At 43.6% G+C, this 72089-nt stretch overlaps 2 protein-coding genes across 2 annotated transcripts; both read right to left on the reverse strand.

The window, feature by feature from the left end:
- Positions 1–11899: 11899 nt before the first annotated feature.
- On the reverse strand, positions 11900–38877 carry LOC123442161 (B3 domain-containing protein Os03g0619600-like). The gene is made up of 10 exons (XM_045118237.1): positions 38625–38877; positions 38239–38567; positions 37755–37816; positions 15037–15115; positions 14098–14187; positions 13555–13990; positions 13281–13471; positions 12681–13044; positions 12353–12588; positions 11900–12205 (listed from the first exon to the last, which is right to left on the reverse strand). The coding sequence occupies exons 1-10, from the start codon at positions 38875–38877 to the stop codon at positions 11900–11902; spliced, it is 2346 nt and encodes a 781-aa protein (XP_044974172.1).
- A 1081-nt stretch (positions 38878–39958) lies between these two features.
- On the reverse strand, positions 39959–46582 carry LOC123445465 (B3 domain-containing protein Os03g0620400-like). Its single transcript, XM_045122448.1, has 12 exons — positions 46379–46582; positions 44912–45043; positions 44534–44813; positions 44403–44437; positions 44056–44109; positions 43352–43430; positions 42858–43042; positions 42196–42592; positions 41905–42104; positions 41205–41568; positions 40908–41122; positions 39959–40759 (listed from the first exon to the last, which is right to left on the reverse strand). Exons 2-12 carry the CDS (start codon positions 44963–44965, stop codon positions 40466–40468), a joined length of 2157 nt encoding a protein of 718 aa, XP_044978383.1. The 5' UTR covers positions 44966–45043; positions 46379–46582; the 3' UTR covers positions 39959–40465.
- Positions 46583–72089: the final 25507 nt, after the last annotated feature.

The following is a 72089-nucleotide window of genomic DNA, read 5'->3' on the forward strand; positions in this document are numbered from 1 at the left end:
ATACTTGCGACTTGGGACACTTGGCTCAAGAAAAAGGCAAATCAGTTTGCGGCTTCTGAACATGTTTCCGGAAGAACAAGAAGAAATGAAATCACGGATTGTGATTAAGCCGAGGCCATCACTACTTTCAAGCATGGCTTGTCGAATGAGCACCTCACCACACCACATACGCGGGGAAGATCATGCCCAATACCAAGCCGACTTTGATGGACATGGTGACAAACTTTTATTCTTGTGAGGATGCGTGACACACTAAGAACAAGACAGACTCCAACCTGGCACGCCCGTGCAATGATGTTCTAGGAGCAAACCTGAAATGGCAACCTTCAACCACGAATACATTGTCTTCCATTTGTCATTGATGTTGATCATTGTCGGCACCCGCTCCTGAACAACCTCTTGTGCTCCACGCAAATGCTAGAGCGAACGCCATTGCAAAAATGGAGTGGGAGGACACAAGTCCACTAAAGGGCCGGGATGTCGACCCCATCATACCATCCTCACTTGAAGATTCTAGCAGAGGGATCCACCCACCATAACACATATCGTCATGTTAAGGATCGTCTACTGCTTATTGATTCATCATCATCGTCGTTGTCACCAGAACCAAGACATCAAACGACCAAAAACCTAAGCTACTAGGATCGTAAACCTAGAACTACGCAAGTTGGCATGTGTGAGATCCGGTGACACTTCTCACCACGATGATTGAGAGGTCGTGAGTGGAGGCATGGCGAATCTAGAATCAACTGAAGGGTAGGTTCATCATCAAATTATTAAGACTAATTACTAATTACTCCCTCCGTTCCTAAATATAAGTCTTTTAAGCGATTTCACTAAAGGACTACATACGGAGCAAAATGAGTGAATCTATACTTTAAAGTATGTCTATATACATCCGTATGTAGTCCTCTAATGAAATCACTAAAAAGACTTATATTATGGAACGGAGGGAGTACAATGCAATTGTTGTATCTAAAACACCTCAACATAATTGTTAAGTGGATATTTAGCTAAAATATGTTTTCTGAAGGATAGGCTTGCGCCTATTAAAGCCTCCCTAATAGACTCAGGGATTTGAATTTCGGCCATCTCGGCCTGGGGCGAGAAATATCTATCGGCTGAAAAGAATGATTTTTGGTTAATTTGTCAAATTTTAATCAAATTTCAGTCAAATGCTGGTCAAATTTTGGTCAAATTTCAACCAATTTTTTTGAAAATGACCGAAATTCGGCCATCTCGGCCTGTGGCGAGAAAAAACACAAAACGAAAATCAAAACACTGAATAGACTCGTCACTCAGCGGAGGGGAGGCGCTAGATGACCGCCAGAGGGCTGGTCGCAAGCTTGAGATGAGAACAACACGTCAGTTTGTATTTGTGCATTTAGTAAAGCTAGACAAACATTTATACATGGGTGATGTTTACTTTTATTTTTGTTAGGCGTTGTATGAGAAATCGCAAGCGGCGCTTGACGCGCCGTTTTTGAAACAGCGCCCATTGTATGGGCTGGCCCAACACGTGCTGGTTGGCTAGGCGGTCAAGCGTCCGTCCGTTGCGTTGGCTGGCTCCTTTGTTCACCCGCTCGGTCCATGACCATTGACTTTGAAAAAAACATGGCTCTAAAATTACAAAAAAGTTTAAAAATTTCAGCATTTTTTAAAATGTACATGGATTAAAAAAGTTCACAAATTCAGAACAAATTATGAAATAAAAAAGTTCATAAATTTGCAAATTGTTTGCGCACATGACTTTTTCCGTTGTTTTGGAAAATGTGCAAAACAAATTGAAAATTTAACTAATTTAAAATTTTGTGAATATTAAAATAATAGATAAAAATTCAAACGAAAAAACCGGTTAGAAGCTCCAGAAACTTCTAAAGACCAGCCAGAAAGCTACACAAAAAACTAAATTGTTTCTCCTTTATGGGCCTGCCCAGTTGATTGACATGAGGCCCAAATAAACCTTGACAGCCTCACTGTCCCTGCCATGTGCTGGCCGGAGCACCTCCGCCTTCGCACCCGAGCCGCACGTGAGCCGCCATCATCGCGTGTTGCGTTGCGTGTATCCTCATGGATGTGCCAACCTATCCGCTCCCCTATAAATACCTCAAGCCCGACCTCTGTTTCAATAGAAAAATAAATACCCAAGACTATTCACAATGAAAACTAACATAGAGTAGTATCATGCATATGTTGCTATTCTTAGTTACTACCTTCACAATGAGTACTAACATAGGGTAGTGATATTAAGCCTTTCATTTATTAGTTTATAGACTTATATTGTTTTGGTATGTGTTATGTTACTCATAGTATGAGTAACTATCTATGTTATTCAATTTCTCTCTTTTCTCATTAATTAGCTGTCGCATCACATTTTTTGTTTAGGTGGTATCTATGTTAATACCTATGTTATTCCCATTGTGCGTAGTCTAACAGGTTTCACGCTCCGCTAGTCAATTCGCATGCTTCATCTGGCCGGCAATCCTTCCTCGCTCGGTGCGCAGAATCACTGGTGTGCCATGTAATTATGCATCTAATTTGTTTGGTTATTGTTCCACACATCTAGTAGGTGCTCACGGATAACTAGTTAGTTAAAACCTTTTCCCCCTCTATCTTCTGTTGTAGATCTAACTGAAGTCAGTTATGTTCGCAGAGTGACTTGAACAAAGCATATCTATTTGTGTTCATCGCACATCCATTATCTATTGATCATAGCCCCCCCTCTAATTGCTTTGCAGCGACAATTCTCTTAACTAGTTTTTAATTTCAATCAACCAACCTTGTATATTGGTAACATCGGTTCCTGATTTCACAGATCACAGTGTGGGCTGGGTGATAAACTGTCAGTTTTTCCTATCAAAATGCATGATAGATTTCATACTAGATTTCATACAACACTACAACACCCTTTAAAATGTGTCGCCTAGGCATGAAAGCATTCTGAGGCGGCTAAACCACAATATGTGTAATCTGTGTGAGGTGATTATTACCCACTTTGATAAAAATAAATAAAGCTATCATTGAGTAAATAATTCGGTCTGAATTATTCAATGGAAACCGCCTCCTCCTTCGACAACAAAGTAATTGTTCCAAAGTTAAATTTAAATAGTTAAAACTGGCCATTAAAAAGAAGTGTTATGCACCTCAGTCTCATTGGCACCGAGTTGTGGGATATCCTCAGCAGCCCCTCATCTAGAGACACAAAATTCTTGTGAACGTACCGTAATTGCACCCAAAGAGTTGTTCATGAAACTTCGAGATATACAATTTAAGGTTCCCGTGTCCCATAATTGCACCATCATCTTCTTAAGTTAGATAATTTTCCTTGTTCTGTGTTTTCCATTCAGAACTGTGGCGAGATGCTCCATATTAACTTTTGAACGTAGCATGCCAGGCTTTTTCAATCTGACACAAGGATTCTCTCTCTCTCTCTCTCTAATATCTTGTACTCGTATTTCTTTCGTTTTTCTCGATCGGGCAAGGCAATGCATGTCCGTCACTACCCAGCCTACAAGTTCTTACTTGAGGGCTGTTCGTTTTCGGGATGATCGAGGTCGGAAACACAATTGCAGTAATCGTCTATTTGGAAGCACAAACTTATGCGTAGCTCGTGCCACCGATTTATGCTATGAAGCTAGTTCTCGTCGTGGTCGTTGGAAGCCCAGGCCATGCACTCCTCCAACATCTGTCTCATCGTCGTTGTCGTCGTCCTATCACCATTCACCTCCTCGCCACCACCACCTTCAGCTCGACGCCCCGCCGCCGCATGGCCCTCGTTGGCGTGGACAACGCGGGGTGCAACAATGTAACGTTGAGCCTCCGACGATGCCGTGTTAGTCGATGCGGCGCCAGTGAGTTGCTGCACGACGCTGCGGAACTGCGAGGGGGGCACGACGTAGACGACGGTGGCGGTAGGGTCCCTTGTCCTCCAGTGCGGCCTCGGCGGTGCCGTCGGTGTACCACGGGTGGCAGCACCATTGTTGCCGCCGTTGGTGGTGTTGCTCATTGCGGCTGCCCCCTGCGTTAGCTCTCAGGTGGTGGAGGTACGACGGGCGGATGTGATCCAGCGGGTGTCATGCATGGCGTATATATAGCCGTGTATAGGTAATGGGTCAGAGGTAAGTCAACATTGATGCAGTAGCCAAATGGTACTTAATTAGCGGCTAGCTAGTGGTAGACCGTCACTGGGCTGAACAAATTTGTATACGTCTATGTCCATCCCAACAAAAGTAGAATTTTTAATGTCATGTTTTTCTTCTGTTTTTGGAAAGGTTGAACGTCCGATTTATGCATACATACACTGTAGTCTTGATGTAGGTGATGGTGTGTGTGAGTGAAGGTGAAAGCCAGGTGCATGCAACAAATTAAAGGCGACTATGCTTCCGTGCACGTGCCAATTTTCCTTACGTATCGTGCACACTACTTCGGAGAAGGTGCTAGAAGGATCATTCCTATAGAGGCAGGTCGTGGCAGTGTTCGGCACGAATTTCATCCCCTCCACACGAATCCTGGTGATGCCGATCGATCGAGCGTATTCTTCCAACCTGAACTTTTCTTTTCATTTTGCATGGCGTGTCACGTGTTTACTTTGATGCTGATCGGTCGACGAGTAGTTGTAGAGCAGTGACGGTATGTCATCGTGGCATCAAAAATGCCTTTTTTCAGCCATTGGATTCCGTCACTGTCACGGTTGACGCCTCACAGACTTTACGGTGGTACTTTTGCCTTGCGATTGTACGGGGATTCTCCTCGCCGCCGGTTCACTGTGGTTTGCATTGGCTTGACCGCTTGAGGGGTTCAACTAGGCCATATTCGCCTACATGCATGACTCGCACATCCGGCCGCGTCATATATGGTTCACATGCTCGACGCCAATCTCAAGATTCTTAGCTCAAGTCTACCCTCTTCTTCGTGTTTCTTTTGCGATGTACCCCCTTCTTCGTGTTTAAATAGTCTAATTTATAAATTTTATCCAGTCAAGACAGATAGTGAGTGATGGAATAAATTTTGTAATTTGCAAAAGTATACAAAAAATGATGTTTACACGTGCAGTAATTTCAACGCATGCATGTATGACCTCTGGCAAAACGGGGGCGATACCTCAGGCGCACCCGCTTCTTTCCTCCATCCCCCTCGTCTTGCCGCCGCCGAGGCTCCGCCGGTGAAACCCACGAGGGTTCCAGCGACAGCGGGGCGGTTCATGGGATGCTTCTTGCTCTTCAAGACGAACTCTTCAAGGCGAGATCCCATATGATTATGTTTTGAAGAATTTTTTTCAAAAGTAACTTCGATGCTTTGTGAGGCAACTTTAGTGCTAAAAAGAAGCAACTTTGATGCTAGATGAATTGCGTCGTGTGTATATACATGAGTTTCTTATTGAATGCACTCGAGTTGCGCAAGAAACACACTAAAAGTTGTTAACTTTTTTGTGATACTAGAGTACAATTATGTCAACTATTCGCAAATAGCAGGCAACTGTGCATTAATGGCAGGCAACCGAACATCAGACGTAGGCAATTGATCATTAGTAATAGGCAACTGAGTATCAAAATTGAGCAATTTCATAGTATTTTGTAGGCAACTGAGCAACAAAATTGAGCAATTTCAAAGTATTTGTAGGCAACTGAGCATCAATCATAGATAACTGATCATCATTGTTTAGTTATGTAAAGCTTTTAGATGTGAGTCAACTGTTAGTCGTGGTAACCAACTTAGAAGAATTCTTCGCTGATAGATAGTCATACTAAGGGGGAAAGGAGTTGCTTGCCTATAGCACTAAAGTTGTCTCATCTAGCACATAAAGTTGCTTAAAAAAAGTTCGACGAACCCTATCTATATGGGATCTAGTTTTGAAGAGCTCGTCGTAAGAAACGCAGCTGTGAAAACGGATTGTCATTCTGACGCTCGGTTCAAAAGTTATGACTTTTTAAATTTTTTGAAACGCTAATAAATGCACGCGATTGGTTGTCCTCAAGTGAGCCCGCTACCGCGAGCCGACGCTGTTGCGTTCGGTAGCCACGTCCTTTTTATCCTAGGAAGCAGCAGTGCCATGTACGATGGCTGATCCAACGCCGACTACGAGTAGGACTCGTTTATGTGCAACACACACAAGAATGACGTGGAGCAGATCGTCCTCCGGATCGCGATGCGGCGATCATGACTAGAACAGGGCGACAGTGAAAGCTCTGGAACCGGGTCGTCCCCTGTTGACCAGCCCTTCGTGGACGACAGCATCGTGGAAGCGATTGAAGATTGCGGCAGCTACGAGCAATCTCCCAACGCTCTTGGTCCTGCGCGGCGTCCCGCTCCTCCACCGGAATAACGCGGTGGATCTCCAAGCGAGGTCTCGAACGGCCAAAGGGCGGGGACTTGGAAAGGATGCAGGGCTGATTGGAGGGTAGTGGGCTGGAGTCTAGCCAGCAGAGTTCGGGCACGATCTACGCCGGAAGGCGAAGCGGAGGCGGAGGCCATCGAGCACAGAAGGATCGTTATGAACCTGCGTGCTTTGTTTGGCGGACCTAATAGGGCCTTTGGGTCTTATGCCTCACACCAATGTTTTAAATAGCGGGCTACGGCAAATAACGGCGAGCCTCTAAATCAGCTATAGCGTCATATTTGTACATGATACCATTTAGCTGAAAAGGCTATAGCGAGGCTATAGCGGGCTATTTAAAACTATGCCCAAGACCCTCAAAACTGTTTCGGGGTTCCGGTGGATTACCTGCATCTGCATAGTTGCTGAAAAGTTACTTTTTTCGCATGCACAACCAAGTCTTAATTCGTTGAAACTAAGCACGATTCATACTTTAAAGATACACATACTCTAGTGTGCCTCAATTCTTTAAAGAGCATCTCTAGCAGATTATGTAAGGTCCCAGGCCGCAAAGGACATGAACTTTGTGCTCGTAAGCTCACATGCATCCTCGTGGATAGTAAAACAGAAAAATATAATTAAAAAAATTGATTTCTGAAAACAAACACTAATAAGTTATGAACATGGCTGCATGCATTTAAGAAGAAACAACACTCCGAAATGCTTCCGCAAAAAATACAAAATCAGCGCTACAAGAAACATATTTTTTGAAGCGTTAATTTTGTTTTTTCTCATAAGCCTTTTGGTGTTTTCTTTCTTCATGAAAATTAGCACTAACTTTTCAACGTTTGTTTCCAAAATATTTCAGTTATTTTCTCCCAATTTCTTTTGTTTTTAGTGTTGATGAGAGTGCATATGAGCTCGCGAGCAGAAAGGTATTCCCGAACCACAAAACATTTTATAGTAAACTTCAAAATCATTTTGTACTATGACGTGGGTTTTGGCACAACAGATCCCCTCAAAGCATATATTGTAAAAAGGAATATATAATGTGGGACCGATGTGTCATTGTGCCACACCTTTCTCCTTTTTTTTTGCTCATCTTCTCTAAGCGTTCCTCATCACCGACCAGCACCGCCGGAGCAGCCTAAGAGCATCTCTAGTGAATCCTTTATATGGACATGTATTGTAAATATATAAGATTTGAGCCGTTTTTTACAGTCCAAAGAGTCCCAGCGACTCGTGTAAACGGGCGTGGAAATATGCACGACGAAGCCACGACGGTACGAGGCGTCCAAACATCCACGACCAACCCACGCTCGTGCGCTCGGCTGCTTCGTCCCGCGGCGCTACCTCGCCCAGATCGCCGTCGTCGCGTTCTTCTCCGGCCGGCAAGGTAATTTCTTCTCCTGGCGAGCGCACGAGCGTGAGGGCGGGGACGAGGGGCCGAGCTCGGGAGGAGCGGCCGGCGGCGGGCGGGATGGGGGCCGCGGCCGGCGGCGGGCGGGATGGGGGCCGCGGCCGGAGGCGGGCGGGATGGGGGCCGCGGCCGGCGCCGCCGGGATGGGGGCAGGGGCGGAGGCGGCATGGGGGCGGCGGTGGAGGCGGGCTGGCATGGGGGCGGCGGTGGAGGCGGGCTGGCATGGGGGCGGGGGTGGAGGCGGGCTGGATGGGGCGCTGCGGCTGCTGCTGCTGCTGAAGTGCTGAACCTGCTGCTGAACTTGCTAACTTGCTGCTGCTGCTGCTGAACTTGCTGCTGCTGCTGCTTCAATTTGATTCAACCAAAGAATGCAGATATTTGTTAGTTATTGTTAGTTAAATTCAGCGCGATTCTTTTTGGACTAAAATATTTGTTAGTTATTGTTAATTAAATTTGATTCAGATCATGGTCTAAATTTGCTTGTAGATGGATGATGACGAAGCCTTCTTAGACATCATTGATTTTGGTTGCACACAAACGCAACCAAAGAGTCCAATTGGAGAGCAGCCAACTCCATCAACTCAGCATCGTTCTGCAATAACAGAGAAAGGAAAATAACCATATGTGAGGATCCGCATTGCCGCGGTCATCTTTTGTAGAGGATGTAACCCAAGAGCTCCAGAAGCACTTCTTTTTTGCGTAAAATAACCATCATAGTCATGCTCAAGTATACCATCAGCTATGCGGTTGAACAAAGTACGCGACATCCTAAATCTATGCATAAAAAGTCAATCAGACAGGGAAATGAAAAAAGAACCAAAGCAGAGAAGTGTACTAATTACGAACCTTCGTCGAAACAAATGTTCGGGAAAGCGAGGAACTTCTTTGAAGTAGTCGTTCCAGAGAAGAAGAAATCCGGCATCTCTTCCTCGATCATTGATTGACGTCCATGCTTGGAACCGCCATGGCGTCGAGCGTTCTTCCTCTCTTCCTCCTCGCGCTCGGCGAATGCTGCAAGTATGAGTTCATCGTCGCCAGATGAAGATGACGAAGAACTCATGTCCCAAGTGGATGTGTTCATTGTGTTGCGTGAGAGACGATAGAGAAATCTAGGTGAGAAGAGAAGTCACAGGTAGAAGTGTGCTGGAAGAAAGGTGATAGGGGTGGTTTATATAGATCAGAAATATGGCCGTTGGAAATATAGCCGTTTGAAAATATAGCCGTTGGAAATATAGCCGTTTGAAAATATAGCCGTTCAAATATACACGTCCTGATTTCCACGTCCTGTATACACGTTCCACTGAAAATCTGGGACGTGTAAAATTTACCAAGGTGTATATGAACGTGTATATGAAGATATACACGTCCAAATTTACACGTTCCATTAGAGATGCTCTAACCGCTGCCATCCTGTGCTCCTGGGTGCCTTCGCCCCTCCCAGGGGTTGCCAGGCCTGGCTGCCCCGCGCCGCCTAGGCACCGGCCTGGCCACCGTCGTCCCAACCACGTATCGACAGTTGGGCTCACAACCATGGTGGCGCTCATGCTGGCGCGGCCTCCCTGCCTCCATCGGGCTCCTTCCATGGTGGCGCTGGTCATGGAGGTGCTTCAGTGAAGGAGCTGAACCATGGAGGCCAATGGAGGAGATTAACCATGGAGGCGCTCCAAGCTGAAAATTAATCGCGATTTCACCGAAAATCGGTCGGAACTCGGAACCAGGAGACTATGCACAATAAGAGTAATATATAAATAGTAACATATATGTCATCTAATTAAAAAATATGATGTGGCAACTAACTAACGAGAAGAGAGATAAATTGAGTAACTTACCTAGTTACTCATATGAGTAACACAACGCATATCAAGGCAAGATGAGTCTATAAACTAATAAATAAAAAGTTTAATATTACTACACCTATGTTACTATCCATTGTGAAGGTAATAACTTAGACTAATAAAATATGCATGTTACTATTCTATGTTATTATCCATTGTTAGTAGTCGGAGGGCGTGGCAGAAGATGTCGGAGCATGACGAGAATCATAGGACAATGCCGATGGAGGTATGTGATAATATCCAGGGACTGAAAAATAATTTTTGGTTTATCCTGTTTGACGGGACTATTTGATGCGTCTTTTTCGATGAATTTTTTAATTTAGAGGTTTGACAATTTTTCAACCAGAACTATAAATTCCCGGTTTCACCCCACCGCACTGTCTCGTATGCTGCGGGAGCGAACCCACATGCAAAAACATCAGCAGTTAGCAACACACGATCCACATCACAGGTTGTTCACACTTGACCCATTCAAATTATTCTCAAATTAACGATGTTCTCACAGAACTAAGACGCACATTACTAAGATGACGTCTCGAAACAGGCTTTCGCCCCACTTTATATATAAAGCATAAGTACCGGCATCCATACAACCACAGCCCAACATAGTAATAAACCAAAAGAGCGTTGGGGCAACAACACAGTCACGCCCAATGAAAGAAAAAAAGAAAACAGAAAATGCCAACAAGGGGCAAGCTAAGCATCATGAGGTCGGGGGGAGAGCCACCGGGCGGACATCAGCAGCGCGTCCAGATAGCCCTGAAGCCGGTCGCGGTCACGGGGCCTAACGAACGGATGCCAATGATGTAAGAAGACAAGGAATTTGAAGAACGGGTCAGATGCATGTCGCTGAAACACCCGCTCAATCACCATCTTATTGCGAGTCGTCCAAAGAGTCCATGTTAGAGCTGCGAAAACCAGCCAGAACAGTCGGCGCTTATGGCCAGCCTGGGTGGCCCTTACTTGCAGATAATCTGCCCGGTCATGGGCCTCCCACTCAGGTCCCAGAGCCTCACGCACAAAGCCCCAAAGGGCTTGAGCCGCAACGCATGAGAATAGAATGTGGGTTCCATTCTCTGGGACGTGGCACTGGGGGCAAGTGCCGTTACCCGGACCGTGGCGTTTCAGCACCTCGGTCCCTGAAGGCAGGCGGTCACAGAAAAGCTGCCAAACGAAGATCTTAATCTCCAGGGGCAGCGGGGCCTTCCAGAGTGGGGATAACCACGAAAGGACCGGCATCCTACACAGAGCCAAATATACCGAGCTAATGGAGAATTTTTCCCGAAGGAGACAGACTCCAAAACACAGAATCTCTATCCGACGAGACTGGGAGAGGCACCACTGCCTGCAAGGTTTCCTACTCATGGACCTCGGCTGGACCTAGGGGCGGCGGAACGCCACATGCCATCCGTCGTCCCGAGCGGACGCGGAGACAAGGGTGGCAGGGTCGTCGCAGATTGCAAAGAGCCTCGGGAATCGCAGGCGAAGTGGTTCACCATCCAACCATGGGTCTAACCAAAACTGGGTCTCAGATCCATTGCCCACCGAGATCCGTAGGCCCAACCTAATATCATTCTTGATGCCTTGAATATATTTCCTGAACTGCGACCCAGTCGCAAGAGAGCAGGCCAATAGGGGTCTACCCCGATTGTATTTGGCCTCAATCAATTGTAGCCACAGACCCCCATCTCCCTGCAGAATCCGCCATAGCCAGCATAGCATCAGGGCCACGTTCATGCGGCGGGACGCAGGTATGCCCAAGCCCCCTCGATCCTTCAGCAAGCAAATATCGGCCCACTTCACCATGTAATATTTGGGCCTACCATCCCCTGCCTGCCAAAAGAACCTAGCCAGCTCCTTGTCGAAGGAGCTATACACGTCCTCGGGCAAGATATACATCCCCATCATATCCATGGGGAGGCTCGCGAGGTTAGTAGAAATGAGGACGGTCTTGCTACCCTTAGACGTGAACCTGCCGCACCAAGGTTCCGCACGGGACGCTACTCGTCCCACCAGCGGATCGAACCCGCTAACTAAGATCCTGGACTCAGCCAGGGACATCACCAAGTAAGAGATGGGGAGGACAGCCAACTTGCAGTTCAGTTTGTCCGCGATCTTGTGTTGTTCCTCGTCGGAGTAGCCAAGGACTACAACCTCACTCTTATTAAAATTAATCTTAAGACCAACTAAGATGACGTCTATTAACGAACATATAAGTTTCTTCATCTACGGCTCCCCCTTTTTGAAGCTAAGACGCACTACCACACATAGTTTTCCACTCACAAAGTTCAAAATCATCAGAGCAGCAAGCATGCAAGACATGCTTTCAGGCTAACATTTCTCACGGCGAATGATGTAGACCGTCATCGTCAACTGCTCCTCGTTCTCCATCAGCTTGAAGAGGCAGAGGTCCCCCACCCGCAGGCGGTTGTCGCAGGCGAAAGACGGCCATCCTTTAATAATCCTCATCTGCTGGCTCGAGGCTCGCATGATATGTGTATATCGCAGCTTGGTAGGCCATGGTCTGCTCTTCCCCTCCCGCTGAAGCACCAAACTGATTGCATTACACTTGCCACCATGATGGTCAGCAGCGAACTTCTTTCCAAGATACTTAGCCGCATACCAAAACCCAAAGTTCTGTTTACATACATAACAAGGGGAAAATATTAGAATGGAACAGATGCAACACTTGGGATTTTTTATTCCTATTTATCTTATCAAATGACGTTGATGGAAATCTAGGAACTGACAGGCTGTGACACAAAATGGTGTCTCTGAACTTACCAGGATGGGAGGGTTATTGTAATGGCTGTTACCCCGACATACATTGATCTTGCCAATGATGGCAACATAAAAGGGCAATTCTGAGTCTGAATCAATGTCTTCAATTTTCTCCAGCACTTTGTTCTCCTGTGCTGGTGTTAGACAAGATCTATCAGGCAACATGAATGGAGGTTCAGAACCTTTTTTAGAATCATCAAATACACCATACTCTTCATGTTGTGAAGAGTACTCTTCACCTGTTCACATGAATGAAACGTATTATATCATGAACTGAAGTTTGATACATGCGTCCTAGAAGTGGCAATATCTTAGTGGTGTGTTGGCGTACCATTGATAGGTGGTTTGGTCTTAACACCGCCCATCTTGGTGCTTCTCCTTCCATGATTAGAGCCAATGTGTGTTGCTCTTCCAGGGGAATAATCAATACTAACCTTGCCAAGGAGGTGGACTGTCATTGTGAATCTTTTCTGCTTAGCATTTGTCATTGGTTCAAATAGGCAGATATCGCCCTCCCTAACGAGATTGTCACCAACAAAGTCGCCCAAAGAAAGGTTGCGCCGACCAGCACCAGTCGAGCCAGATGGTCTGATATGGAGCTTGCACTCCCAAACCTTGTTTTTCCTAGGCACCTGGAGTATGATATTTGTATCTTTGCATGGAAGGTACTTGTGTGCGTAATGCTTATGTATTACCTAATGGAAAAACAGATATAAAGTGTTGGTGATACTATTATGTTGTTTATATAATAGCTGTGTACTAAATAATTATGATGTTAACACTATGACAGAGGTTAAATTGCTCCAACACGCATGAATTTGACTGATAAGGAAATAATCTGTAGATTTAGAAATGCATATGCATTCTGTGCAAGCATATTCTTCATAGGTTGGTGATAGTTAGAACCACGTGTATGGAGAAACTAATGTACCAGATCACCATGAGGTTTCACATTACTCTTTTTCATGAGTACAACAAGCACAGGGATTTTAGGTCGAATCTTCTGTACAAATGCATGTAATTTCAACTCCTCTGCTTCTGTAAGATCGCACTTCCCCGATAAGACATAATAATCCCTAACATCATCTGACTCAAGTGGATTGTCTATAGATAGATTGTCTTCTGCAGTGAAAAACAATACAAGAGTAAGATATAGTGTGGTGAAGAGTACTGAATAATCTAAGTACACAATTTAAAGTCTTAACCTGACGATTCTGCATAAGAATAAGATCTTTCCTTCTGGCTTCCATCTGAATCTGATCCTTCACTTGCCTTGTGAATCTGATCCTTCTGGTACTTGCATTTAGTACCGCCAAGGCTACTAGAATTATCAATATCAAATGTGCTTGCCTTGTGAACACCAGAGGCATTTCTCATCCCAGAACAGCACCAGGTTTTCTCTTTACCATTGGAATCAAATATTGTAACCTCAAAGCGGGCATTTCCAAGGTATCGAAACACCAAAGAATAGTTCTCTTCTATTTCATTGGCATTAAGGAATGTTGTCCATCCAGACTTCAATATTGTTCTGTTCATACTCTTAGTGACTCCAACATCATACAGGTTGCCATCAGAGGTTTCTAGTCTGACTGTTCCCCATATCTTTCCTCCAAATTGGTTCACAAACCACTCTGGTATGACCTGTAACAAGAAGAAATTGGGCAAAAATTGTTTGAGGCAGCAAAAAAGACTATAAACATCAGACAGCCCACTGAATTAAGAAATTAGGAAAGACGCATATAACTAACCAGGCTGTGCATGAAGTTGCCATTGATCTTCCTTAGAAACTTAACCTTTATCCCGCAACATTCACATGGATTACTCATCTTGGATCTGCTCTGCAAAACAAACCAGATATCATGTGTTTGCATAACTAATGATTCCCTAAAATCATTCAAGATCAGTATGATGCCCTCTCCCATCCTCCCAAATTCAAAAGCAAAGGTCCTGCCGTTCACAGTCGACGCCCTAAATATTTTGGGGGGATTTGATCATATGCCCATGCTATTTTTTTCATTCAAAATATACTACCCCACTTCAGTTGACGCTAATCTTATGCCCTTCTTTTCTCTGCATTTATGTTCCCCACTTCAGTTGACGCTAATCTTATGCCCTTCTTTTCTCTGCATTTATGTTCCCCACTTCAGTTGACGCTAATCTTATGCCCTTCTTTTCTTTGCATTTATGTTCCTAAATGTCTCATGTGAAAAGTGTATTTGCCTATATGAAAAACTTGCAACTTTTGGGTCCTTCCCCCTTCTGTCCCCCTTCTGTTACTCAAATTTGGAGTATGAGCCAAGCTTGTGAACTCAGTGCTGGGGCCGGCTGAATTTGAAGTGAGTCAAGCTAGTACTGAATGTTTTGTATCTGGACTAAATGTTCCAAGAAGAAAGGTAAAGATGAGTTGCTGTTGGAGTCGAATTCCTGTGATCAATTTTGTAGTTCGTAAGGAACATGTATGCTGGATGCATGTTATTGACAATTACGCAATGTACGGTGTGCATGTATGCTGGATCTGCAAATAAAAGTGATGCAATGTATGCAAATGCAACTGATCATTGTGTTTAAAACCACTCTGAATATATGCAAAGTTGATTTTCAGACATCTTTATATATGATTTAGGCAGCAGCATGAATTTGATAGTGCAAAACGCGCTAGACATGGGGACTTTAGAGAAGTGAGTTACCAGCTCGCCAGAGTAACCTGCGTCGCCTCGACGGTTGTCTTCCTCTACCCTTATCTCCTCTGCTCCTTGCTGCACAAGTCTACAAGACGAACAAACATGAACAGTCTGTCGAACCAGGGTTACCATGGAGTACATGAGAAAGTTTGGAAAATATGCAAATCTGTCATAGAGGAAATAATTTCGTTACTGGATCTATTGATCACTGGGCTCCATTATTTGCGATGTTACTAGGGGATAAAATGCAGATCTAACTCAATCACTGATATCTCTTAAAAAGGGAAGCAAAAAAACCAATGGTTAAGAACCACAGCACATTCAGTTTTATGAAATTCTTATCATGGTAGGTAGCACAAGCACAACATGGCTGCTTTGTATATCCTACCGGTTTGTGAAATTCAGCAGAAATAAAAAGAAAGCAAAACAGCAGTAAAAAAAAAAGAATTACTGCTGCTCCATGCAGGTGTGGAAGAAGAAGAGATATGAATAAACTGCAAACAGGACAGAAGAAGCTCACCGCGGTGCTGCGCCGTAGAAGAATGTATGAAGGAAAATGCTTATGAAGAGAGAGCGTCATTTAAGCCTGCGTTGCATTTATATATAGACTTCTCATATTCCCAAGACACTAGTTTGACCGTCGGAACACCTATTCTCTCTCTTCTTTCCGATATTACTTACTGCTGCCAAAAAAAAAAAGAAAGTAGTACTCCCTCCGGTCCTCAATAGTCCGTGTCTAAGGCTGGTCGTAATGGGAGTATCATAAGTAGTATCATACATGTCAACTAGGCATATTTGATGAGGTGGTATGAAATTAAATAAGAAGAAAAAGGGTTGAGTATCATATTATGATACCGTATCATATTAAATGTTGTGCTACTGTATGTGTCATGCATGACAATAAATAAATTGTTTTATGATACTAGCACATGATATTATGCATTACGGATGTAGTATCATACACTAGTATCATATGCATGATACTAATATATGGTACTTTCCATTACAACCAGCCTAAGACTTTTTTGTTTTTTCCTAAATGCTCTGCATGATACATTTTTCTACTAGTAATGATTGTCAAGTTTACCTCTAATTTACAACAGAGCATGCTGCCAGAAAGTAATAAGGAGTCTGGGGAATTTAGCACGGAGAAAACGAGGAGACTAAAATAGAAATCAAGCAAAAGGAGCCAATGGCTTCATGCATTTTAATTGATGTACATCTCTCCAGGTCGTTGCATGCAGGGGTAAAATAGTCCAAAAAACCATCAAATGGCGTGGTTGATATGCGTGGGTTGAGTTTTACGCAAACTAAAAAAGAACCGAAGGAGTACTAGTAACTCCCAATAGTACCACCCAAAGAGGGGAGGTTTTCATAAAAGTAGCTTGCTCACATGAAAAAGGTTTCCTCTGCTTTGTATTGCAAAACAAACAACTAATACAGCCAATGATAGATGCTGCCACGGAATCAGCACAATCACGTTCAAAAGAAATAAAAAAACAAATGTCGACACTGGTTGATCGACAAAAACTAAGAAGCCTCCCAACTGCTGTGCCCATCAGGATCTCCCACCAAGATCCAAGACTCCGACGCGCCAATACCAATTAGCACGTCCAAGAAGGACCGGGACAATGAAGACGTTGCTACCAAGGGTTTCCCCAAGTACACGATGAGGCGCGAGGAAGGGTAGTACCCGACGCCCTTCAGGAAGGTTCAGCGACACCCACATGCGCCACCTTGTCGGTGTCGGCCAGGGCGGCAGGGGTTTCCCCCGATCCCAAGTTGCACCTCGGACGCTCCGGAGCCTACCACTAAACCGACCTTCACCCTGCGTCAACATGGTCTTGAAGCTCCCATGCCGTCTCACCACAACACCGCAAGGTGAGGCCTGCACATCAACGGATAGGAGCCGAGACTAGGAGCAGCAACATCGTCGGCATGCGAGAGGGCTCAACCTCCACTGTCAACGATGGTCGTCGAGCAGACGCAATAGTAGGAGCATACCAGGCCCGTGGGCCTACAGGCCTGGTCGAGACCTCAAAGACCGTAAAGGTCCCGCCATCGCGCTGCAGCAGGTACGCCGTCGGCGTCACCGCCCCCCGTCTGCTCCTCCTCCTCACAATGCAGAAGACATCGAAGTTGTGCCAAGGGTCGGCCCGCTAGGACCCACACTACTAGAGAAACTATCAATAACGACGGTGGCCAAAAACTGTTGGTCGCTAAAATTCTGAGCGGGACTCCATAGGATGAAAATAAGGCTACCGTGTACCATTAACAACCACGTGAGGTACCCGTCGCTGGCTAAAACATGGGTGGAGTTGTTATTTTCTAATCTCCTCTTATGCGTGCAACTCTCTAACAAACTCAACCAGTTATACTTTCCTTTAAAGAAAACCAATCACCTCTCCTTAATCCTCGGGTCCTCCACATCGATCCCATCTACGCGGTGTTCTTCTACCCATCGGGATCCCGACGCGTGCTGCACCTGACCGGCAACAAGCACTTGTGCTGCAGCCTACACCTCGCCGGCAGTCTCGACACCGGCCTGCCTACGCTGTAGCCTGCACCTTGATTGCCGCCTGCCTCGACCTAAGCGTAGCTGTGCTGAATCTACAATCTCGCTGGTCACCTCGACCCCAGCATGCCCATGCCGACGGCGGCGCGCTCAAGCTAAAGCCTGCACATCTCCACTTGACACCATCAACCTGATTCCGCTAAAAGCTTTGTTGCTACCCAAAAGGTGATTTTTCTGTTACTATTAAACTCGCAAATGCAAATTCGTTTTCTTCATTTTTATTTGTAGAAATTCGCTATGTCATGACAAATAGAATCTATTATTTTTTTGGATCGAAATACAATCTATTCACTCATAGCTCTTCTAAGACAAAAGATATAGAATAAACTATATGGATATATCTAGGCCCCTGTACAGTTCAGTACCTCTGTATGAACATGTTAACATGGCTATTTGTCAGTCTGGCCGTGGGTAGCAGCTAGCTTGCAAGAATATGATAACAACATGGTGCTACTAGTTTATGCAATTTTTAATCTGTACTAATCCATTTTCTTCATATAGTTAGCTTTTGTGATTCTGAAACTGAGTTTCCAACTAGCTTGTATTGCACTGATAAAAAAATTCTACACTTTGTTGTCTTGCACTAGTAGAAAAAGGGCATTTTGTCCCGGTTCGTAAGGGCCTTCTGTCCCGGTTTCGGAAATGGGACTAAAAGGTCGTTACTAATGCCCTTGGCCTTTAGTTCCGGTTCTTACATGAACCGAGACAGATGGGCCTCCATGTGGCCGGTGCGGCGAGCCCGGGCAGGGGGGCCTTTAGTCCCGGTTGGTGACACCAACCGGGACCAAAAGGCATCCACGCGTTACCATTTCAGGTGATGGTTTTTTTTTGAAAGGGGGGGATTTAGGGGGTTTTTGGGGGGGGGGGGGGGGGTTAATTTAGGTGTTTCATATATTGTGTTAACTAGCTAATAAATAGAGAGAAGTGTCCTCTCTTATCTCCGTGCTTGGTCGATGTTGCATACTATACGTATAGAGAGGACTAGACACGCTAGCTAGTAAGCAAATGAAGGAAACAGAAGATCATCATGAACAAATGCATCCAAAGAGAAGTGATATCGACCACCTCTCCCTTCTCTGAGAGATTGGTCAAACAACAAGTTCTTGTATATCTATCCAACGCTACTCGCTACATATATACAATATAATTATCTCTTACACTATAATCTCCTAATTAAAATTCAACTCATTAGGGTTCACATGGTATTCTCCGTCTTTAGCGATCACGTGGTCAAGAAAGAATGCCGCCAATTCCTCTTGAATTCCTCGCATACGATCTGCTGGTAGGAGTTCATTCCGCATCCGATATATCTAATTTAAAGAAGGGGGTCAATACATATATATGAATAAATGAAACTGAACACAAATGATGGTAATAAAATAAAATTATGAATATTATTATTTACGCACGTCATATTGTTTGTCAGAGTAGCCCCGCTCATAGGTCATGTGGCTTATGGACTCGCAAATGTAGTATCCACAGTAATCATTCCCTGGTTCCTGCCACAACCACTTTACAAGAAATAGAGGTCAATCAAACTAATAGTTAGCAAGCATGCTAAATGGTATTGATGAAACTAGGGCTTGAATCACTAGGAGATGCGTGGAACATGCTACTATAGTACTTACTTTCGGGTGTCTAAATTGCAGCTTCTTCGGCAGTCCCGGAGTTTTTGCGGTGAATTTTTTCCAAACCCTGTCAGACAAAGAAAACAATTACTTGATATCAGGAAATGAACAAAGTTGCCGATATGGTGCGATAATGATCGATTTAACTTCTCTAGAATTTCAGTCATGTCCGCACACTCGTTGGGATCTTTTCGTCTCGAGTCTAAGACGGTTACTAGTCCCTGCTCAAGCTTAATCTCTAGGAGAATATAGTGAAAGCTGCGCACGCATGCATAACTCATCAATTACATTACTATAACCTTGACTAATAAGGGAAACCGAATATGCACAAGACAGTAACACTCACTGGAATTCGTAAGGGAAGAGTATTATAGCTTTGTTTTGATTCAATACAAATGATTGTAGGAGGTTGGCCTCGGTATCTTTGGCCTGAGATTTAATCATAAATGCATCTACGAGATTTGTGTTAATGAACCCAATATCACCGATTTGTCTTTTCTTCAATTCGACGATCTTCAATCTGCATATGATATAGTGAGGATAATTAAAAATACATGCAATGAAAGAGCTGGCCTATATATAGAGACTTAATGACAGAAGTAGTACTACTTACAGGCAGTAGCAAGTGATCATTAATTTATCGAGGGCCTTTAGATTGAAAAATGGGAAGAACTCCTCAAATGGAACCATCAACAGTTCAAGTCCAACGAGGTCATGCTCCTTTCTAACTCCCAGCGTCAAAATATTACTCCCCCAAACTCTTTGCAAGTTTTCATGTACCAATCATGGAATCTTCGCATCATCGTTGTTAGAGATCTTTCATCTTTGACGAGAGTCTTCTCGTACACGTATTTGTGTTCGTCCACCTCCAATATATCAAAATGTGCATCATCGGGCAGGTAATCTGCAGGATTGGTACCGGGCAACAAGATCCCCGGATGATTAGCGACGATATCGCTAGACACCTTGAGCGGGGGGAACGATTGGTTCGCTTGTTCGCCGAGCTGGGCAACTTTTTTCCCAGCTCGTCGTTCTGCTAACCTTTAATCACTGACAGTACTTCCCGACTGCTGCGCTTCGATAAATGACTTTGTAATAATGCGCTCATAGTTGCCTTTCGTCGGAGACTTTGGTGGTTTCTTCAGGGCAGCCAGAGTACGCTTTGCTTTTACCGGATCTATCTTCTCCTCCGGAGGTGGATGTTTTTTTTTGCTTTCACCCCTTCAAAGAAGTTCTTCACTTCGGCTTCCACGATCTTCGTGATTTCCTCCTGGCTCCTCTCGTATGGTAACTTCTCTGGAGTCTTCAGAGAAGGACCATATCTGTATTGCCTGCCTCTGGCTGTAGTGCTAGACACCGGAGCAGACGGAGCGGCTGCGATTGTCTTTCATTTCTTACGAGGTGGAGGAGAAGGACTACGCGCCGGAGGAGCTGGAGCGGCGGCGGGTCTCTTCATCCCTTGTTGACGAGGCGGAGAAGGAGGAGGCAGGTGGCTGCTCGGGCGCCGGCGCAGGCGGAGAAGGAGGCGGAGTGCCGTCACGCGCGGGAGAAGGAGGCTGAGTGCCCTGATCACTCACCGGAGGAGGCGGAGGAGGAGGCAGGCCCTGACTTGCCGGAGGAGGAGGAGGAGGCGGAGGCGTCCAGTTCGGAAGGTGGATGAGCTCCTTACGTAATAGGCATGGAGTCTTCAGAGAAGAACCCAGCCGAATCTCCCCTCCACCCGTAGGGTGGTCAAGCTCAAGGTCCTCAAATCCTTCCGTTATTTGATCCACCATCACCCTAGCATATCCTTCTGGAATCGGCTGGCCGTGGTAGGTTGAGCCAGGTTCATTAGGTATAACAGAGCCAACAGCCGCCTTGACTTTGAATGTCATCCATTGCGTCATAAGGTAGCAATGTTGAGACTTTGTGATAGCATCCACGGGGTAGCACGTGAAGACAGGCTCCAGCTGCTGAGTCTGCTCGGTGGAAGCCACGCTGCTTCTCCGCTGAGATGGCGGGGTAGCTTCAGGGGAAGTTTTGGCAGGTCGTTTGCTGCGATCTGCTTCTCGTTCCTCTAGCCCTTGTACCCTTTCGTGCAGCGCCTGCAGTTGGCTATGCTCCGCTTTCTTCCTCCTCTCCTGGGTTTTGTTACCCCCTGCGTCCGGAAACCCAGCCTTCCACGGAAGGGAGCCTGGCGTGCCTCGTGTCCGTCCAGGGTGCTCAGTATTCCCGAGGGCCATTGTGAGCTCGTCATTCTCTCTGTCTGGAATGAATGCCCCTTCCTGTGCTGCGGCGATATAGTGCTGAAGCTTCCTGATGGGTATTCACAGTTGCTCTTCCATCCAAACGCACTCCCCTGATACAGGGTCCAAGGTTCCGCCAACCCCTAAGAACCAAGTCCGTCAACGGTCTGGCCATCTCAATGTCTCTGGTTCGACCCCTTTAGCAATCAGGTCATTCTCAGCCTTGTCCCACAAAGGTCGGGCTTTGAGGTAACCACCTGACCCCGTGCGATGGTGATGCTTCTTCTTTGCAGCATTTTTCTTGTTTGTCGCTGACATCTTCTTACTCTTTTCCGATGTCTTGTGGGCCACAAATGCGGGCCATTGATCTCTGATCTTCTCAAACCGGCCGGTGAATTCTGGTGTCTCTTCTTTGTTGACAAACGTTTTCAGCTCATTCTTCCACCTCGTGAATAGTTATGCCATCTTCTTAAGAGCATGAGACTTGATCAATTCCTATTTAACTGGCTTCTCTGGATCCTCCTCTGGCGGTAGGGTGAAATTTTCCTTAAGCGTTGTCCAAAGATCTTCTTTCTGTTTATCGAAGACATAAGACGTCGGCACCTCAGTGTCTTACTTCTTTGGCTTTAACCATTGCTGGATACTGATCGGGATCTTGTCCCTAACAAGAACCCCGCACTTAGCACGAAATGTATCCCTTGTCCGGATGGGTTCAATCGGCTTGCCATCGCGCGCGATTGCTGTGATCTCAAACCTTTCGTCCGAGCGCAACTTTTTCTTCGGGCCTCGTTTCTTTACCGAAGTTGAGGTCGATCCGGAGGGCTAGAGAAAAAAGAAGAAAGACGAGAGTTAATTAATACGTGTACATATGAAAACAATGAATGCATCAATTAACTAGCCAGCACGGGCTTAACTAATATATATATACCTGGCCGGATTTGGTTCGGTCAACGGAGCCGTCATGAACGCCCTCTTCTTCACCCGGTCCTTCCAGATCATCATGAACGCCCTCTTCTTCATGCGGTCCTTCCAGATCATCATGAATATAGCGCTCTTCTTCACCCGGTCCTTCCAGACCATCGGTGTCTCTGAGAAACGACGCAATGACATCACTTCCTTGTGCGATTATCTCCCCCAACATCGCTTCTTCCTCTTCGTCTCGGGAGTGATCCATAGTTTGTGCAAATATTTACAACATGTCAATTATTATTCAAACATGGTACGGATGGACATATACTAGTGGCAAACGTAGAACTAGCTAGCTAATCACAATAAGGAATCATGTTAGTGGCCTCGACGCTGCTTCTCTAGGGTTTGGGGTGGCCTAGACAACGCTTCAAGGGTTTGGGGTGGCCTCGACACAACGCTTCAAGGGTTTGGGGTGGCCTCGACGACAACGCTCTTTTAACTTGGTAAATTTGGGAGGGGGTATATATCGACAATGACATACCCGATAAAAAATAAGAAGACAAAACAAGAAATAAAAAGAGGAGAAGAAGAAAGGAATAGAAGAGAAGCAATTGAAGAAAAAAAAGAAGAAAAAAAAAGAAAAAAAAGGAGAAGAAGAAAGGAATAGAGGAGAAAGAAGAAAAAAATAGAAATTCTATTTTTTCTCTTCTTTCTCCTCTATTCCTTTCTTCATTTCTATTTTTCTCTTCTTTCTCCTCTATTCCTTTCTTCTTTCTCCTCTATTCCTTTCTTCTTCTCCTCTTCTTTTTCTTCTTTTTTCCTCTTCTTATTTATTTCTCCTCTTCTTGCTCTCCTCTTCTTCTCCTTTCTTCCTCTTCTTATTTTCCTTTTTCCTCTCATTCATTTTCTTCTTCTTCCTTATCTTCCTAGCTAGATATATAATACTTTTCTAAAAATGTAACTTTTGCATATATAAAACTTTTTCTTCTCCTTCCTTCTTCCTTATTCCTAAATATATATAGATAAAACTAACCTAAAATGTACTAAATCAGAGAACATATATAGATAAAACTAACCTAAAATGTACCCAAATATACTAAAAATCTAACTTTTATATGCACAGAGAACGGGGCATGGTCGGGGCAGGGGCGACGGCGGCGTGGTCGGGGCAGGGGCGACGGCGGCGTGGTCGGGGCAGGGGCGACGGCGGCGTGGTCGGGGCAGGGCGACAGCGGCATCGGTGTAGAGGGCGGCAACGGCGGCGTGGTCGGGGCAGGGGCGATGGCAATCGACGGGGCAAAGGGCAGGGGCGACAGCGGCATGGTCGGGGCAGGGGCGCAGGCACGGCGAGGGCGACGACTGTGTGGTCAGGCCGGGCAACGATGACGTGGTCGGGGGCAGGGGCGACGACGGCGAGCTCGGGCAGCCTAGCGGCGTCGTCGGAGGGATCGAAGAACTGCCCAAATTTTCACAAGTACTCGCTTATATAGCAAAGCCATTGGTACCGGTTGGTGCCACCAACCGGTACCAATGCCCCCTTTAGTCCCGGTTGGTGCCACCAACCGGGACCAAAGGTCACTTTCAGCAGCCCAAAGGGCGGGAAGCGATGGCCTTTGGTCCCGGTTGGTGGCACCCCCTTTAGTCCCGGTTGGTGCCACCAACCGGGACCAAAGGCTGCCCGCGTCGCGGCCAAAGTTTAGTCCCACCTCGCTAGTTGAGAGGGGCGCGCAGTGGTTTATAAGCCCCACTGCCACACCCCTCTTGAGCTCCTCTCCACTGCAGGCTTACGGGCCTACTTGCTAATGCTTTGCCTGATGGGCCTTCTGGGCCTACTGCGGGCCTGAATCCTGGCCAATGGATGGGTTTCTAGTCGTATTCAGGCCGTGGTGGCCTAGTTGGTGGCAATTTTTTATTTTTTCCCAGTTTTTTTGTTTTATTTTTTGCTTTATTTATTTTATTTCATTTTTACATTAGTACCGGTTGCCTGCCACAGCCGTGGTGCGGCTGAATGTTTAGTCCCACCTCGCCAAGCGAAGGAATCCGAGCCTGTTTATAAGCTCTGCCGCGGTTGCAATGTGGAGAGGAACGACTTTATAGAGAAAATTTAACCTAAATTCAAAGTATTAGTTAGAGCTAACTAATACTTTGAATTTAGGTTGAATTTTTTCTATAAATTCGCATCTATTTTTTTTCATTATTTTTGTTTTATTTTTGTTTTGTTTATTTTTTTAGTTAGCTTATTTTGTTTTGTTTCTCCTTACAGAAAAATACTTATTTTTTTTTGTTTCTTATTACTTATTTATTTTATTTTATGATAATTCTTTTTGCCATTAAAGTTTCTAACAAAAAAAGTTCTTTATAAAAATTCTTTTTGATTTTAATGATTTTTAACAGAAAATACTTTGATAATTTTAGTTGCATTTACTGATTATTTTTTCTTTTATTTTTTGTTTTGTTTATTTTGTTTTGTTTCTACTTAAATTCAAAGTGCTAGTTAGCTTATTTTGTTTTGTTTCTACTTACAACAAAATACTTATTTATTTTATTTATAATTACTTATTAATTTTATTTTATGATAATTCTTTTTGCTATTAAAGTTTCTCTCATATATGGTGGACAATCCCTCACCTGATTTTTCGACTGTCGATGATGGCCGCTATTCCGTCTTCCCCTAATGCAACAAATATCTAGCACAAGGAGAAGAAGGAAGAGCGACCCCCATAACAACAGCCGCCATTCTTCTTCTCTCATATGCTTGAGCTAGAGTGGCGAGAGCATAGCATGCATGCTCACACCTCAACGACCAAAAACACAGGAGAGGGGTGGGAGGGGGGGTTCATATAGGCAATCCTTTAGTCCCGGTTCGTATCTAAAACCGGGACTAATAACATATGCGGCATGCCACGTGTTTGCGCGGCACGCCACGTGGTTTCGCTGTATCTTTAGTCCCGGTTTTTGTCTTGAACCGGGACTAATAACATATGCGGCACGCCACGTGTTTGCGCGTCACGCCACATGGTTTCGGTGGATCTTTAGTCCCGGAAACTTGTCTGTTAAAAAGGGATTTCATTTTTTTGAACTTATTTGAACTCCATAGTTTTTTTTTGTTAAAAATGCACCATTCAAAGCCACATCATCAATTTACAACCCTTTCTAACTTTATTTGTTATTTTTCATGCATTTATTGATTATTTTGAGCTATAAGACCATGAAATTGAAAAGCATTTGAAATGAACTCTGAAAAGGTTCCAAGTTGGCATGGTATCATCATTTCACCCACATAGCATGTGCGAGAAAGTTGAGAGGGTTACGGCAAAAACTGGATGCACTTCGTGTACAAAACGGACAATCTCTTTCGAAGTATCAGGGTTTCATACGGAAACTCGTCTGTTACAAAGGGATTTATTTTTTGAACTTATTTGAACTCCATAGTTTTTCTGTGTTCAAAATGCACCATTCAAAGCCACATCATCAATTTACAACCCTTTCTGACTTCATTTGTTATTTTTCATGCATTTACTGATTATTTTGAGCTATAAGACCATGAAATTGAAAAGCATTTCAAATGAACTCTGAAAAGGTTCCAAGTTGGCATGGTATCATCATTTCACCCACATAGGATGTGCGAGAAAGTTGAGAGGGTTACGGCAAAAACTGGATGCACTTTGTGTACAAAACGGACAATCTCTTTCGAAGTATCACGGTTTCATACGGAAATCGTCTTTTACAAAGGGATTTCATTTTTTTGAACTTATTTGAACTCCATAGTTTTTCTGTGTTCAAAATGCAACATTCAAAGAGACATCATCAATTGACAACCCTTTCTGACTTCATTTGTTATTTTTCATGTATTTAATGATTATTTTGAGTTATAAGACCATGAAATTAAAAAGCATTTGAAATAAACTCTGAAAAGGTTCCAAGTTGGCATGGTATCATCATTTCACCCACATAGCATGTGCGAGAAAGTTGAGAGGGTTACGGCAAAAACTGGATGCACTTCGTGTACAAAACAGACAATCTCTTTTGAAGTATCAGGGTTTCATACGGAAACTTGTTTGTTACAAAGGGATTTCATTTTTTTGAACTTATTTGAACTCCATAGTTTTTCTATGTTCAAAATGCACCATTCAAAGCCACATCATCAATTTACAACCCTTTTCGACTCGGGCATTAGTCCCGGTTCGTAATGTACTCCAAAGTGCGTCGGTCACCATACATCCATTGGCGGTTCATCTCTATTATGAAATTAAGTATATATCAAAAAACCATTGCAGAACAAAATGAATAGAGAAATGACCAAATTAATACAAGTTCATCATCACATTAAAACAAAAGCACAATAGTAATCAAATGTTATTATTGAAAAATAAATACATAAAGTTCTCTCATAAAACAACATACAACTAGGTAAAACATTTAAATACAACAACAAACGCGATCAAAATCGCAAGTAAGGTAACAACTGACCCAACAGCATAATGATACCAAGCCTCTTTATCAATGGCATATTTTCTAATATTCCTAATCTTCAAGCGCATTTCATCCATCTTCAAACGCATTGCATCCATCTTCAACCGCATCGCATCGATCTTCATCTTGCGATCGTCAATGACCTCGAGCTCGGCAACATGCAACTCCATTTCCATATTCTTATCCTCAATTATTTTCAATTTTTCCTTCAAGTATTTGTTTTCTTTTTCAACCAAAGTTAACTTCTCGAGAAGCATTTCTAGGTGGGTTGGAATTTCCGGTTCACATACCTCCTAGATTAAAAATATATGTCACGTTGGTCATCACAATTGTCATAAACAATAAATGAACCAAATAGTTATGAAAAGATAATATATACCACATCTGAATCATAGACTGGACGAGGGCTGACGGGGGCGGATACCAAAACCATCGCACTATATAATAACAAGGAATAATAAAAGTAAGAAAATTAGACAAGTATCTATCTGAAGTCAGAATTTTTTTCTTTCAGAAAGAAGATAAGAACAAGAGGCTCACCACGGTGGTGTCGGCGACGAGATCGGCGCGGGCGATCGATGGCGGTGAAGACGGGGCGGGGACGGGGCGTGACGGACCGCTAAATCTAGATAAGTCTCGTTGAAAATGGAGCTCGGAGGTCGAGTTTCGAGAGGAGAAAGCTTAACTAGTGTGGCTCGAGCATTTCATCGAACACCTCATGTGCATAGGAGGTGAACTAGAGCATCCAAATGCCCTCCCCTCGCCGGCTCTGACAAAAAAAAGCACTATGAGTGCTCTGCCGCGGCGGTGGGTATATATGTAGGCAAGTTATTTGTCCCGGTTCGTGGCATGAACCGGGACTAAAGGTTGTGGGCCAGCAGCGAGGACCATTGGTCCCGGTTCGTGGCTCGAACCGGGACAAATGGTTCCACACGAACCGGGACCAATGCCCACGAGGCCCCGGCCGGCCCCCTGGGCTCACGAACCGGGTCTAATACCCCCCATTGGTCCCGGTTCTTGAACTAATGGACTGGCCAGGGCCGAACGGTAGCCCTGTTTTCTACTAGTGTTGAAGTTACTCATGAAATTAGTGCCAGCACTGTGACGGTAACAGGAATGATATGGATTAACTTTATGGCATAAAAAGATGTCATTTTTTCTTGTATCCACCCTCTTTACCGATTGGTTGTGTATTTTCAGGCCCAGCAAATGGTATAGATGAATTAGCAAGTAATGAAAAATATGGGAAGTAAAGAAGCCCAGCGTAACCTTGCAGCTACCTAAGTCTAGTGAGCACGACAATGGAAGTGAATTAGTTGGTGAAATTTTGAAAAGTGAAGAAGCGCAGGGTAACCATAGCATTGGAGCTACATCAAAGAATGGTAAGGTTAATGCAACTGGATTAGTTGATACCCCATTCGACCTGCTACAATATTTTTTTGCTTGATTGTTTTTCCCTGATTTTGCTTGACTAACATATGTGTTTTGAATGCACAAAATCTTAAACTAACGAAAAGCGCATGGTTCATGGGATGAAGATATTCAAGGAAAGTAGATGATTTCACGGAGTCCCATGTAGAATTGTTCGTAATCCTATAATTACCATGGTGAGGGTAAAGGTATGGTCCAATATTATTGGCAGAACTCAAACATATTTTTCACTCAATTATGGTAAGTTCTATAAAAGGCTCTAACATTATAAAGCAATTTTCTGTACTGTTGTATTTATGATATTCTGCTTATGAACACCTATTTGGGACAAGTTTGCAAATATTGATGAGAATATTTTGTAGGTTTGATGGTCCACCATAATATATAAAATTATTTGGAGGCATTGTAACCACTGACGAAGAATGATATTCATTCAAACAACGATGGTGCCCCTTGATTGAAGATTAATACATAGTATCTTTTTTAGTTGTCTCGTTTTCCAGTTAGATATGAGCAAGTATATTGACCATATAAGGAGTGGTTTTGAGGAAAAAAATTAAATGGGATTTACCCCAAATTGTATGTCAAAATTTTGTATTTTATCTGGTTTCTGTTATTAAAAGAGGCTATGATCCTATGAATTCAAATTCTTCTGTCTTTATATTCATGTGGATGTTAATATTCATATGTGGCTGTTGTATAAATGATCGATGAACGGGAAATAGTAGTAAATCGAGTTTGTTGTCATGGATACCAAAATGGTGAAAACAATGGTCGGTAATGATATTTTAGTTGCCATTCGAAAATTATTCACCATGACAAAAGTGGTCGTTAATAATATAGTTGTGGTCGTTATTGCCTTAGGATTGACGACAACAAATCATCCCGCCGTTATAAGAATAACGACCACGAAAGCTATGTGGTCATTATATTTTTAACGAAGGAGCCTACTACGACCAGCACATTGTGGTTGTTAATGACCTCTACGACCACAATCCATCCTTTAACGACCACGTATACCGTCGTTAAAAATCGTTTCCCTAGTAGTGCCATATAGGGCCTGTAGGGTCCAAATCTAGGTCAGGGCACGCAGCTGGCCACCCAGCGCCGCCCTGTCGCCAAGGAGCAACGCCGCCACCTCACCCGACGCCGGCCACCGGACCACTGCCAAACCGATCATCACCCACCGTCCGACAACCCAGGGTCACCAGGCCGCGCCACTCCAGCCCTCGCCGCAAGGAACCGTTGTGCGCCAATTCCGCAGCAACAACGCTCTTGCACGAACCACCACCATTGAACAGGTGCGCCCCATCGCCGCCAGCTCTTGTCGGGCTTTGCTCGGACGAGCCCCTTGACGGCGGCGGGGGAGGGTGAGGGAGGAGGAGGGGGTTGTGGGCGGAGAACGGCGAGGCCTCCCCGTCGCCTCGAGGGCGGCGACACAGGAAGGGATAGGGTTTCGGGGAGAAGGGTATCTTTGTCCCTGCCTAATATACTCTCAATCAAAAGAAGCTAGCTCACGCATGAAAACTTGGAATACATATTTCTTCTCTTTTTTCTACTACAAGTCGTATTTTGCCGTGGCACATTTCTTGTTTCTTTTCTGTAATGTTAATTTCATATTTGTTAACAAGGATATTGTAATTACACCGGCATGGCAAATTCTTCATTTTTATTGCCATCACAACTTCTAATTTTATTTTTCCCATGGCAGTTATTACTTCTTTTATTTTGACCATGTAAAATGAACCTTTATTGCTATGGCAAATTTTATTCAACATGCATGGCAAATTTAATTTTCGTGACTCATGGAAAATTTACTTCTATGGACCATGTCAGAAAAAAGTTTACACCCATGGCAAAGTTTGCCTTTTGCATAGTTACGTTTTTAACAACATGGCAATTTTACTTTGTAGACTGATAAATTTAGTTTTATTGCCATGGAATTTTTACTTTTCTTTTAGCCATGCCAATTATTACTTTTTCCGACCATGGCAAAAATAACCTTTTTATTGCCATGGCAAATTTATCTTTACTGTCATTGCAATTTTTATTTAACATACATGGCAAATTTACTTAATGTCACTCATGGCAAATTTAGTTCGACTAGCAAAAGGCCCGTGCGTTGCAACGGATTTTTTCTTCCTAATTTCCAATGGAGATGACCATATTTTATTACATCACTGAGATACACTATCACTCTTAATTTCGTGAAATCATGAACAATTTAGAAATCATAACATTTTCTAAAAATCATGAACATATTTAAAATCATGAATATTTTTTTTATCACTTATAGGTGATATTTGACAATGGGTTAAGGTGACAATTAAGCGACAATTTTGCGAGATGGCCTTTGTGAAAAAAATAACATGTTAAATTTGAAATTGAGGTTTGAAAGATATGAATATTTTAAAAAAATACTTTAATCTCTAAAATATTTGAGGTTTGAGAAAAGGCTAGAAAAAATGGGGAGTACCTTGGATCAAACCTAGGTCTCTCGGACGGGATTGATACGGCGTAGCCAACAGGCTGGCTAGTGCCCTTGTGTAATCAAATGGCATAGCGGTTGATGAACCAGAAGCTAGCGGCGGCGATTTAAGGGGAAAAACGAATCGTTTTTCACTTATTAATGGCATTGGTGGGTAATTTTCATCAACTCTAAGGGCGATGTTTATGACGTACGGGCAGAAGTTATCCTTGCTTTATTAATAGGTATAGAATAGGTATAGATATGCAGGAAAAACAAACGACCGGTAATTTCGTCACCCCGGTGACGTAAGGCGATTAACGAGGCAACAACCAGAAGAGAAAAGGTGCATGAACCGGAAGCAGGAGGTGGGGGAGGATGGAAGCAAGGCGAAAGGGACGGCGGCGAGGGGACGTACATGGACCTGCCTTGCTCACCCGAACGGAAAGGAGGAGGAACCGGTAGCGCCGAGGCCAGAGAAACTTCATACTGGTACCACTTGGCAACGTCTGAACGGCAAACACCTTCAGGAGCTGCATGTTGATCTTAGCACATTTTCCTCTTTCCAAAAGACCGAGATTTAAAGCATCTCAAACATAATACTGTAGAAATTACATAGAGGTCTTTCAATCACCGAACAACATCGTGCCATGAGGACCTGCACCCCGGAGCCGTAGTCATCGTCGTTGAACTCTTGAATCAAGCCGAAGAACCTGCCACCAAATATCATCCTCACGTATGCATAACAAAAAACAAAACAAAAAACTCGTCATCCCGAGGAGCCGACTTTTGAGCTATGTATAATCCGTCCCCGCGAACAAATTCAAAGAGGATCGAAGCCCGCCGAAGCTGAGGCACCAGGATTCTCCTTCACGCCACCAGCCCGCCAGAGCAAATCCACAGTCCTCCTGATGAAGATCAACAGGAGAAAGGCTTGGCCCTAGGAGCCTTGCAAGAAGGGAAACATATGATCTTACAACAATTTAACGTACAATAAAACCTGTTTGAGATCATTTGGAGAAGAATTTCACATGATTATCCGTATGGCAGTTCCCCAAGCACACAACATACACCAGGTGTTGTTTCAATCAGCTCTACAACTTCAACAATATTCAGAGGAGAAAATACATTTCAGGCAGTTGTCAAGGATGTTCATCTCAGTGGTGGTGGCATCAAGCAACACATATCACAGGCATTTAGACACAGTACAAGGAACGTAACAATTCATAAAATCATAAGGTTCTAGTTATGTAAAAACGCATAGAACTTGGACGGAAACAAATTTTATTTATCCCAGGATGATTCCAAAGGTTACAACACTCGACCACACGCCTGCAAAAATCGGGGATCTGAAGAGAAAAAACAACTACACAAGGTTGTCATGGCAAGGGTCCTTTGATATGTTGCACCTTGCCAAGGACAGATCCCCAGGGACAACAGGCAACCCCTACAGATGCTGCAGAAAAGCAACCATCCACCGACGACGACACACACACACACTACATATCGTGAAGAGACTGAAATTGGAACAACAACACACTGAGACAGATCAGATCGTAGCACACACTGAGTTCCATGAATATGCCTTTGAAGGAACCTTATTATAGAAAAAAATGAAATTGATCACATGCAAGAAGTACACCAGTTAGTAAATAAATCTGACATCAGAAAATTGTACGCTCCAGCTGGAAAGATGAATGAAAGAAAAGAAAACCTAAGAAGATAACTGAAAGTGAAGGGCAGACCAAACATATTTATGATAAATGTATAAAAGAGAGACACCTTCACACCTTAGATTTGAGTTCTCTTTCTGTTATTGTGCTTTCGAAATCTCTTTACTACATAACATAGTTATATATCTCAAAGATCCGTCCAATTGCCTCTAGGTAAGCAATTCTATCTTGTCCCGCTTTGATTCTTCCGCCAACTTGTTTCTTCATCGGGAACCTACATTTGGAAGTCCACATATCAAAGATTAAACAATCCACTATATCATCAAAAAGAAAACAAAGGTTAAATATCATAAACTCAAACGCTGCCACACAGAAATGTTCAAAAGAACAAGTAGCTGCGAGTAGCAAAAATAGTTGACCTTATACTGTGAGGAACAATCAGAACTTGCATGATGGCACAAAATCAATAAAGTCAACAAATTATACCCTCATTCTTCTATCGAGAGAAAGTCTTAAACTGAGATCATCCAACTTTTCCACAAGCTTATTCTTCATCTCCTATAGTACACCACTTCCATTTGCACTCAAGAAGCAATAAAGTACTTCTAGCATAGCAATACTTCTGATGCAGCATGAAAATTGACTTTTTTCTTCAGAAACAAGACATATATAAGTAACATTGCCATCTCTCTCAACCTTCTTTCTTCAGGAGCTCACTAACTGGGTGGTAAGCGGGCTACCATGCAAAGATTCTAGGTGCAAAAACAAAGTAACAACATTTATTGATTCAGTCATATTCCTAGTAGCATATGCATTACTTCCTGTCAGAAACAATGCACTAACCTTATCAATGCCGATGTACCATTCCATCATGGTTGCAAGCTCCTTATATTTAATTTTTTTCAACGTTCTCCTTTGAAAATGTATCCTTAAAATCATTTCTTTGCTCTCTTAGTATCGAGGAGTGATCTTGCAAATACAAAATGATTAAAATATGAGCATCAAATAAAAAATGGTGACAGCTAGACAATAAAGTCAACACGATGGTTGGTATAGTAAGAAAGGCAGGGACTGGTGGCACCTTAGTCCATGCACCAAATATAGAACAACACTGAGTCATGGCAACACAAAAATAAGAGCAGAGTTAGAACCTAGAGTGAAAATCAGCTTTCCATATGGTTCAATTCCCATAGAACTGTGAGAGCTACACCCATCATCCTGAATAATATAAGTTCTGTATGTTCATATATTTATGGATTCAGCAATACGACAATACCATACACACAAGTTCAGAAAATTAAAATGATGGCAATGCAATTGATTCTCTTACTTTGATAGTTTAGAAACAACAGTTGGCACGTTATACAAGAATGTCCCCATGTCCCAGCTGCCCCTTATGCTAGAAATAACAAAAGTTAAGCATCGACTCATACCTCATTTTGACCCCATGAGAAACAACGGTTGTTAGAACTGAAAACAAGACAGTGGCAAGCCCCTGGGAAAATACAGGAATCCATTAGAAAATTCGATATGACCATAAATCAATTTTACTACTTGACGACATTCAAGAAACGCGATGACAACTTAGTAATACAGGCATTTCCGCACACAGACTGGGCAACTTCCCATACAGTGGAGTAAAGTCAGGAACTCGCGGAGGAGGAAAGTAAGAAACTCACGGCAATGGGAGGCGCCGAAACGGATGTCCTCGCCCACGAGAGGGCACAACCTTGTTGGGGAACAATCAGAACTTGCATGATGGCACAAAATCAATAAAGTCAACAAATTATACCCTCATTCTTCTATCGAGAGAAAGTCTTAAACTGAGATCATCCAACTTTTCCACAAGCTTATTCTTCATCTCCTATAGTACACCACTTCCATTTGCACTCAAGAAGCAATAAAGTACTTCTAGCATAGCAATACTTCTGATGCAGCAAGAAAATTGATTTTTTTCTTCAGAAACAAGACATATATAAGTAACATTGCCATCTCTCTCAACCTTCTTTCTTCAGGAGCTCACTAACTGGGTGGTAAGCGGGCTACCATGCAAAGATTCTAGGTGCAAAAACAAAGTAACAACATTTATTGATTCAGTCATATTCCTAGTAGCATATGCATTACTTCCTATTAGAAACAATGCACTAACCTTATCAATGCCGATGTACCATCCCATCATGGTTGCAAGCTCCTTATATTTAATTTTTTTCAACGTTCTCCTTTGAAAATGTATCCTTAAAATCATCTCTTTGCTCTCTTAGTATCAAGGAGTGATCTTGCAAATAAAAAATGATTAAAATATGAGCATCAAATAAAAAATGGTGACAGCTAGACAATAAAGTCAACACGATGGTTGGTGTAGTAAGAAAGGCTGGGACTGGTGGCACCTTAGTCCATGCACCAAATATAGAACAACACTGAGTCATGGCAACACAAAAATAAGAGCAGAGTTAGAACCTAGAGTGAAAATCACCTTTCCATATGGTTCAATTCCCATAGAACTGTGAGAGCTACACCCATCATCCTGAATAATATAAGTTCTGTATGCTCATATATTTATGGATTCAGCAATACGACAATACCATACACACATGTTCAGAAAATTAAAATGATGGCAATGCAATTGATTCTGTTACTTTGATAGTTTAGAAACAATAGTCGGCACGTTACACAAGAATGTCCCCATGTCCCAGCTGCCCCTTATGCTAGAAATAACAAAAGTTAAGCATCGACTCATACCTCATTTTGACCCCATGAGAAACAACGGTTGTTAGAACTGAAAACAAGACAGTGGCAAGCCCCTGGGAAAATACAGGAATCCATTAGAAAATTCGATATGACCATAAATCAATTTTACTACTTGACGACATTCAAGAAACGCGATGACAACTTAGTAATACAGGCATTTCCGCACACAGACTGGGTAACTTCCCATACAGTGGAGTAAAGTCAGGAACTCGCGGAGGAGGAAAGTAAGAAACTCACGGCAATGGGAGGCGCCGAAACGGATGTCCTCGCCCACTAGAGGGCACAACCTTGTTGGGGAACAATCAGAACTTGCATGATGACACAAAATCAATAAAGTCAACAAATTATACCCTCATTCTTCTATCAAGAGAAAGTCTTAAACTGAGATCATCCAACTTTTCCACAAGCTTATTCTTCATCTCCTATAGTACACCACTTCCATTTGCACTCAAGAAGCAATAAAGTACTTGTAGCATAGCAATACTTCTGATGCAGCATGAAAATTGATTTTTTTTCTTCTGAAACAAGACATATATCAGTAACATTGCCATCTCTCTCAACCTTCTTTCTTCAGGAGCTCACTAACTAGGTGGTAAGCGGGCTACCATGCAAAGATTCTAGGTGCAAAAACAAAGTAACAACATTTAGTGATTCAGTCATATTCCTAGTAGCATATGCATTACTTTCTGTCAGAAACAATGCACTAATCTTATCAATGCCGCTGTACCATTCCATCATGGTTGCAAGCTCCTTATATTTTTTTCAACGTTCTCCTTTGAAAATGTATCCTTAAAATCATCTCTTTGCTCTCTTAGTATCAAGGAGTGATCTTGCAAATAAAAAATGATTAAAATATGAGCATCAAATAAAAAATGGTGACAGCTAGACAATAAAGTCAACACGATGGTTGGTATAGTAAGAATGGCAGGGACTGGTGGCACCTTAGTCCATGCACCAAATATAGAACAACACCGAGTCATGGCAACACAAAAATAAGAGCAGAGTTAGAACCTAGAGTGAAAATCAGCTTTCCATATGGTTCAATTCCCATAGAACTGTGAGAGCTACACCCATCATCCTGAATAATATAAGTTCTGTATGCTCATATATTTATGGATTCAGCAATACGACAATACCATATACACACCTGTTCAGAAAATTAAAATGATGGCAATGCAATTGATTCTGTTACTTTGATAGTTTAGAAACAACAGTCGGCACGTTACACAAGAATGTCCCCATGTCCCAGCTGCCCCTTATGCTAGAAATAACAAAAGTTAAGCATCAACTCATACCTCATTTTGACCCCATGAGAAACAACGGTTGTTAGAACTGAAAACAAGACAATGGCAAGCCCCTGACAAAATACAGGACTTCATTAGAAAATTCGATATGACCATAAATCAATTTTACTACTTGACGACATTCAAGAAACGCGATGACAACTTTGTAATACAAGCATTTCCGCACACAGACTGGGCAACTTCCCATACAGTGGAGTAAAGTCAGGAACTCACGGAGGAGGAAAGTAAGGAACTCACGGCAATGGGAGGCGCCGAAACGGATGTCCTCGCCCACGAGAGGGCACAACCTTGTTGGGGAACAATCAGAACTTGCATGATGGCACAAAATCAATAAAGTCAACAAATTATACCCTCATTCTTCTATCGAGAGAAAGTCTTAAACTGAGATCATCCAACTTTTCCACAAGCTTATTCTTCATCTCCTATAATACACCACTTCCATTTGCACTCAAGAAGCAATAAAGTACTTCTAGCATAGCAATACTTCTGATGCAACATGAAAATTGATTTTTTCTTCAGAAACAAGACATATATCAGTAACATTGCCATCTCTCTCAACATTCTTTCTTCAGGAGCTCACTAATTGGGTGGTAAGCGGGCTACCATGCAAAGATTCTAGGTGCAAAAACAAAGTAACAACATTTAGTGATTCAGTCATATTCCTAGTAGCATATGCATTACTTTCTGTCAGAAACAATGCACTAACCTTATCAATGCCGCTGTACCATTCCATCATGGTTGCAAGCTTCTTATATTTTTTTTTAATGTTCTCCTTTGAAAATGTATCCTTAAAATCATCTCTTTGCTCTCTTAGTATCAAGGAGTGATCTTGCAAATAAAAAATGATTAAAATATGAGCATCAAATAAAAAATGGTGACAGCTAGACAATAAAGTCAACACGATGGTTGGTATAGTAAGAAAGGCAGGGACGGGTGGCACCTTAGTCCATGCACCAAATTAGAACAACACTGAGTCATGGCAACACAAAAATAAGAGCAGAGTTAGAACCTAGAGTGAAAATCAGCTTTCCATATGGTTCAATTCCCATAGAACTGTGAGAGCCACACCCATCATCCTGAATAATATAAGTTCTGTATGCTCATATATTTATGGATTCAGCAATACGACAATACCATACACACCTGTTCAGAAAATTAAAATGATGGCAATGCAATTGATTCTGTTACTTTGATAGTTTAGAAACAATAGTCAGCACGTTACACAAGAATGTCCCCATGTCCCAGCTGCCCCTTATGCTAGAAATAACAAAAGTTAAGCATCGACTCATACCTCATTTTGACCCCATGAGAAACAACGGTTGTTAGAACTGAAAACAAGACAGTGGCAAGCCCCTGGCAAAATACAGGAATCCATTAGAAAATTCGATATGACCATAAATCAATTTTACTACTTGACGACATTCAAGAAACGCCATGACAACTTAGTAATATAGGCATTTCCGCACACAGACTGGGCAACTTCCCATACAGTGGAGTAAAGTCAGGAACTCGCGGAGGAGGAAAGTAAGGAACTCACGGCAGTGGGAGGCGCCGAAACGGATGTCCTCGCCCACGAGAGGGCACAACCTTGTTGGGGATATGTGTTGTGCCCACTTCCAGTTTTGTTCATGTATCCCAGCCATAACTAGGCGGCTTTATATTTTGTCTAGTAGTTTATCTTGAATTCGAAAGAGAAATCTTGAAGAATTCGTTTGAACCGAGGAGCTGATCCTCTGTTCAGTTACTACAAGTTTCCATGGAACTTCCATTATTACAGCGACTACAACACTGTGTTGTTTGCCGTAGTACCCGGGCCTGGCGCCTACGAGCCGACGCATGTTGGCCGCGAACGAGAGGGTTACGGGGGCCTCGTCGTACACGGAGACGACGGTCGCGCGGGTCCGGCACTGCCACCGCTGCGACAGCTTCGAAAACCGTGCATGGGTCGCCGAGGCCGGTGGCATCGAACTCTGAGCTGCCCCCAGCTTCTTTGCGGCGACAATTGACGACAGGAGTTGTGGGAGTGACCCATCGTCGGCGTGGAAAGGCGTGACAGACGGCGCCAAGGACGCCCAGTGCGCGAGTTCCCCGACGGCCCCAGGAACTGCGTCATGTCCTTCCGTCCGTCAGCATGTGGTTCCACATCGCCGCGACCGTGAACCGCCGCAGGTGAACTCGTTGACCTGCACCAGGAGCAACGAGTCGGCGTGGTGACAAAACCTGCCGGGGTACCGCGCCGCGAGGCCCCCGAGCAACGGCACATTGACGTCTGCCATGCCCGCGGCGACGAATGGCACGACGACCGCGCCCTCGATGCGCAGGAGCTCGCCATCGCCGTCGGCGGCGAGGCGGCCGGCGACGGGGCGGTAGTGGGTCGGCGTCCTCTTGAGCGGCAGATCCATGGATGCCCGCATGAGTGCCTGCGTCGGCACGATGGGCGAAGAGGAGGATGAGGGCCACGGGTGTGGGGGCAGCGGGTGCGGTGACCGCGGTGGGGGATTTTTCTGGGTAGGGATGGGATGGAAGGAGCGATCGGGCTATTTGATGAGGAGAGTTGGGGACGTGGGTGTTTTCTTTAGAGACTTTTTTTATCGGGAAAGTGGGAATCGGGAGGGGGATGGTGGTCGTACGAAGGGTGGGTAATCAAATGAGGTTGAACCATCACGACGACAGATTCTCCTTTAATAGTAGAGATAGAGCATAGCAAGTCTTACTTTTACTTTGCCATAGCAAAAAAACACCTTACATTGGTGGCAAATTTTGCCTTTTCGACGGTTCATTTTTGCCTTCTATAGACTATGGTACATTTACTTTACAAAAGATGGCAATTACTACAAAAGAATAGATGGTGCACTTTGTTTGTGCTCGACATGATGCCAAATTTTGGTCTGTTCATCTATATAGTAAAAATAGCATACCAATTTTAAATCCAAACTTTTTGCTATAATTGTTCAGATGCATATTTTCCATGAACTTTTTCTTTTTGCCATTTGCATAAAAAAATCTTTTTTACCATGGAAAATTTTACTTTATAAAGATGATGGCAATTTTTTGTTTGAAACTATTGGCATATTTTAGTAGTATATTTGTTTTCATTTTCTATCTATCACAAGCAATTTATTTTTCATTTTATTTGTGGGCCCTTTCAAAAAAATTCAACGTATGTACATTTTTGCCTTATTATTCACAGGCAAAAGTGGACATTTTTTGACACAGTATTTTTTAGCCAAACTGGGCTTTTAAATTTTTTATTTATTCAAAGTAAAAAAGCCCTGGGACGATGGTGTTTGTTCGATTGAGGACTCCCCTGTACCAAACGAGTCATTCGGTATTATCAAAACCATATCGAGCCCCTCCTGCAGGTGGTTGTCGCCGGGTATGGGAGGAGCAAATAGAGACCTCAATATATCGTATTCTCAAAAGAAACCACATGCAACCCCGCAAAAAAAGAAAATGAAAAAAAGAAACCACATGCAAAGGTTGCAAAAATCCACATGCAAAAAACAGTGCCTTCAAACATCAACAGACAGCTACACATCAGAGGTTGTTCAAACTGATCCATCCAAATCACTCTCAGTTACATAGTTATCACTTATCCCATAGAACTAGGAAACCACCAATATTCTTGCTCAATGACTCCCTCGTCTAGAGATAAGCCACATATTTTTCCCTCCGAGAGTTCAAGATCAGCGTAGCATAGCAGCAGCATGCAAGGCTAACATTTGTCACAACAAATCCCATAAATAGGTTCAGTCAAAGCAACCTTGGCAACGCATAATAAGTTGTTCAAACTTGAACCATCCAAATTGCTCTCTGATTAACAGAAAGTTCTGGGAGAAGTAAGAAAACACTAAGATAACGTCCAATGATATAGATAAGCAGATAAGTTTCTTGTTGTACGTACAGAGCCCCTTGTTTGGATGTAAGCCACTAGTTTTCCACTAGCCGAGTTCAAGATCATCGTGGCAGCGGCATATAAGACATGCTTCACTCTTAATATTTCTAGCGGCGGACGATATAGACCATCATCCTCAGCAGCTCCTCGTTATCCATCAGCTTAAAGAGACAGATGTCCCCCTCCAGCAGTTGGTTGTCGCGGGCGAAAGACGCCCATTGGAGGACCGTCATCTGGTAGCTCATGTCTCCCGTGCGATGTTTATATTGCAGCTTAGTAGGCCATGATCTGCTCTTCCCCTCCCGCTGAAGCACCAAACTGATTGGACTATATTCTCCATGATGAAGGCCAGGAGCAAACTTCTGAACAAGATATCTGGACGCATACTGAGAGCCAAAGTGCTGTTTAGATACATAACACGGGACAAATGTTAGAATGACACAGGTGCGGACATACTTGGGAGATCTGTTGCTACTTATCTTATCAAAAGATACTGATGCAATTGAGCAACTGACAGAAAGCAACAGAAAATGTTTTCCCTGAACTTACTAGCCTGGGAAAGCGTTGGCTGCCACAATGAAACACAGTGCTCTTGCTCATGATAGCAACATAAAAGGGCGGTTTGAACTTGATCTCCTCAACTTTCTCCAGACATTTCATCTCCTGTGCCGGTGTTAGAGAAGCTCTGTCAACCAAGATGAAGAGACACTCAGAAGCGCCCTCAAAATTCTCGGAGACTTCATGTTCTGAAGAGTACTCTTCACCTGGACAAGTTTTCACACGATTAGACAGATATAATGAAAACTCAAGTGCACATACACTCTAGGAGGGGTAACAGTTTAGTACCATCGGTAGGTGGTTCCTCCTTAACAGCGCCCATCTTGGTACTTGTACTTCCGTGATTTGAGCCAATGTCAGTCCTTCCACCAAGAGAATGAGCAATGCTCTCTTTGTGAAGGAGATGAACTGTCACTATGAATCTTCTCTGCTTAACATTTGTCATTGGTTGAAAGAGACAGATATCACCCACCCTAATATGAGTGTCATGCACAAACCTTCCTAAATAAAGGGTGCGCCGGCCTGCATTACACATGCCAGATGCCCTGATATGAAATTTGCACTTCCAATTCTTGTCCTTCCTAGGCAGCTGGAGTATGATAGTTGCATCTTCACATGGAAAGTATTTGATTGCATAATCCTTCTTTATGGTCTAATCAAAAAAGGAACAAAATGTGATTGTGATGCTGATAAGTTGCTTATATACCTATATCTGATAGCTGAAGCACTAAGGATCTAAGAAGTCAACACTGTCATAAAGGCTAAATTGTTCGAATTCAATACAAATATAATGTTGATTTAGCAATGCACATGCATGTTGTTGTAAACATATCCTTCAGACGTTTTGAGTTAAAACCAAAATACCGACTTCCCTAAACAGTATGATAACAAGAAAATGTACGTGGCTACAGATTATTAGCTAAATAGAGGCAAAGGAAATAAATGACAATGTGGGAGAAACAGAACACGGATGGTAAAACTAGCATACCAGAATAGCCCCGTTTGTGCTGCTGCTTTTCTTCATCTGTACAACAAGAACGGGGATTTGAGGTCGAATTTTGTCGACAAGTGCATTTATTTTTGCCCCCTGTGCTACTGTAAGATCACATTTTCCTGATAAGACATAATCCTTCGAGAGCGTCTGAAGATCATCCAACTCCATAACCTCATCTGCAGCTGGATTTTCTTCTGTAGTAAAGAAAATGAAGAGTAAGAGAGCAATGGGTAAGTGGGTCTTTTGCGTGCAGACAGATATAGCAAACTTAAGAACAAACTTAACCTGAAAATTCCTTAGAAGTATAAGATACTGCAGGAGTATTTGCTGATTTATAATTATGGGACGAGTCTTCCTTCAGGCATCCATCTGAATCTGGTCTTTTGCGTGCTGACGACTGAGTAGTGCCATCAATGCTCACTTTGTGAAGAATATGCACTTTCACTAGGAATCTTCTCTGCTTAACATTTGTCATTGGTTGAAAGAGGCAGATATCACCCTCTCTAACATGATTGTCACGGGCAAAGTTTCCCAAATAGAGGTTGCATCGACCTGCATCAGACATGCCGGATGGTCTAATGCGGAATGTGCCTTTCCAATCCTTGTTCTTCCCAGGCAGCTGGAGTATGACAATTGTATATTCACGTGGAAAGTGCTCGAGTGCATAATCCTTCCGGATTACCTAATTGAAAAACGGAAGAAAATGTGATTGTGATATTGTTAAGCTTGCTATATCTGATAGCTTATGTATTAAAGAGTTAAGAAGCTAATATTGTCACTATGAATCTCCTCTGCTTGTTATATCTGATATGCATTTCGTTGCAAATATATCCTTTAGAGTTTTGAGTTAGATCTAAAATGCTGACTGACTTAAATAGCAAGATAACGTGTGTAGGTAAAGAAAGTGGGTAATTTCATACAAAATGCAGATGGTAAAATTTACATACCAGATTAGCATGCCGTTTTACGTTTGACTTCTTCATCTGTACAACTAGCACTGTGATTTTTGATTGAATTTTCTCTATGATCGCAGCTATTTTCACCTTCTGTGCTTTTGTAAGATAGCATTGCACTGATACGACATAGTTATTTGAAAGCATTTGTAAATTAGCTGAGTCCACAGAATCTTCTGCTATAAAAATGTTTCAACAGTATAAGAAACACTTGTGCTGGAGGGTAACTGAATAATCTAGAGAAAAGATAACGCCCACACGTGTGGGCGTTTGCATCCCGCCCACACGCATCGATCCAAAAAGATTTCCAACATGCATGCATGCGATGACGTGAGCAAGAGGCCGGGCATGTGGCCGTTAGCTATTTTGCCCACACGTATGTGTGCAGTCTGTTTCTCTTGCACACCACACGAGATGTGTGGCAAGACCTCTCAACACCTACACATGTGAGTGTTATCGCGACCCATAATCTAAGTATACAACTTAACCTGACGCTTCATCGGAAGAAAAAGATCTTTCCTTCTGGCTTCCATCTGAATCGCACGGATTACTCATCTGGGATATCCTCTGTAAAACCAATCATATATTATATTAGGTGGCATTATTCAAAGGTGTTTGCATAACTAATTTGATACCCTGAAATTATTCAACATCAGTATGATGCCCTCTTCCAAATGCAAAACCAGAGCTCATGCCGTTTTGCGGTCAAAATGATGCCCTAAGACCTTTTGGTGGGATTGGATCATATGCCCACTTTAGTTTGTAAGTCAATCTTAACCCATTTTCCAATAGACTTGGTAAATCTTAAGAAACTTTGACTTACATAAAATGTAGAACTTCAATTAATTTGGAACTGAGAGAGTAATTGAAAATTATGCAATGTACTCAAAGCATGTATGTTGGATGTCTGCAAGTGACAGTTATGCAACTGGCAATTATCTGCCCCTTGGATATACGCACAGTTGATGCTTCAGGCATCTACATATGCACTGCTATATGATTCCTATTACATTCATTAGGTGTTTGTAAAGAAAATCGATATAATTCAGCCATCTAATATGTAAAAGTTGTGCATCAGAGATTGATTTGACCGCATATATCCACTTAAACACTTCATCCTTGATCTGGCCAGAAGCATGAATTGGACAGTGCACAACTAGCAAGACGTGAATACCATGGAGAACTGGGTTACCTGCGCCCCGTCGTCTTCCTTTGCCCCTGTGCGCGGTGGCGCTTCCCCTTCCCCCTGTTATACATGATGAGAAAACATGCAAATTTGCCATAGTAATACAGTATTTTCATGTGGGAAACAAGGCAAAGTATTCAAAAGTCATTTAAGTAACTGAAAATGGCATATAATCATGAATGCAAAGAAAAAGAGGCAAGAAGATCCATGTCAAACTGATGTGGGGTACATGGTGCAAGGGGGGAAACTCTGTCCATAGCGGAAAAAGAACTTTCATGTATATGGCTAGAAAGAGATAAAATCAACACTACAGAATTGAATAATTTCTGTAGACCATGCCAGAAGAAGCTTACGAAGGTGTTTCCATGGTCGCTGCTGCTCCCGCTGCCTGGCGAAATGCAAACATTTCTTATTTAGCCTATTCTTAGAAGCAACAAGTACCACATTGAGAGGAAGGCAAAGAAGAGCAAGAAGAGCCGCATACTGGCATCGTTGCCGTGTTGGTAGTGCCTGCGGCACATGCTCCCGTCAAACACCTTCACGGTGAGCACGGTGTGGCCATCGTAGTTTAAGACCAGGAACTGACCGAGCCGCATGTCATGAGCGTGGGCGAACTGCTCCCATCCGTGCCCCAGGTACATGTGGCCATCAGCATCGGACACTATTTCCACGTCCCACAAGGGCCGTCGGCAACCGGCCTCCCGCAGCTTCACTTCACGAGGCTCACGGCCGTTGAGTACATTGGTGAACTTGTCTGGCAGCCTCTGCGACAAGGATAAAGCAGCGGTTGATAGCAAACTTTTGAACCAATCAGACAGACCAATGAACAAAGATCAAAGCATGCAAACAGAACGTGCTATACCAATTTCTTCCAGAAATTTGGGAGTAGGATAATGAAAAACTCGAGTTCTTCCATCACATGGTGGGAGTAGGATCAAATGTAGCAGGAAAGCAGAATGACCTTCCAAAGCCTCTCTTACGAAGGAGCTTCAAACTGAAAGGTAAACAGACAGTCATTTGTGAATGGAGTCTTTCCTGTGTGTTGATGTTTTCAAACATAACTTTTCTTTTCTCCATAGTCTTTTCATATTGCAGGATAACATCATCTAGACCCTCCTTGTATCAAAAATAGCTGTTGTCGTTTTAGTTTAAATTTGAACTGAAACCATGACATTATTTTTGAACGGTGGGACCTTAGGAGTATAAATCATCCACTGCAAAAGCACTAAAATAGGTCTTACAAGCACAAGAAAAGACTAGGTGCCGCCTAATGCAAGCGAGAGGTTCTGAAAGCGACAGAGAAGCAAAAGCTATTTACCAAATATAGCACCCAGCACGTGCCAGAACTGGACACCAAAATAGAGCCTAAGCTTTCCGATCTACATATCCATCAGAAGACAAAAGAAGCCCTATGTTTTTGCACCAGCATTGAAGTTTGATTACATTCCATTTTTGTGCCTAATTTTCCCATATGAAAATATTGAATTTCTCAACCGGAAACATTTGCAATCGTGTACATAGTTCATCCAGCTCTGATCGATCAGACTGTTCGTCTCTGTTCCTCTCGTACAGCAGAGAACTCCATTGGTGAGCACAGGCACAGGTGTCCCATTTTCCTTCCAATCTCCATTTCATTCTAAATTTGGATCCCTATCTAGCTTCCCCCTTCTGTTCCTGTGTAGGGAATGCGTGCAGTATGTGGCAGTGAATGAATATTTTGGTTCGTGCTGCGCTTGTGTTGCACGCTCCGTGCTGGAACTGAATTTAAAGTGTGACCATAGCCCATGGGTGCTAGGACTGAAGATTTTGTACTAGGACAGAATGTTCTGATAAGAAAATAGAAAATTTCAGTGTACACCCTTTCCTTGTTTCTTTCAGAGGTTCCTTCCATATTTGCCTTTCCATGTGCACCAATGAGGAATGTAAGGTTGACTTCACATCAATGGATCCTATGTGAACAGTAATCCGAGATCTACTGCTTTAGCTAAACAGAGTAGCACATAATGTCCATGTGTTATCTTCTTTGTAGATAGCTTAAAAACAAGAAAGCTTAAAGAAGCATGTGGATTAAAGAAACCATAATCCACATCTAGAAGAAATGGCCAGATCACTCTGTTCTTATGATTCGGAAGAATACGGGAATATCCGCAGCCATAATCCACATCTAGAAGAAAAAAATCGTGGTCCAAACTTCCGACTGATTACATGAGAATGAGATCCAAAATATAAGTAGAAAATGTACTAGAAATCTTGCTCGCATTGGAGGAGAAAAAAAGCACAGAACAAACCTAATCCCACCGTCGGCTGGAGAGACTGATTAAAGACTTGCCTCTCAAGCGGAGTCCCGGCGACCGACGCAGTCGAGGCAGAGACCTAGTGAGCCGTGTCCGGCGACGGAGTCGAGGGAGAGACCTGGTGAGCGGTGTCCGGCGACGGAGTCGAGGCAGAGACCTAGTGGGCGACTGGGCGGTATCCTCGAACTCGAGCTCAGACTCAGAGACGACCTAGCCGAGAAAATCCCAAATCTCTAGTCGTGCATACCGACATACGTACGCCCGGAAATATCAAAGACCATGGGGGGTGAATCTCTAGATATGTCAAATTGTTTTCTTTTAACAGTGCAGACACATTGACTCATTTCCATAAACACACATGTAGACGGATTTAGATTGAAAGAGTATTTGGAGTTTTGCAATCTAGGATGGTGGGTACGAGTGGCGACGCGTGCGACTATGATGACACGAGATGGCGGTTCTCCTTCGTCGCCGATCTCGGGGCGCGACGGCTGACGTTCGTCGACAGCGTGCTCCTTCTCCGTCACGACGCGCTCCGGCTGGTTCTGTTGGATGAGCAGGGGGTCACGGTTGACGCTCGTTGTCTCAGTGCTGCAGAAACCCTAGACATTGGAGATATGGTGGCATTTCCCTCTCACTTCGCGAGGATCCGTGATCGGTTGTCGGCGGCGAACCTTGCTCCGGCGAGGAACCCGAGAGTCGGTGACGCACGAGGGGCGCGTTGGGGATCGAGAGGGCGATCCGCGGTGGACTGAGGCGGGACCCACCATCATGACTCGGGCAGCAATGGCGGATGGGCAACACGTGGGGGTACATCCGGTCCTCCATCCCCGCAGGGGTGCTGGTATAGAACTCTCCCCGCCTCCCGAGAGGCTTGACCTAGAGGACTCTTTCTCCCACTTCTGGGCGGGGAAAAAAACCATAGATCTAAGATTCATGAACCCTTTGGCTGGTGGAAAGGGAAGGTTGGTGGTGATCAGAGACCTTCCCGGCGGTGACAGCTTCCCCTGCCACGATGGGGGACGGGGCGCGGCTTCCGGGGGGACCGGCAGGAAGAACCTGGCCATGGTGCTTGCGGTCCTGCCCGCATGCCAGGACGAGGCGGCGGCCACGGAGGAGACTGGAGCAAGTTCTCTTGGAAGAGGGACGACAACAACCGCAACAATTCATCCGCGTCCAATGTCGCCTCTCGATCTGATGACACCTCTCGCTGGGATGCGGCGGCGACGGGGAAGCAGACCTCGGAGGGAGGGGTGTGGAACCCAAAAAGCCAGGGTTCGTCTGAATCTGTTGGTGATGGTTTCGGGCGTCAGATCTCCCCCCTCCCCGACGCACCCTGGGGAAGCAAAATAACCATGTGATTCATACCAATAAACCTGAGTCCTGCTCCTTTCTGCTGTCCGCAAGCCTGATGTGAAATATGTAGTAAGCTTGGTCATCTTGCTTCAGTTTGCCGTGAATTTCTTCCTTGGGAGTGTGTTGCATCTATGCGTGCATTCCAGTCTAAGGGGCACAGATTCTACTATATTCATGATTCATGTACTGCAAATCAAATGAAAGAGAGGTCTAATAATATTGCGGTTACCATCATTGAGGGGGAGACATCCATGCGGCAAATGGAACTTGATTTGAATGATTACCTGGCCACTCGATGGCGTTGCTCGACACATGCTATTGGCCCTGGGGTCTTTATGGTGAGATTTCCTAACCCCTGTGCAGTAGCACATATCTGTTATGCGGGGAGAATTATCCTTAAAACAAGTGGGGCTGTGATTCATGTGTCCAAGTGGTCTTCGACTATTGGCTCCAAGGGGGTATGGAGGTTGCTTGGGTGAAAATTAGTAATGTTCCTCTTGACAAAAGAAGTGAAAGAAACCTTGAATATGTTGCCTCCTTGGTTGGGCTTCCTCTGAAAATTGATGTGGCCACCTTGCATCGCCCGGCCTCTGCTAAGGTGAAGATTGGGTGTAGAAGCATTGATGTGATTCTTTCGATTGCTGAATCTGTTTTGGGTGGACGCTTTTACGACTTCTACTATGAGGTGGACCAGGTGCTAGTGAGGGATCCTAATAGAGAAGAAAACAATGCTAATGCTATACGGAACACTGATAATAAAAAACCTGATGGCGGTGATAATGATATGAACAAGAAGCCTAAGCTGGATGGATCATCTAGTGGTCTTGGGGGGAGAGAGATTCCTTCAACCACTCGGATTGGGGACAAACAAGATCAGATGCAGGAGCTCCAGGAGAGCTTGGAGTCAGATGTATCCTTACATACTACCCTGCTGATTGACTCCATGGCTCTGGACTATATGGAGCAGGAGAAACAAGTAAGTAAAAAAATGATGAAAGGAAATATTGATAAGAAATTATCTCCTGATAACAATAAAAAATCCTTTGCTGATGTGGTGAGAGAATCTCCTGAGGGTGTAGGAACTGGTGCTACTCGTGAGGATGTTGAAATTGGGGCTATGGTTTACAAAGTTGAATCTCCTAATTCATCTTTGGGCACTGAGGTGATTCCTACTCCTCCCTTTGCTACCGAAGAAAATATGCGATTTAGTCTTCGCAATGTGCAGAGCAAGATGGAGAACATTGAGGAGAAAGCCATAGTTGCCGCAAAAAAGGGATACTAAAGGTACTACTCACATCCCCAATTCTTTTGATGCTTTATTGAATCCTGAGATGATATTAGTCGTGGTTAAGATGGGGGTCCATATACCTGATGACGACTTTGCTTATTATATTGATGTGATTAGAGAACTTGAGAAATTTAGAAATAATAACTCTAATGATGAAAGAGTTGAAAATGTTGAACATGAGAGGGGTGCTGGTAACATGTTATTGTTAATGCCAACGGAGAGACGACTCCTTTGGACATGAATTGGGGTGAGGAAAATAATTTCGAAGACGAGTTGTTCACGATGATTAAATCTAGAAGGAAGAATAAAGGAAACAAAAGTTGTGGTGATAGCTAGGCCGGTTACCCGAAGTAAAAAAATGATGTATCCTTGAACAAAGATGAGGGCGTCCCTACTATGCTTCCTAGTAGGGCTGCCAAGGAAAGGAAAAATCTTTCCATTATCAAATGAATGGTATATTCTGGAATTGCAGGGGAGCAGGTAGGAGAGGAATGGCTACCTGTTTCTCTGATATCATCAAAGACCATTCCCTTGACTTTATAGGCATCCAAGAAACTAAAAAGAAAGATCCCCCTAGGTTCTTGAATAAAGTGGACCCCTCTAACAATTTCGTCTGGAATCACCTACCGTCGGTGGGTACGTCTGGTTGTATCCTTTGTGGCATTAGAATAGAAACTCTTGAGATAGTCTCCTGATCAATAGGGAACTTCCTTGTCCAATCCACATTTTTTGATATTAAGAAGAAATGCATATGGGCTCTTGTAGTGGTATACGAGGCAGGTCACGATGATCGTAAATATGAATTACTGGATGAGATGCTTGGTACGTGTAGCAATCTTAATATTCCTTATATCATAGGGGGCAATTTTAATATCATTCGGGGGGTGGATAAGTAAAATAGGAACCCTGTTAATTCGCAGTTTACTGACAAATTTAACAAGGTCATTAACTCCTTAAGCCTTCGGGAGATTCACATGGGAGGTGGTAAATATACTTGGACTAATAAGCAGAGTCACCCTACTCTGGAGAAGTTGGACAGAGTGCTTATGAGCTTTGATTGGGAGGATATGTACCCTTTGGTGTCAGAGCGTAAACTTGTTAGAGATGTGTCTGATCACAACCCCCTCTTGTTGTCTTCAGTGCCGTTAAACATGGGGCTCCTATTGCTCGTGTGTTTAGCTTCGAGCTTCGTTGGTTAAAAAATGAAGAATTTTACCCTAAAGCTAAAAGTATTTGGTAACAACCTGTTGGTGTTGATGATCCTATTGATATTCTTAATATCAAGATTAAGCGTATTAAGAAATATTTCAAAGGGTGGGTGTCGAATGCTTTTGGTCATGATAGGAAGAGGAAGGCTAACATTAAGAAAGAGCTAGAAGAGATTGAGAGGATGGAAGAAGTTGGCGTTTTAGACCCTGAGATATATGAAAAAAGAACACTGCTTTATGTTGAATTCAACGAGATTCTAGTCAAAGAAGAGCTTTTCTGGCTCCAACACTCTAACGAACGATGGTTACTCAAAGGAGACCAGAATACTGCATTTTTCCATCGAGTTGCTAATGGTAGAAAGAGAAAAAATACAATTCATTCGTTTATCAACGGGGATGTGTTGATTGAGGGCACCCTCAACCTCCTACCCCGTGCTACTAACTACTATAAGGAACTGTTTGGCTCGGCAAGGTGGAATATGTTTCACTTATCGCCTGACATGTGGTCTGTTGAGGAAAAGCTTAGTGTTGAAGATAATAACCTGATCATTTGTGAATTCACTGAGGAAGAGGTGAAAAAAGCCTTGTTTTCTATAGATAGTAATAGAGCCCCTGGCCCTAATAACATCCCAGCTGAGTTGTATATACATTCCTGGGATTTTGTCAAGAAAGACTTGACGTGTCTGTTTGAGGCTTTTCATGATAACACCCTGGATGTGGCCCGGTTGAACTATGGATTGATTACTCTGATTCCGAAGCTAAATGGGGCTAAAAAGATCCAACAATATAGACCTATATGTTTGTTGCGTTGCCATTATAAGCTGATTACTAAGGTACTGAATGATAGAGTTGCTATCTACACAGATATCATGATCAACAGACATCAAAATGCTTTCATTAAACATAGGAACATAATGGATGGCATTCTAACTTTGCATGAAGTTTTACACCATACGCAGCGCGGGAAAAAAGTTGGTATAGTCCTAAAGTTGTACTTTGAGAAAGCTTATGAAAATATTAACTGGGACTTCCTATTGGAATGTCATCGAAACCGAGGTTTTGGTGATACTTGGTGTGGTTGGCTTAACAAGATTCTTTATAATGGAACGGTGAGCATCAAACTTAACAATGAAAAGGGTCCCTACTTTCAGAGCCATAAAGGGGTGTGCCAGGGAGACCCCTTTTCTCCTTTCCTGTTCAATCTTGCGGTTGAGACGCTCTCTAAGATGATTTTAAATGCTCAAAAGGTACGCGACCAGTTGCTAGGAGGTCTTCCCGCATCCGCGTGATCTAATTAAAAAAGGGGATCAATATATATATATATATATATATATATATATATATATATATGAATAAACCTCAACTAAATTGATGGTAATAAAATAAAAATGTGAATATTTTTTACGTAATTCAAGTTCTTCAAAAGATTTGTCCTCCTTAGAGGTCGTCTGGTGAATCCACTCGCAAACGTAACATGCACATAAATTATTCCCGGATTCCTGCCTCGAGCAGTACTTTACGAGAATAGAGTTCAATCAAATCAAGCATCATAATGGTATTGAAACTAGAATGAATAAGAGATGCATGGAACTAGCTAGTACTACTTACGTTGGGAAGGAAAATCGCAGCTCCTTATTCCATTCACCCCTAGCGGCGCAGGAAATGAAAGAAATTTGTCGATATGGTGCGATAATGCTTGAACTTACTTTGAAGCATTTCCATAATCGGCGCCAACTTTGTAGGGTCTTGACGTAACGAGTCGAAGACAATTACTAGTCCCTCCTAAAGCCTAATGATTAGCAAAACAAAGTGAAACCTCCACATGCATAACTCATCAATAACACTTAACCTCGATTAAGCGAAACAAAATGTGCACAAGACAACTAGTAACACTCACCCGAAGTTGTAAGGAAATAGTATTTCCCTTCTGTGATGTTGTCAAAGTATCGATTTTATCAACAAGTTCTGTGTATCCACGGGCATCTTCGCTACCATATGTGCATTTACGTTATTTGGGTTAATGAACCCAATGTCATATATTTGACCTCTTTTGCATTCAAGGATCTTCAATCTTCATATAATATAGTGAGGATAATTATACATGTAATGAATAAGCTAAGCTGGAGACTTAATTATAGAAATAATATTTACAGACAATAGGAAGAGCGATATGTCGAGGTCTTCTTGATTGTATAATTGAATGAATTCTTCAAATTCAATGTACAACAACTCGTCTACATTGAAGTAGTGCTCATCTTTAATTCCCACGTACATACTCTTGGCCCATCCTTGCAGGTTTTCAAGTACAAGTCATGTAGTCTTCGCAGCATCATTGATAGTTTCGTCAACTGCTCAGGTTAGACGGCACGCTTTCCGTGCTCGTATCTAAGGGCTACTACCTCAACAATTTTGAATTGTATATCATCATTTAAGAAATCACCAAGAGTGAAACCAGGATTAGCGGCCACTACCCCCGGATCAATATTAGCGACATCGGTAAACACCTTGAGCGGGGGGCATGATTGCTTCGCCTGTTCGCCGAGCTGGGGAATTGTTTCCTCACTTATTGCACCACTGGTACTTAAGCTTCCTGACCGCTTTGCTTGAACGTATGTATTTTCAATAGTTTGCTCATAGTGTGATAGGAGTGGGCCCGGTGGTGGTCGCTTAAGGGCATCCAGATAGCGTTTTGCTTTTACCGAATCATTTTTCACCTTTGGAGGTGGAGGTTTCGGTGCAAAATGGGCCTTAACTTAGGCATCCATGATTTCCACATTTTCCTCCTTAGTCATGTCGTAGGGTCTCTTGGGAGGAGCGTTCTTGACTCTTGGGAATGCTATGTATTTCTTTTTTGTTGTATTGCCAGCGGCCGGAGCGGCGGCGGGTCTCTTCCGTCGTTGCTGATGAGGCAGAGTCAGCTAAAGCGGCGGAGAAGGCGGAGTACGCGGACGCGGCGCAGTAGGCGGAGTTCGCTAATGCGGCGGAGACAACTCAAGCAGAGGAGGATTCTGTTGAGGGCCCTCCTCCGACTGAGTCCGCCGATGCGGCCGAGACAGCCGATGGCCATCCTGTGGCTGAGTCTGCTGACGCGGCAAAGACAGCTGAGGGGCCTCCTCCGGCTGCATTTGCTGACGCGACGGAGAGAGCCGAGGGGCCTCCTATTCCTGAGTCTGCTGATGCAGCGTCCAGTGTGGAAGCAGGATGTTTACCTTTGTTCATGGACAGGTAGTCCATAAGGCATTTTCCAGATGAATCTCCCCTTCACCTGTAGGGTATTCAAGCTCCAACCCGTGAAATCCGCTCATCACTTCATCCACCTCGACAATAGCAAAGCTATCTGGAATCAGATAGAAATGGAAAGTTCCATCAGGTCAATGAGGTACGACATAGCCGACCGCCACCTTCAATGTTAGGTTTTCGCATTTCACAATTAGCTCACAATGTTCCCTCTTTGTGATACCATCCACAGGGTAGCGAGGAGCCAATATATCAGGCTGAATGAGCTCAGTGGAAGCCACACAGCTTTTTCACTGAGAAGGTGGGGTAGCTTCTCGAGCAGTACCGAATGAAGGAGTTTCGTGCTGCTGAGAAGATCGTGGACTCGTATATGCCTCTTGTTTCTTCTCGTGCAGCAAAAATATTTCTTCCATCCTCCGCATCTGGTCTGCTTCCTCTTTATTTTTTCTCCTTCGGCTTCTATAATCAGTGCTCGCTGGAAACCCATACTTCCATGGAATGGAGCCTGATGTGCCTCGTGTTCGTCCATGGTGTTCAGGATTCCCGAGGGCCTTTGACAACTCATCCTTCTATCTGTCAGGATGGAACCTCTCTTCCTGTGCATCCTTGATTGCTTCGATAATATTTGAGACAGATGTTTCCAGTTGAGCTTTCGTGAAAACAAACTTCCCTGTTTCTGAGTTCAAAGCTCCCCATGACTGAAGAACCAAGTCCTTGACCGATTGGGCCAGTGCAATGTCACTTTGTTGGACCCCTTTATCAAGCAGGTCATTCTCAGCTTTGTCCCACGTAGTCCGGGCAACCTGGTAGCCGCCCGACCCTGTAACATGGTGATACTTCTTCTTTACAACATTTTCCTTATTTACCTGTGACCTTTGCTTAGCTTTATCTGATTTCTTGTACGCCACAAATGCGTACAAGTGATCTTATATGTTCACATATTGACCGGTGAATTGTGGAGTGTGGTCTTTCTCGACAAACTCGTTCAATCTTTTCTTCCAATTCTTGAATAGTTGTGCCATCTTCTTAACAGACAACGCCTTGACTTGTCGCTGTAAAACTGGGTTATTTGGATCCTCCTCTCGCGGTAGGCTGAAATTTGTCATCAGCAGGTTCCGAATCTCATCTTTCTGTCTATTGTCGACATAAGAAACTTCATTGTCCTCCCTCTTATTCCATTCTTGGATGCTGATAGGGACGCTGTACCTAACAATAACTCCACACTAATATATAAATTTTTCTTTGCTCCTCTTCGGACCAATCGGTTGGCCATCTGGAGCGTATTCTTCAATCGTGAACTGTTCATCCTAGCCCAACCTTTTATTCGGGCCTCGTCTCCATACAGAAGTTTGGCTCGATCCAGAGGGATAAAAAAAGAAATAAGCGTTAAAATGTGCACATAAAAAATAATCAATGCATCTATCACCAAAGGCTTAATATATGTATATAGATATATATCGCCGAACTTTGCAACAGGTAAGGCTCGAACACTGGCGGAGCCGTCATCTCCTCCCTCCTCTACTCGATGACTAGAGCCACCATCTCCTCTCTCCCCCATTCGATCGGTGTCGTTGAGATATGACAAGGTGATATCATCACCTCCGTCATGGATTATATCCCCTAACAAATCTTCGTTTTCTAAGTCTCTGTTCATAGTTTCTGCAAATATTACAACATGGCAATATACAACCATGAGGGATGGATTAGTGGCAAACATAGACCTAATCACAACACATGAATCGTATGCATATGAGCAATGGATAGTGGCAAACATCATGCAAAGTTGACAAGTTTTATAACAGTCAGTTTCAGACGATCGTCGAGGACTCCTCCCCCCTCCTATGTGATGAGTCGTCCTATCTTTCGGGAGAGGATACTTTGTGGACCGCATCTCTCATGCTTGTCCGACGTGCAAATCATGTTTTCATATGCCTCAAAATCAAAGTTATCAGGGTTATGTTTTAACGACCCCCCTCATGTCGAAGTAATGAGGGTTATGTTTTAACTATCTCTCTCATGTTTTCATATGTGCCTCAAAATCAAATTTCTCGGGGTTATGTTTTAGCGACAAGATGAATACAAGATTTATACACAAGATGAATACAAAATGAATACAAGATGAATACACATGGATGAATACATAACTCAACAAATGAACCAACCATCATCCTATGAACAAAACTGAACATACAACAAATGGACACCTTTTGTCGAATAACAGAGGGACGATCAGGGACCAACTCCATGCAGATGCAACACCACATTCTGTAATTCCACCGACTGAAAAAAAAATTAGGCAAAACCCAAGTATAGTAGGACTTGCATGGCAAAAAAAACTAGTAAACCTAGTAAAACCTGTTGAACTTGAGCATTTTTATACGAAGGAGAAAATAGATCTCGTTGAACTTGAGCATTTCTCATACTCTTAAATGCTCGTGTTGAACTAAAACAATGATCTAGGGTTCATAGGATATGTGGGATCAGGAGGGACACCTTTAGTCCAATCTCTTTTTTCCTCACCTTCTTTATTTGATTCCTACCTCTTGTTTTTAGTGTGTGAGTGAATGTGTTTATTTATGTGTAGAGATTCAAGAAGTAAGCTTATAAAAGATTAGGGATGAAGCAAGGAGCAGATTGTGAAGTATTTGAATGAGAGAAATGAGAATACACCTGTGTATATATGGTACAGAGAATGGTGAGTGGCAAGGACATGGATCAATCAGAAGTTCAAAATGCTTTCATTGTGAGACAATGTGAAGACTGAGTGTGATCATGTACCATTTTTTCATCAGGTTACTCACGAAACAACGATGAAGCATGGAGGACTTGTTCATTGACATCAGACAAAAGGACTACCTCCAAGGGCATCATGGGTATCTCATATCCCCTTAGGAGTCACGTAAGTGAGGTGGACTATATATGTGCAATCTATTAATTTTGCATCTCATGCACAACCACATAGATCACATCCTTAGTTCATGTGCTTTATGCCGTCATGACATACTCCACCCACAGCATATTTTTTTGACACATTAAAGAAATCATAGAAAAGATCTTGCAAATAGTGTGTTCTTTTGTTATTCTCCATATACTATTTAGAGAGCACAAACTTAGTCATATCGCTTTGTAACCGAGTTATCATGTCACATTATGTTAGTATTCATACTAATTTAGAGATCATAGAGATATGATTCTGATGCCTTTTATCTATTAGAGTCGAAAACCATGATACCGCATATGTTATGGATGCAAAGCTTATTTTCAGATTTGGTCAGATGCCACCTACAACATCTGCCACATGATTTTCAAGTGATGGCAAGGATCTAGGCCATTTTTGTGGTTCTTGTTATATAGTATTGTTGTCTCTCCCATATATAGGACACTTTTGTAGTTGAGGTTTCGTGATACTATGATGTGATGCTCAGAGATTTTTGAGTCCGGGAGCACATGAGAGAAGGAAGGGGAGGAGGGGAAGAGGGAGGAAGGAGGGAGGAGAGGGGTGGAGGGTGGAGGAAGTACCTGGCCGGCTTGGAGCACTGCTCTATATAGGCGGCGACGCGGGCAGGGGAGCAGCGGCGTCGGGGAAGGGCAGGGGCGCGGCGTCATCGGGGACAGGGGCGCGATAGCGACATGGTAGGGCAGGGGCGCGATGGCGTCGGCATTGGGGCAGGGTGCGTGTCCACTATAGGAATTAGTTTCTTTCTCGTCTGCCATAGCGGACGGCAAAGGGCCACTCCACGGACGACAAAGCACTTTGCCATACGCGGGCTGTCGACAAAACTGCTGTGACTACTTTTGTCGGTATCAGCCCTTCTTTGCCGTATTCCTGGTGAAAGCAGACGACAAAGAGCTTTGTCGTCAGCCTGCCATGGCAAGCGGACGGCAAACCACTTAGACGGCATCCGACAGGCACCTACTCTGTTAGGTGGCTAACAGAGTATTTGCCATATGCCTTTTTTGATGGGTCTTTGCCGTCTGGCTTGTTGGGGGCCCTTTGCCGTGTGCCTAGTTGGGGGTCCTTTGTCGTTTGCTGGCCTTCAATCTGGTGGGCAGCCCGCTACTGCCGCGTGGTGGTGCCCCTTTGATGTCTGGCTTGTGGCCGGCCTTTGCCGTCTACCATAGCCAGCCTTTGACGTTTGCGTGATGACGATCCTTTGCCATCTACCACATCCACCCTTTGCCATCTGCTGGCAAATAGAAAACTGACCATATGGGTCAGTCGGCTGCCCCAGGTTGCACAGGTGGGCGCCATGTGTCCCCTTTGATGTGTGCTAGCGTACGACAATAGCCTTTGTAAAATACACATATGATATATATGATATATATAATATCTAACACCCACATATAGTTTCAAACATCATATAATCACCATAGGCCATCTATCGAACATCATATAAGAACAAGACAACAAATAGGCTAGCTTCCAATACATACACATACTTTCAATCATCATTATGGAGAAGATGATTACAATACTTATCTTATCTTCATACATACACATATTTGTTGGAAATATGCCCTAGAGGCAATACTAAATTAGTTATTATTATATTTCCTTGTTCATGATAATTGTCTATTATTCATGCTATAATCGTATTAACCGGAAATCGTAATACATGTGTGAATATATAGATCACAATGTGTCCCTAGTGAGCCTCTAGTTGGCTAGCTCGTTGATCAATAGATGATTATGCTTTCCTGATCATGGACATTGGATGTCATTGATAACGGGATCACATCATTGGGGAATGATGTGATGGAGAAGACCCAATCCTAAGCATATCACTAGCTAGATCGTGTTGTTCGTCTGCTAAAGCTTTTCTAATGTCAAGTATCATTTCCTTCGACAATGATATTGTGCAAATCCCGAATACTGTAGGAGTGCTTCGGGTGTATCAAACGTCATAACTTAACTGGGTGATTATAAAGGTGCACTACAGGTATCTCCGAAAGTGTTTGTTGGGTTGTACGAATCGAGACTGGTATTTGTCACTCCGTGTGATGGAGAGGTATCTCTGGGCCCACTCAATAATCCATCATCATATTGAGCTCAGTGTGACTAAGGAGTTAGCCACGGGATGATGTGTTACAAAACGAGTAAAGAGACTTGTCGTAACGAGATTGAATAAGGTATAGGGATACCGACGATTGAATCTCGGGCAAGTATCATACCGATAGACAAAAGGAAATGCATACGGGATTGATTGAATCCTTGACAGCGTGGTTCATCCGATGAGATCATTGTGGAACATGTGGGAACCAACATGGATATCTAGACCCCGCTGTTGGTTATTTGCCGGAGAGATGTCTCGGTCATGTATGCATGTCTCCCAAACCCGTAGGGTCTACACACTTATGGTTTGATGACGCTAGGGTTATAAGGAAATAGTGTACGTGGTTACCAAAGGTTGTTCGGAGTCCCAGATGATATCCCGGACGTCACAAGGAGCTCCGGAATGGTCCGCAGGTAAATATTGATATATAGGAAGTCCTGTTTTGGTCACCAGAAAAGTTCCGGTCTCATCGATAGTGTACCGGGAGTGCGGGAGGGTGCCGGAGGAACCCCGGGAGGGGTGTGACGACCAAAGGAGTTCATGGGCTGTTAGAGGAGGTGGACCAGCCCTTTTTGGGCTGACCAAGGCCTTCCCTAAAGGCCCATTCGGCTAGGGATAAGGAGATAAGGCAAAAGGAGTTTTAAAAGGAAGGGATCCACCTCCCTTGTGGGAGGTGGACTCTTCCCTAGCTCGGCCGAACTCCTCCTCCTTGGAGGAGGGGCCAAGGCAGCCCTCCCTCTCGTTCCCCCTATATATACTTGAGGTTTTGGGATTTTTGAGACATAATAATTCATCTCTATCCCACAACGCAGCCCTACCTCTCTCTTCTTCCTCCTCCACAACGCTTGGCCTGCTGGAGTACCACGTAGCTCCACCGTCACCACGTCGTCGTGCTGCCGGAGCTCTCCCTCAACCTCTCCTCCATCCTTGCTGGATCAAGGCGTTGGAGACGCCATCGGGCTGCACATGTGTTGAACGCGGAGGCGCCGATGTTTGGAGCATAGATCGGAATCCATCGCGATCTGAATCGGTGTGAGTACGACTCCATCAACGACGTTCTAGTAACGCTTCCGCTTAGCGATCTTCAAAGGTATGAAGATGCTCTACAACCTCTCTCGTTGTTGGTTTCTCTATAGATAAATCCTTGCATGGCGTAGGCAATTTTTTGAAATTACTACGACCCCCAACAATATTTTCATATTGTTCATCAATACAAATCAAAAGAAAAAATAATCAGTAGCAGTCCATCAATGCTAGCTTCCATGAATGCCAGCTTCATTGAAGTGAATGAAATATGCAAAATGAGAATAATAAAGTTAGAAAAGAAGAAGAATAAAACTAGAAGAACAAAAAAAACTAGAAGAAGAAGAATAAAACTAGAAGAAGAAGAATAAAACTAGAAGAAGAAGAAGAAGAAGACGGATAAGAAGAGGAAGAGAAGAAGAAGGAGAAGAAGAAGGAGAAGAAAAAGGAGAAGACAGAGGAGGAGAAGAAGGAGAATAAGAAAGAAGAGAAGGAGGAGAAGGATAAGAAGAAGACGACGAAGAAGAAAAAGTTGTAGAAGAAGAAGAAGGATAAGGAGAAGAACAAGAAGGAGAATAAGAAGGAGGAGAAGAAGAAGACTAGAAGGAGAAGAAGAAGGAGAAGAAGAAGGAGGAGGAGAATAAGAAGAAGAAGGAGGAGAATAATAAGAATAGAAGAAGAAGGAGAATAATTAGGTGGAAATGAGTACTTATCTTATTTTGAGCTTATTATGTCATTTTGGAGGAAGATACGCTAAGTTATAAGCTAACCAAGGTTCTTGTGTTGTTTTTGACCTAAGTAAGCTAATTATGTCACAAATGAACTAAATAAGCTAATTATATCATTTTGCAGGATAATTAGCTAAGTATGTCATTTTGGAGAATAAAACTACAAGAATAAGAAGAAGGAGAAGGAGAAGAACAAGACTAGAAGAAGGAGAAAAAAAGAAGAAGGAGAAGAAGAACAAGATGACTACTTATCTTATTTTGAGCTTATTATGTAAATTTGGAGGAAGATACACTAAGTTGTGAGCTAACCAAGGTTCTTGTGTTGTTTTTGACCTAAATAAGGTAAGTATGTCATAAATGAACTAAATAAGCTAATTATGTCATTTTGGATGATAATTAGCTAAGTATGCATTTTGGAGAATAAAACTAGAAGAAGAATAAGAAGAAGAAGGAGAAGAAGATGTCTAGAAAGAGGAGAAAGAGAAGAAGTAGGAGAATAAGAAGGAGAAGAAGACTACTTATCTTATTTTGAGCTTAGTATGTCATTTTGGAGGAAGATACGCTAAGTTATGAGCTAACCAAGGTTCTTGTGCTGTTTTTGACCTAACTAAGCTAATTATGTCAAAAATGAACTAGATAAGCTAATTATGTCATTTCGGAGGATAATTAGCTAAGTATGTCGTAGAACACTAGAGAAAACTTACCATCATGGTCATGAAGGATGTGAATCACCGGGGTTGCTCGGGGTGGGTTCATTTGGAGAAGGTTGCCCTGGAGAAGGGTTGTGCAGTGCATTTCGGGAGTTACTCTGCACCAAAGATATTTTGCAATGTCTCGTTATCATGATGACACTCAAATGTTTATACTAATAACTAATGACCATTGAAATGAAACTCACCGTTCCAACCCGAGAAATGTCCGGCATCGGCGGAGGGGTCTCACCGTTCTGGAGGCACATAGACGACACATTTGGTTTTGAAGGGTCAGTGATGTCTACTCACGCTTCTATTCTTGTAGACTATGTTGGGCCTCCAAGCGCAGAGGTTTGTAGGACATCAACAATTTCCCTCAAGTGGATGATCTAAGGTTTATCGATCTCAGGGAAGTAGCGGTTGAAGATGGTGTCTCTCAAGCAGCCCTCCAATTAAGATACAAGAAGTCTCTTGTGTCCCCAATTAAGATACATAGTTGTATAGGTGCACTAGTTCAGCGAAGAGATGGTGAAATATGGGTGATAGGTGTGGCAAAGCAAGGTAATATAAATCTAAAATAAAAATGGCAGCAAGGTAGCAAGTGACAAAAGTGAGCATAAACGGTGTAACAATGGTGAGAAACAAGGCCTAGGCTTCATACTTTCACTAGTGGCAACTCCCAACAACATTAACATAGTCTAATCACATGATATTTCCAATAAAACATGCAATGCAGACGTGCTCGGAGGTCATTCCTTTGTGATAAAGAGAGGATGAGAATTATGTAGGGCTACAAAAGCACACCTCTGAGTTCGTAGTTCTCATCTATGGATTTCCCAATGTCACCGCGGCCATCCAAAGAGAGTACCACAATCACCACAACATATCTCAAGGATAGTCAAAGACAACCACCAAGAGACTCTCAATCTTCAATCAATTCACAAAAGAGGAAATCACTCATGAAAATATTCTTCTAATCCATGTCCAATAGACCGCTGTCACCATGGTCTCGGGGAATATACTAGATAAGATCAAGTAAGTACATCAATCCAATACATAGAAGAAGGGGAAACATCATGGGATTACCCTAGTTTAACATAGCCTACGATCACAATCAAGATCACATCATGGGAGAGAGAGATGACCAGATAGCTACACGTAGAAGACCTCAACACACAAGAAAATTGTCCCCCAAAACTTGTCGGCGATGGCGGCGGAGATCGGAATTGCTTCTGGAGAAAAGGGTTCCGGAATCAGGCTTTCCTCGACGGGGGATAAATATAGGCCAAAGGAGGGCACCAGGGGTGGTCCCAGTCGCTCAGGCGGCCTCTTGGCGTGGCCTCCCCCTAGGCCGCGCGGGCAGGCCGTCTGGGTGACAGGTGGCCCCCCTCCGGCTCTCCTTCGGGCGTCTGGAAGCTTACGTCATGCTGATTTTTATATATTTTTCTCAGGATTTTTGGGGATCTAGGAATTTGGGTAAAAGCCCCTGCAAAAAAGACATCAGCACACATATAACAAAACATATTTGGTGCACTGAGTTAGTAGGTTAGTCCAAATATGTGTAAAAAGATATAAAAGTGTAGCAAAACATATAACAATGTCACCCAAAAGATCATGGAACAAGCAAAAATTATAGATACGTTTGGGACATATCAGTCACTCATATCAGTTAGTAATGAAACGGACATTATATGCATGATTTGGCTAATGTGAAAAAGAAACTTTCCACAAGGAGATCATACATGGCCCCGTTAGACGCCTCATTCCGTACCCTCTCCTCCCCCAACAACCGAGCCATGTTATCCTTCGCAACCCGGTCCCTCTCCTCCCAAAGCGCCTGGGTTACCGCTCTCTTTTTCTGAAGAGCAGCCTGCAACACCACTCCTTGTTAGCATTGTAATCATCGATGGCCACACACTCAATGTAATGGATGAAAGTTTTCTGAGTCTGTATAACTAACCTCGATGGCGAGTTTGAATGGCCGTGGACGAGGCCTTATCTCAGGGCAGGAGCTTGACAGTCGTGCGTTGATCTTAGGGAGAGTGAGTGGACAATGTATCAGCCCATCTCCAATGGTTATCGAGCCATGGGGCCTCCCGCCACCAGATATCATCACCAGATCTGGATCCAAAGGTTCCTGGCTCGGGTTAATGTCCTCCCCTTTCCTAGACTTCCCCTCGTCGATGTATCTCACGAGCTTGTTGTGGGAGGAGATGTTGGTGAACTTCTCTGGATGATCGAGGTCAGACTCAGAGAATGCCTTGGCCTTCTTGTAGGAGTTAGTATGGGCCATGCCATATAGGTTGTACAACTCTAGCACCTCCGTCTTATTGTGATGCGCATAAAAGAGAGGAACAAAGTACTAGTAAAGGGCTCAAGATAGCATGAAGAATGAATTGCACGAATCATGAAGCAAACCACATACCCAGTTCCCCCCGAATTGAAATAAGTTGGAGCTACCTTGATGGTGTGGAACACCAACCATTTGGGCACGCCCGTCCTTCGCATTGTCATGGACGGCTCGCCAGTTACATGTGCAACACTCATCCACCAATGCCTTCCAACAATCCATCTTATCCGCACACCATCTCGGGGGCACCTATAAGTTAGTAAAGAGAATTTTGAGTGCTATGCCTACGAATAAAATCAATAAAACTATGTACAAGGCCTTAAGAATAGGTAATTACCTTCATTTACTACTCCTTCTTCGGATATTTTGCGCATCATTCCTTCTTCTCCTTCTTAATACCACGCGTGTCGTAGTAGTCTCGAATAGCCTGTGGCCGAGCCTCGTGGCGTAAGTTCTATAATACCCGCCTGCACTCGACCTCGATAACTGTGGCTGTCACCTCCTCATATCCCTCCTCACTCTTGTAGAAGGCCTGCTATCAAACGAGACAACATCGATTAGTACAATAACTAGCTATATTGTTAATTTTAAATAATGTAAAAGGAGAAATTACCCAAAAGATGTTGATCACCATCTTGGCCCTCGTCTAGCACAGGACACCATCGATAATCTCCTCCGGTGGGGCCTGGGCGACCTGGTAGTGCTCCCAGGTAAATCCTAGTGTAGGAACCTCACCCTCCCCGGGTAACGTGACAACCCCCGGGAAATTTGTCTGGCAAAGCACACCAAGTACGGTGTTTGGCTTTCGGACTCCAATGGGTTGTTCCCAACCCCTTCATTATGACAAGGTTAATGCATTAGATATTTGAAGAAACTTGAAGGCAAAATGTAAAAAAAGATTAAATGCACTTACCTCTTCCCTTCAGGCCTAATCACCGGCCTCTGCTCCCGAGTAGCCGGCACGACCGGGAGACGTATACTACCATGCTTCTACACAGTGACCCCGTCCACCACCTCGCGCTCACTATCCGTACACTCATTCCCGCCACCATCAGTATGGCCTCCCGGCCCCTCGGTCCGATCCGGCCACGCATCCCATCCGGATGTCTCTGCGTTGGCCGAAGCCTCTGGGGTGGGACTCTCCTGGGATGTAGCCTCAGGAACCATAGTCTCATCGGCCAAATGCCCGTCGACCAGAGGCTCCTGGACCGGAGTCCCCATAGCCTCCACCACAAACGGTTCCACCATAGTAGTCCTATGCTCGGGTGAATGAGCTAGTGGTGGAGGTGAGGATGGTGTAGCAGTCCGCCTACCTCTCCCACGACCACGTCCTATACCCTTCCCCTTATTCCCTGTTCTACCTCCTCTCGCCGACGAAGAACCACCCACGGGAGGTGTCCCAAGACTGTCCTTCAAGACTCTACGGAGAGATCGAGGTGGAAAGTAAGTACCACTCCTCGTGCCCACCGATGAAGAAGTACCCGCCGAGCGATCTGGACCCGCACCCACTATCTTTCAACACCTGCCATGATAAAGAGTAACAGAAATTAGTACAACATAAAATAATAGAATACCTGACATGAATAATAATATGTACATATATAATTGAAGTAAAAATGTATAAATGTGTATGCATTTATTGATCCGAGAATAAGAGCAGTTTAGAGGAATAATAATAGTAGTCTGGATCAATAAATGCCAAATGTACCGGGAATAATAATAGTGTAAATCAATAAATGCATCATCATCATCACTATCACGCGTGTCTTCATGAATGACGTGCTCATTGGGTTCACCGGCATCAACTTGTGAAAGGCCTTTTTGTAATCGGTCAAGCATTGAGAGGTCATCCGCAACAGTTACCTCTTCTAGTTCCGGCTCTGCTGGTTTAGGCTCAGTAGTGACGTCGGATTCATTGTCGCTGTCGACTTCCATGTTTTGGGGTGAAGTACAGCGGTTCTTGAAACGTTTCTTGGAAAGACGTGTTTCCTGGAAGAATTCTCCATCATATGTGTGTGTGTTAATGTGAGGTTCATAATCCTCTTCATCTCGTGGAGGTAGTCTAGCATGTGGAGGCACACTTTATAAACAACATGCCAACCATTCAGATTCTTATCAGTTTGGCAGGCCCACGGTAGATAGAAAACTTGGGTCGCTTGTTGAGCCGTAATATAGACATCGGGAACATCTAAATGGGTGCTTGGATTGATTTCGACTAGCCCTATATGTTCATGAGCCCTTCTAGTCTCCTTCGGCTGGAACCAATAACATTTGAAGATTACGATGTTCGGTGGGTTTTCACCATAGAATTGAAGTCCATAAATTGCTTCAACTCTTCCATAATACTCAATACCTCCTACGCCGATAGCAGAGACACAACAATTTGTAGATTTCTGGTCGGGCATAGATAGCTCTTTGCCAAAGGTACGAAAGCAATACCCGTTGATGTTGTATTTCTCAGATGAACGGACCTTATAGTCAAAACCATTAGCGGCTTGTCTCAACTAGGCGTCCATAGACTCTGAATTAGCCTACAAGTTTAATACGAAATGATTGTTTCATTAGCCCCAAATTAGACCAAGAAATAAAATTGTCCATTATTGATAATTAACGTTTGTCTGAACCAAGAGATGAAACCGGGATAGCCGCCTCCATGCTTTGCCAGAAGCTCATACTCTTCGACAGAATCATTTTGGATCACCGCTCCATCTGAGAACTTGGCGACGCATCGACTGTATCAAATATCCGCGAATAAGAGCAGTTCAAAGGAATTATAAGTTGCGGAAAAATGTACCGATAACTTACTCGATGTACGACCGCACTTGTGTTAGGTTGTTGAAGATATACAATGAAATATTCCGCCATTCTTCGACATACAACGTTATTGGTTTCGAAGCACCGGCTGGTGCGAGCTTCCCTTTGAATAAGCTAAGGTTGGATCCACATTTTTTAAGGTCGGCATCATTGTAGCGAGGCTTTGGATTATGCAAATGATGATTTTTGGCTTTGTAGTGTGCTGTCACAAAGTTTGCCACCTCCTCAGTAATGAATGCCTCGGCCATCGATGCTTTAATTCTATGTTTATTTTTACATTTAGCTCCAAGCGTCTTCTGCATCCTCTCAGTTGCAAAGCACCAACGATTTTGCACGGGCCCACCCAATGTTGCCTCAAACGGGAGATGTAAAATCAAATGCTGCATTGGATTAAAGAAGCCCGGTGGAAAGATCTTCTCTAACTTGCAGAGCAACTCCGGCGCCAACTCCTTCATGTCATCTACCATGCTAGACGATAGTTTTTTCACACAAAGAACATGGAAGAAATACCTCAGCTGTGCCAGTACTAGCCATTCAACCTCAGGAATAAAGCCACATAACATCACCGGCATTACCCGCTCAAGCCATATGTGCCAATCATGACTCTTGACACCAAATATTTTCATTGTTTCAAGACTCGCTCCCCTCTTTAGATTCGCTGCATACCCATTGGAGAACATCAAGTGCATTTTGACCCACAACATAATTTCCCTCATAGTTGGCCTTTCAAGATCGAACCAGGCCTTTGGCTTGACCAGTTCTGCTTTCCTATCGATTCTCGCATGTTTTGTAACGGTGTATGACATAGTGTCTCTTGATCGACTTAGCCTTAGTGTTATCCTTTGACTTCCCATCTATGCCGAACAATATACCAGAAATTGCCTCTCCGATATTCTTTTTAGTGTGCATCATGTCGATGTTGTTTGGAAGAAGGAGGTCTTTAAAGTAAGCCAGATCCCACAAGCATGGCTTGTGAGTCCACACATGTTCTGAATTATACCCCTTGAAATACCTTGGACACTGGATCAGGCTCGAGGTCGTTTAACTTCTCCAGGATCTTGGCCTGTCAAAGCAGGTGATGCCGAGGTTTTGACAACTTTACATTTGGTAAAGTTCTTCTTGTATTTTCTGAAATAATGGTGAGGATCCATGAACTGTCTATGCAAGTCAGAGCAAGAATACTACCCACCCGCCTGCAACCAATAAAACTGAAGAGTTGCCTTGTATGTGGGGCAGGGGAACCTTCCATGCACACACCATCCAGAGAATAACACATACGCCGACAAGTCTTGCATAGAGTACATGTACTAGACATGCAGTTTCATGTTTTATTTTCTAGCGGCATCATATGTCCTGACCCCATTATCCCAAGCTTCTTGTAATTCATCCTTAAGAGGCTTCATGTACACATTCATATTCTTCCCCAGATAGTTGGGCCCTGGAATTATCAAAGTCGGGAATATGTTCTTTCTTTGCATAATCTGCCGGGGGGGGGGGGGGGGGAGATTGAGTGGAATGACAAATACATGCCAACAACTGTATTGGGTTGCCATCATAACGAAGTTATTGAACCCATATGTGGCGATGCAGACCCGAGGATGCCTTGGATCTCCCACTTTATCCTGATCTAATGCATCTATATCCTTCCAAGATTCCCCATCCGATGTGTGTACCGCCATCTTATTCCCATCTCCACCTAGTTCGGTTCTTTTGCCCAATTTGTGCCATGTCATCTGTCTGGCTGTCTCTTCGACCATGAAAAGACATTGAAGCCTTGGTATGATTGGCATATCCAAAGAACATTAACTAGGATTTTGGTCCGTCTCTTGTCACCGATACCATTGTCTACCACAACATACCCGGAACACTTGCAAATGGGGCAATAGTCCAAGTCCACATACTCCTTCCTAAATAAGGCACATCCTTTCTTACAGGCATGTATCTTCTCATAGGGCATCTTAAGTACACGAAGTATTTTGTCCGACCGTTACAGGTTTGCAGGCATGACATGGCCTTAGTGTAGAAAGCGTCCAAATAGTGTCATCATCGCGTCGTAGCATTCTCTTCCCAATTTGAACTGAGCCTTCAGACCCATTACTTGTGCAATGGCATCCAGCTGACAAAGCTCAATGTGCTCGGGGAGAGGACATTTTGAAGACTCCAACATTTCATAGAAGGCCATTGTAGATTACTCCATCTCATCGTCCGAATCCGGAGCATCATCAAAGTCTTGCACCACGTCTTCGATCAAGGTACCATGCTCGTCGGTGCGACAGCGAACCACCTCAGCTCTGGTGCGTTATCTAGACTCACCATGATATGTCCACACCGTATAGTTAGGCTTAAAACCCCTCATCTGGAGGTGTTTAATCATTACAACCTATGTCCTCTTTTTATAGTTGTCATACCCAGGACAGGGGCACGAGTTTGTTTCCTAGCCATTTGCAAATGCGGATTTCACAAACTCCTTGGTTTTTCTAAACAATTCTTTGGTCATCTCTTTCTGACTAGTGTGACCGGTGTACATCCACGCACGATCACCCATCTTGCCTAGTTGCTAAAGATACTATATATATATATAATTCAGCATGTATGTTCATCATTTAATCTAGTTTGTCAATTTTATTACGTCCATGCAAACTACATGCTAATAGCTAAAGATAGGTCCTAATCCCACCCGAGTATGTGTAGAGTGAGTACATTCTCCATGCTCTACCGCATTCCGAGAAAAATTTCGGCAGCACCTCCCCGCTGTTCTCCAAATACACGTCTAGTCAAAAAGCCGAGAGAATGTGCATTCGGAGAACAACGGGGAGGAACTGCCAAAATTTTGTCTTGGAATGGGGTAAAGCATGGAGATTGTACCCAATCTACACATCCTCCGGCTCTCTGTGGAAATTGCTGGACAATCCGAATGAGTTGTGGTGATAAATATGCAACTGAATGCATATTTATCGATGCAACCCTTTCGAACGGGAGACGCCTAGGTTACGCGACTTAGCATGAAAATAAAATCTAATAACATGATTAAAAGAGCGTTCGTAGCTCACCATCGGCTATAGAGGAAGTAGTCGAACAACGATGATGACTCGAAAGTAGATGAAATAGCACAAAGTCTATAAATTGTACCGAGTGAATTTTTTTAGGATATCCCATCACATAAAGCATTGACAGTTCAAACTATGAAAAATATCATATTTCTAATGACATCTCCTCTTCTCCTCCTCCTCTTCTTCTTCTTCTTTTTCTTCTTCTTCTTCTTTTTCTTCTTCTTCTTTCCTTCTTCTTCTTCTTCTTCTTCTCCTCCTCCTCCTCCTCTTCTTCTACTTCTTCTTCTTCTTCTTCTTCTTCTTCTTCTTCCTTTTTCCTCTTCTTCTTATTTTTCCTCTTCTTCTTCTTTTTCCTCTTCTTCTTCCTCTTCTTCTTCCTCTTCTTCTTCTTCTTCCTCTTCTTCTTCCTCTTCCTCTTCCTCATCTTCCTCCTCTTCCTCGTCTTCCTCTTCTTCTTCCTCTTCTTCTTCTTCCTCGTCCTTGTCCTCTTCCTCTTCCTCTTCCACTTCCTCTTCCTCTTCCTCTTCCTCTTCGTCTTCTTCTTCTTCTTCTTCTTCTTCTTCTTCTTCTTCTTCTTCTTCTTCTTCTTCTTCTCCTTCTTCTTCTTCTTCTTCTTGTTCTTCTTGTTCTTATTGTTCTTGTTCTTCTTGTTCTTCTTGTTCTTCTTCTTCTTCTTCTTCTTCTTCTTCTTCTTCTTCTTCTTCTTCTTCTTCTTCTTCTTCTTCAAAGGCGGCAGAAGGGGGGTGGCTTCGCGCGGTGGGGGGAGGGGGGTGGCGCCGGTGGTGGAGCAGGGGGTTGTAGCAGCGATGCGGCGCAGTTGCGGGTTGGGGCAGGGGGTTGCGGGAGAGAGACACATGGGGGGGGGAGAGAGGGCGGGGTGGGGGTGATGACCGTTAGCTAGAAACAACTTTGTCATCTGCCAGCAGACGACAAAGCCTCCAATGGCAGATGACAAAGGCGCATTCGTTGACCAGCCAGTCCCACAATGTAGTGGGGGCCTTTTTACCCCCTCCCCTCCTCACTTTCACCTTTCTCCCCCTCCTCTCCCCTCTCCACACTCTCCACACCATTGTTGCTCTTCTTCTCTCTTCCTCCTACCTCTCTTCTCTCCTCATTAATGTAACCCTCTCATACGTCTCCAACGTATCTATAATTTTTTATGGTTTCATGTTATTATCTTCTCAAACTTTGGATGTTTTGCATGCCTTTTATATATTTTTTGGGACTAACTTATTAACTCAGTTCCAAGTGGCAGTTCCTGTTTTTCCATGTTTTTGACCCCTTTTCAGTGGAGGATTTTGAACGGAGTCCAAACGGAATGAAACTGCCAAAAAGATTTTTTCCGAAACAGAAAAAGATCGGGAAGCCGGAGTATCAGGACAGGGGGCCTGCAGGGACCCCACAAGCCCCCTAGCCACGGCCAGGGGGGCCCGCGCCTCCCTGGCTTGTGGGCTCCCTGGGCCACCTCTTCCCTAGGTTTTGCGCCTATATATTCCCTAAAATCCCAGAAACAAATCTGGAGATCATCGAAAGTACTTTTCCGTCGTCGCAAGGTTCTGTCTCCCCAACACCATCTGGGGCACGTTCTGGTGCCCTGCCGGAGGGGGGATTCGGTCACTGAGGGATTCTTCATCAACACCATGACCTCTCCGACGATGCGTGAGTAGTTCACCATAGACCTACGGGTCCATAGCTAGTAGCTAGATGGCTTCTTCTCTCTCTTGGATCTTCAATACAAAGTTCTCCATGATCTTCATGGAGATCTATCCGATGTAATCTTCTTTAGCGCTGTGTTTGTCGAGATCTGATGAATTGTGGATTTATGATCAGATTATCTATGAATCTTATTTGACTTTCTTCTGATCTCTCTTATGCATGATTTCATATCCTTGTAATTCTCTTCGAGTTGTGGGTTTTGTCTGGCCAACTAGATCTATGATTCTTGCAATGGGAGAAGTGCTTGGTTTTGGGTTCATACCATGCGGTGACCTCACCCAGTGACAGAAGGGGTAGCGAGGCACGCATCGTGTTGTTGCCATCATGGGTAAAAAGATGGGGGTTTTATCATTGGTTTGAGATTATCCCTCTACATCATGTCATCTTGCTTAAGGCGTTACTCTGTTCGTCATGAACTCAATACACTAGATGCATGCTGGATAGCGGTCGATGTGTGGAGTAATAGTAGTAGATGCAGAAAGTATCGGTCTACTTGTCTCGGACGTGATGCCTATATGTATGATCATTGCCTTAGATATCGTCATGACTTTGCACGGTTCTATCACTTGCTCGACAGTAATTTGTTCACCCACCGTAATATTTTCTATTTTGAGAGAAGCCTCTAGTGAACACTATGGCCCCCGGGTCTACTCCACAGCATATTTTCAGCCTTACACTTTTTCTTCGTTGCACTTTCCGCCTTCAGATCTCACTTTGCAATCAATCTTGAAGGGATTGACAACCCCTTTATAGCGTTGGGTGCAAGCTCTTTGTGTCTGTGTAGGTACTCTGGACTTGACGAGATTCTCCTACTGGATTGATACCTTGGTTCTCAAACTGAGGGAAATACTTACAGCTCCTGTGCTGCACCACCCTTTCCTCTTCAAGGGAAAAACCGACGCAAGCAAGAGAAGTAGCAAGAAGAATTCCTGGCGTTGTCGGGGAATGACTTTTGTTGCCGTAGCACCCTCCACCATAACTCTCCTTCATAAATGACTTATCTCATATCTCTCTTTGTCCCACCTCTCTTCCTCTTCCTATTGTACTAATTCCCCCCTCCACCATAACTCCCTCTCCATTAGTTTGATAGCTAGATTCACCTCTCCTCCCCAACAACTAGATCTAGCTAGCTATTTATCCATCCACGCGTGCTCTTTCGATCGGTCTCTCTCACGATCATCTCACTCGATCGGTCTCTCTCGGGAGATATATAGATGAGTAAAAAGTTGT

Source organism: Hordeum vulgare, chromosome 3H, assembly GCF_904849725.1.
Source record: "Hordeum vulgare subsp. vulgare chromosome 3H, MorexV3_pseudomolecules_assembly, whole genome shotgun sequence".
In the NCBI taxonomy this organism is placed as follows: Eukaryota; Viridiplantae; Streptophyta; class Magnoliopsida; order Poales; family Poaceae; genus Hordeum; species Hordeum vulgare.

Excerpts from the sequence above, each read along its gene's own strand:
- LOC123445465 (XM_045122448.1), bottom strand. The coding sequence starts at position 44,965 with ATGGAAGAACTCGAGTTTTTCATTATCCTACTCCCAAATTTCTGGAAG. Across the intron at positions 43,043-43,351 it reads TTCTTCCGATGAAGCGTCAG|CAGAAGATTCTGTGGACTCA; the intron begins GTTAAGTTGTAT and ends ACATTTTTATAG. Across the intron at positions 40,760-40,907 it reads GCCAACGCTTTCCCAGGCTA|CACTTTGGCTCTCAGTATGC; the intron begins GTAAGTTCAGGG and ends GTATCTAAACAG.
- LOC123442161 (XM_045118237.1), bottom strand. The coding sequence starts at position 38,877 with ATGCGGGCATCCATGGATCTGCCGCTCAAGAGGACGCCGACCCACTAC. Across the intron at positions 37,817-38,238 it reads AACACAGTGTTGTAGTCGCT|GGGCTTGCCACTGTCTTGTT; the intron begins GTAATAATGGAA and ends GTATTTTGCCAG. Across the intron at positions 12,206-12,352 it reads ACAATAACCCTCCCATCCTG|AACTTTGGGTTTTGGTATGC; the intron begins GTAAGTTCAGAG and ends GTATGTAAACAG.